Source organism: Cupressus sempervirens, chromosome 10 (genome assembly GCF_028749045.1).
Source record: "Cupressus sempervirens isolate cs-2001-9-10 chromosome 10, ASM2874904v1, whole genome shotgun sequence".
NCBI classification, from domain to species: Eukaryota; Viridiplantae; Streptophyta; class Pinopsida; order Cupressales; family Cupressaceae; genus Cupressus; species Cupressus sempervirens.
This window is the reverse complement of record NC_143127.1, coordinates 982291498-982363586: the sequence shown is the minus strand read 5'-3', so window position 1 is coordinate 982363586 and position 72089 is coordinate 982291498. Positions and strand designations below refer to the sequence as shown.

The following is a 72089-nucleotide window of genomic DNA, read 5'->3' as shown; positions in this document are numbered from 1 at the left end:
TCATAGGTAAAGAGGAGGACTCTATTGCCCAATCTAAGGAAGTGATCAAGCAAGTTCAAAAGAAGGTCCAAGAACTTCAAGACAAGAAAGCACCAACTAAGCAAGATTTTTTAAATGTAGCACACATTGAAGCCATGCTAATAATTAATCCAAAACTCTTGGAAATGCATGAATAAAAAATAACAGAATTGAAGAAGGAAAAAGAAATATGGAAGCAGTGGCTTGCCTACATTAGTCTACCTTATCAGTCTATTATTTTAGCATTCTCAACTACCTATGAAGCATGGAAAGTGGCAAGAAACATAGCCAATGGGGATGGTGCTATCTGATTAAAAGAAATAGTTACATATAGTCATGTAGTGGTTCTTTTTTTCTTTTTTTGTTATTTTACTTTTCTTGCATTTCGGTTAGCACAGTTGTGTTAACCAAAAGACTATTTTACTCCTGGCGAGGTAATTTTGGCAATTTTCCAGCCCCATGCCTTATAAATATTTAATAATTAGTATGGCATAGGTTTAATCTCTAGCAGACTGATAGACAAAACTATTTATGTTTTAGGTATAATCTTAAGTTTTAGAAGTAGCATTTCAGAATTCTACAAACACAAAGAAAACTTTGCAGTTTGATTTTTTTAAGAGTTTTGGGATTAGATACTACTATCTCCTTGTTTGAATCAGTATTTCTAAAGATACTATTTATATACAAAATCTTTTTTGTGTTTGTTATCGATTCTGAAGTTGTCAATTCAAAATTTGGGAAGCTATGAGAAGTGAGTTTTATTGAATCTGCCTACTTGATTTCTTAATTTTCAATTATGTGGATAATATTGATATTTAAAATTGAGTGGTTCTTTAGCATAAAAATCTATTTTATATTGATGAGATAGAGTAAGTTGGTTCAACATTGTTAACAAATTGTATTTTGAAAAGATCTTTCTGTTGAGTTAAAAGATCAAAAATCTTTACTTGCAATAAAGGTAGTTGCACCTATTTTATTGAAGATACCTTAAGTAGAGAATTCCTTAGTCCTATACAAGAATTCATTTGTTGGTATACATTTTTCTCTATTTTTCATATAATATCATTTGAGAAAAAATGTTTACTAACACTCGGCACTTGAGTGACTCGGCACATACAGTATATCTTAGTTGACATACACTATTTGCAACTTATGCTTGGCATACACTAAGTTCTATCTAGTAAATGACTTAAGTGTATTGTCACTCATATGTCAAAACCAATCTAAGATAACAGGAAACCACATCGAATAAAGTGGGAAATAATTTAACATCCAAGACTAATTAGGCTCTACGTCGCAACATGTTTACTCTATTTAAGTTACCCCAATATATTTTTAGGAATTTATCTAGTAATTTGTACTAATTAGACTAGTCATGTAGTGCATTTCAATTGACCAAGGAGAAATTGTGAGTGAATATATACAATAAAGTAAGGAACATTGAGGCATGAAGACTTAATAAAATATATAAATTATTGGATACCACATTTGACATCAATAGACCTACATGCCTAAAATATATAACTTATTGGATCCCAAAGATGTGATGAAGACCCCACTTCAAATTCCTTGTAGGATTTGGAGTGTTAAAGACATAGACATTATATATTTCACCAACACCTACACATAATATCAGAAATTGTGACCCTTTGAATCTATATAATGATCTTTAAGAAAACACAAAATATTTAGATTTCACCCTAAATATTGACGACAAACTATCAATGCTAAAAAAATGCACAAAATATTAACATTCCAAAAAATGATTCAAAGATTCCAAAAATAAACTCACAAAACTATAGCAAGTGACTTGCCTCAAGTTTTTGCATGAATTGTCTCTCATGTTGACAACAATGTTGATGAGGAAAATGGATAAAGAAACCCTACTCACTACATAAATAATTTTAAATTAATATGAAGAAAATATATTGGCCAAACCTTTCCTTCACCAAACTCCACCATTCCACTTTGAATAAAAGAGCTTGATTTTATAAGCAAAGATTAAACAAAATCCTTTCAATGAGGAGTAGAAAATAGAACTTAGAGATTCAATTAGAAATAATAGAGTTTGTTATTATAAATAAAGGCTAAACAAAGTCTCTTGACTAGTAGAAAATATAAATTGACAAAAGGAAGAATTCCTTATCAGAAAATATAAAAATTGACAAGGGCTTACAATTTTCCAATGAAAAAATTGTAAAATATGAGAGCAAAACTTCCACATATAAGCCTATCGACTTAATTATTATTAAATATTGTACTAAAAGGCACAAGATTCATCATACATAACTAAAATTATTTTGATTAGTATGTCGATGGCCAACTATTATAATGACAGACAATCACAAGTCAAGCAAAAATATATGAGAAACTTATGATTGGATTTGTACAAAGTTTAGAATAAAAATTTAAATTATTTATTGCCAGAATCAATAATTTAAATAGACAGAATAGAAAAAATATAAATATTTAATAAAATTTATATATAAGCTAAATGTAGACCACAATAATAAATGTACAATAAATTAAAATGTGGATTACAATAATATATGTGCAATAATAAATTAAAATTTTGATTACAATTAAAAAATCAAATGTATATAAATTAAATGTGAATCTTACAATTGAATTTGTTAAATTTAATATTAAACTATAATTTTAAATGTTGAAATATGTTATTTTATTAAGAACAAATCTATTAATTTTTTGTATTTAGTTTTTGGTAAAAAATAAATTTATAGTTTATAAATTGATTTTTTTAGTTTAGATTTATTTTTAAAATTGATTTTTATGAATACAAAAGTATGAAATTTTAATTTAAAAATATAAATTTACTACATTGATGGTTGTAATTGAATATGTTAAGAAAATGTCTCGATTTTTAATATTTTATGAATTAAATTATTATTTAATATTTTATAAATATTTTTAAATGTCATGGAAATTATTAAATATAAGCATGTCAGTTTGTAAGATATTTATTAATTGTCAAATAGTAAAAGCATGAAAAAGGTGGATAACATTTGTGGTTTATACTTATCGTATGGCTATATACTTAGTGCTTGAGTAGAAGGAAAATGTAAGAAATTTCACAAATGTTTTATCCTATAACTCAATAGAATATGCACAACCTCTAACTTATTAAGTCAATAGGATTTTTCCCTAGGAGACTTTGATTGAAATTTTTTGAGTTTCCAACATTGTTAGACACCTGAGAAGGAGACATCTGACGCCACAAATGATATCTGGAATGGTTTAACAATGTTGAGATCTAGGAATGGCTTTAAAGGCTCTTAAGAATAGAATGACATATGGTTAATCTTCAGAGAGTTTTAAGCTTTGGATATAATATAGTGCACTTGAGGGATGTATTCCTCCATGGGTGTGACATGTATATGGAAAAATTAATTGTATTATGGCTTATTTGGGAAATCATATTTATCTTCAACAAGGCCAAGGGCCAAACAATTATGGCCAAGCCTGTGATTTATATCTATTTCTTTAAGTACCCCACCTAAGATGTTGCTTCTTGAATACCTAGTCAAACAAAAGCACAAAATATCTAAATCTAACTCACACTCCAAGATTCCTTGAGTTGTTTGTGGATTCTGTCAACATTAGGAGACTTGTAAAAGTCATCAATGGAGAGGTTTTGGAACAAATCACATGGCCTTTGAATCTATTTTTCGGCCATGTAGAGTACCAAGGAAGAGGCCATTGAACACCTAATGTAAAAAGCATGGTCCCCCATCCCATAAATAGAAAATAAAAATCTTGATCCTCAATACTATTTTTTTAAGAGGACCTTAAACAAGGGCAGAAACTCCACTTTTAGATAGGATGGGGATGAAATGAGCCATGTCATACCATTAGGTGGGAACACATTGTTAGTGTAGTTTTTTATTTTTCCTATTTTGATAGGTTTTGCCTACACTTTTAATAATCTCGATTAGGTTAATAAAGCATGTCTTATTAGGTGAATGGTTGTGAGGTGTCACCTTCCTACATGTGAGCATCCATTAGCTATCTTGGGAAGATACTTTGCTATCTTTAGTCCAATAGATGGTTGCTCCTCATTGGTTGGTGTTGCCAACTCCTCCCTCTTCCTAGCCTATATAAGCATGCTACCTGGCTTGTATTTGCATCTCTTGTTTTTGCATCCTCTTAATGCTATTTTGCTTTCAGCATTTGCATTTCTCTCTTGGAGACTAACTCTATGATGCTATTTTGATTTTGCATCATTTGCATTCATAGTTTAGATATTTACTCTTTGCACTAGTTTTCTGGGTTATTAATCTTTTCAAATTCTAACATGGTATCAGAGCTTTTCTATGTGCAAGAGTAGATTTTAGTTTCCTTATTTGAGAGATTTGGGGGGGGGGGCAAATAAACTTTATTGTAGTTTTTTGAAAAACAAAGTATGCTCTTCTCTTGCATCTTTGGATGATCCTGAGAATCAAAAAAGTTTTGACAAAAACGATTTTTCTCTAGGGTTTCAATCTCAAATTTGATAACCAACTTGCAAATTTGGAGTTTTCAATCAGTATTGCAGGTTCCAGCATGCCATTGATGGACTTAGGAAGTTGATCCAGCATTTGCATGTCATATTTTTGTTGTTGGAGTCATTTTTTGATTTTTGGAGCCATTTTTTATTGTTAAAGACGTCTAATTTACATTACAGCAGCATCTTCTGTACATCATAAAGAAAAACTCTTTCTGAGTTTTGTTCACAGCCCCGAAAAACCATATGGGTATCTTTTGGATTTTGCATGCAAGCTATATATTTTGCAAAATCGAGCATGCAAAGCTATAGCCATACCCCTCTCCATTGGCAGTCACAGATTTGAATGCAGTTTTCGAATGTCTCGTTCTTGCTCATATGGACTCCGATTTTGATGATTCTTATTATGAATTTGGCTATTTTTTTGTGCTCTATCCACTAGTGGAGTTGTTTTTTTATTTTCATACATGAATTCTTCAAAAATTGCAGATTCTCAGCCGTGACTGTGCACAGTTCTCATTTTGGAAACTTTAGAGGATCATAACTTTCTCGTATGACCTCGTATCGAGGCGATTCTTTTTTTGAAAGTGCATAATTTTTTGAGTAGATCGCAATGGTACTATTTTTTTCTTTGATTATTATGCCCAAGTTTCACTTTTAGCATATGCTCTTCATGAGGGTTTGTAATGCATTGAAATCAAGACCACTAAGTATTTCTTTCTACTGTTAGTTGTAAACGCACTAAAATAAAGTGCCAAATCATATTTCTTTGGGGGGGGGGCATTGTCGTGGCTGGGTTCTCTTCTTTCTAGCATTTCTTCTCTGCATTTCTTCATCATGGATCAAACAAATATGCCCATCCTAACTCCATACAATTACTTTGAGTGGAAATCACGCATAACAATTCACTTAAGGAAAGCCGGATTAAATAGGATAACTATGGGACTTGAAACTGAACCTGCTAAAGATGAAGATAAGCCTAAGTGGTTTAACAAATGCGATGAGGCATTTGGAACATTGTGTTTGTCTATTTCTCTTGACTTGCTATTTCACATTGAGTCTTTGGATACACCAAATGAAGTATGGACAAAGCTAGAAACACTATTTGGCACACAAGATTCAATGAGGGGTCATATGTTGGAAAATGAATTAATTAGTTTGAGTCCAGGCAATTTCAACACAATCCAAGATTTCTTCACCAAATTGAAATCACTAAGGCTGCAGTTAAAACAATGTGGAATTGAAAAGAAAGATGAACAACTGATTCTTAGTATTCTCTCTAAGCTAAGTTTAGAATATTTTGTGTTTGTCTCTACCTTCTATGTTACTAAGGGTGCACTTGGTACTCAATTCACCAAGCCATCTCTAGATGATTTTTCTGTCAACCTCACTCGAGAACAGGACAAGCTAATCTAGATGGGAATTCTTAAGTCCTCTAAGTCACATGCCTTGGCTGCCAACCAAGGCACAAAAGAACAAGGACAAAGTAGTAACAAAAATAGTAAGGACAAGAAACAAAAGAATAGCGAGGAGAAGAAGGATCAGATGCTGGTTTCTTCAAAAGCAACTATTGATACACCATCTTCCAAAGGTGATAAGCCTAAGAAAGAAAAGGTCAAATTTGCCTATTGTAAAAGACCTGGTCATGATGAACATAAATGTTTGCAGAAACAACTTGATCACTTAACATACATTCTTGAGAAGAATAATATAAGTGTTCCTGAGTCTATCAAACAAAGTTCTAATGAAGGGTCTAACAAAGAAAAAGAAAATAGCAAGGGGAAAGGAAAGGGCAAGGCCCTTTTTGCAGTTGCTTCCTCACCATCCACTTGGGGTTCTTGATTCGGGTGCTTCACACCACATGGCTTCATCTAAGGAAGAACTTGCATCCTTGGAGCCGTGTACTATGCCTTCTATTTTGATGGGTGATAACACTCTTGTTGAGGTGTGTGGGAGAGGGTCTGTTGATGTGGGGGATGGCACATTCCATGATGTTCCTTATGTACCCTCATTGTCAACTAATCTCCTATCGGTATACCAGATCACTCACACAGGTTTAGTCAAGCGGGTTGAGTTCACTCCTGATTCAGTGGAGATATGTGAGTTGCACATTGATTCTATAGTTGCAGTTGGGAGAGCATATCATCAGTCACAACTCTATATGTTTTCTCACTTTGTTCCTAATCCTCCTTTGACTATTTCACTCATTCACTCTAATGATGTGAGCAGATTATAGCATGAGTGGTTTGGCCATCTTAACTTCCACTACTTGCATTAGCTTAACTAGAAGAGCATGGTCACAAGGTTGCCTTCTACTTTGACATTGGAGTCACTTGGAATACATGATAGATCTTCTAATGGGTCAGATTCACTTGAGCAGTCTTCTACCTCCACTTTTGATGCAGAGAGTGATTCAGAGGACTCACCTCCTTCCTCTCCTAGTCATCATTTACAGGTTGATGATTCTTCTCTAGATTCTCCATCTTCTGGTCCACTTTGGGCTAGACAGACCTTGCAGTTTGTAGGTGATTGGGTTGGGGATCCATCAGACACCAAGCAGACTCGTTCACAATTCAAGGATGCTCTACATATCTTCATTGCTACTGCCTCAAATCCACAATCCTTTCATGAAGCTTCTGGTATTTCTGAGTGGGATATAGCTATGCAGGAAGAGTATAGTTCCTTGATGAGGAACCACACTTGGGATGTTGCCCATTTTCCTAAGGGAAGAAAACTTGTTCGATGTAAGTGGATCAATCAGACAAAATTTGCAAGCTTTGCTGGAGGTGCGGGATTCTTCATCTTTTGGGGGGGCCTCTTCCTCTCACTTGGAGTCCTAATTTTCTTTGGGGAGTCTCTTTTCTCTCTCTTTTGGGGGAATTTTATGTACATGGGTACCTCATCAGGCTTGACTTGCCGGGACCCATTTCTACATCCACCTAAGCTTCGCTTATGGGGGGGTGTTAGTCTAGTTTTTTATTTTTTCTATTTTGATAGGTTTTTCCTACACTTTTAATAATCTCTCTTAGGTTAATAAAGCATGTCTTATTAGGTGAATGGTTGTGAGGTGTCACCTTCCTACATGTGAGCATCCATTAGCTATCTTGGGAAGATACTTTGCTATCTTTAGTCCACTAGATGGTTGCTCCTCTATGATGCTATTTTGATTTTGTATCATTTGCATTCATAGTTTAGATATTTACTCTTTGCACTAGTTTTCTAGGTTATTAATCTTTTCAGATTCTAACACACATCAATAGGAGCTGGAAAGGGTAGAAGAGGGTGGAAAAACCTAATGGCCAGTAGCATATATACTCTGGCACCATTACAACTGGCTCCGTAAGCTACTAGTCTATTAAAAAACCATCTTTGCATTATTTCATTTGAGGGAGAAGGCTCTTGGGTAGTTTAGCAACATAAATTGACATTTTATATTTCTTCTATTGCTTCTTTTTTCATTGAAAAATGGCCCTGATACTTTAAAAGTAGCAGAGAATACAGGAATTATGCAAATTCATAAAGCTATGAAGAACAGCATCAGCAACCTAGCAGCATTATGGTAATATTATTTATGAGTGAGATATACAATAAAAGTGGGCAAAAAATCAGAAAATAATATTTAAAATTTCAATGTAAAGTCATAATAATTTAATATATAAGACGATAAAAATTTTATCATATATGTATATAGATATAGTTTTACCTCAACCATTTATATTTGATATGTCAATATATTTATAAATATATATATATATATATATATATATATATAGGTCATTTACTAAATCTTATTATAATATATTTATAGTATTTAAGTATTTGAAATCGTGTATAAACTAATAAATGTAAAATTTATATGTTTTTTTTTGTGTATGAAAATTAAAATTTTGAACTATCTTTATATTAACTTGCATAATAAATTATGGTGTTGTCTCGTAAAACCAATATTTAGAGTTAGGGTATGTGCAGGATCATGGTGTACCAAACTATGGCCTTAAGTGGCAGTGAAAAATCAACAAATCAGGGTTATGTCAACTTGACACATAATTTTAAAGTGGTTCTGGACTTTATATCAAAATGTTGTAAGAAAATAATCTATAGGAAATTGAATATAGTTTCTAAACTACAAGGCCTTATTTGGAGAAAAAATTATTTGATTGGTCAAAAGTTTGGATTTTAATGCAGTACTACAAAAATTTTAGGGCAAAAATAAAAAGTAGGTGTATGTCTGACCACCTTAATCATAATCAAATGATAATAATTTTAAATATAATTTTAGATATAAAAAGTAGACTTATGCCTGGATGTGATGCATATTTTTGGCAATTTTTATTCTGAATAAATAATTAATTATGAATTTTCTACTATACTATTTTTAGAATTAAAAAACTCCCATGTCTGACCACCTTAACTAGTTCAAAAAAAATCAAAATTAAGTTTTTTTTTTTTTTTTCTTGTACTAGTCAAAGCATAGAATGTGGCACATCTTTTGGATTTCACAAATCTTATATGGTTTGAAAGTTATAGCTATTTTTCAACCAGTATGTTAATCAGCACTTTATAGCTAACTCCATTAGAAAATAAGTAATAATTACTTACTGAACTCGTAATTTGACAAAACTTACATTTATGAAAAGCTAAGAACATTCTTAAGAAACCCTTTTCATTACTTCAAATTTTGGTTTAAAAAAAGTCGTCAGCTACATGCTTGAAGTAAAAAACACATAAGAACATGCCAAAAACACATTTTCGAGATGTTTTAAAGATGACCATATAAGGTTGGTATTGAAAGATATAGTAGGAATTATAAAGGTATTAATTATTTTCATTTAGTATCAGGATGGGTGGGAAAAAAGTGGGAATTGATTTTGAAATTCTTTGAGGCATTTCAGAACTACATATTTTTCAGATCGCCACTTTTTGGCACACCATGATCCTGCACATACCCGTTAATAGTTTTTCTTCCCACAATATTCATTTAGAGTGAAAATGTAATATTTTACTTTTAGCTCAACAAAAAATAGAGCTATATAGTTCTTATACAAATAATTTGATAAAGATGAAAAATATATCTATTTATTTAGGTGTCTCTACTAATTTAACATTCCCAATTTCAATTAAAGACAATAAAATATAAAATATACTTTTGTTTAATTTCAAGTGTTGTGTGAGACTGTTTAGTGTTGTGAAATTAGGGTTTACAATTTTGTTCATTTCAATAATGATTACAATAGTTTTTAAAAAAATATGCAACATTATAAAGATGAATGTAAATATATTGAAGATATCTATAATATAAAATAATATATTAAAACTACAACAATATTTAAATTGTAATAATATTATAATTTTAAAAAAGTAATAGTGATAATAGAAAATGTTCACATATTATAGTTATAATTAATTCTAGAGTGGTGACATGCTAAATTCAAAACTCATTTAAGACCTAATTCAAAGCCATCTAATATAGAGCATTACATTGAGAGTATTCAAATTTGGAGGTACCTATTAGCAACAATGTTAGATTTAACTTTGATCTTAACTTTTATTAAAAAAATCTAATTAATAACTATATTATATTTTAATATTTATGAATGGGATGAATTCAAATTTAAGTTTAGAGAAATCAATATTAAAATTATATATGTAGAAATCTTAAGAGAATAAGATGAAATATTTTGACAAATTAAATCCAACAAAAATAAGGAGCACAAGAACGCACATACCTAATGTGATCCCAGAGATGAATCTTCCCATGAATGTCAATAGGGGCATAAAAATTTGTCACAAGGATAGTCTCACTAGAGTCCCAAGGCAATAGCCACCGTAGAGATTGAGTAATGACTAGAAATCCACCAAAGGGGAGGAATCTTTTGAGGGTCCCAGAATAGAGCCAAACCTCCAGAGGTCTCTTGTGAACCAATACTTTAACAGTGACTAGCATACCAAATGTGTGGAGCATGCTGATGCATAACCTCAATAGAAACCTTAGTCTCTTGAACACAAAAGGCATCCAGAGAATGAATTGCAATCAAATCATGAATAGCCTTTTGATGATAGGTGTTACTAAAACCCCTCACATTCCAAGAGAGAATGATCATTGAGGGGTTTGAGAAAAGTGAGCATCAATAGGTTTACCAAAGCCAGATTCCACCAATAGATCTCTTGTCATTTTTATCTTTTCAAGGTCTATCTTCTGCCCTTTTGAGGAGCTATTAACAGGACCTTTCTTAAGGGGTTGTTATTGCACACTCAATCTATGAGATGAACCCTTAGTTTGAGATGAAACTAAAACTTCTCCAGCTAAATATGCTAAAACAATGTCATCCTCTATAGAATTATTTAAAGTCACCTCCATATTGACCCCAACACTATTAGAAGTGACCACATGCGGGACCCCTTCTTCCAAAGCTAAATTCTCCAGCACCTCAAACCTATTAAAGCTTCCATCTGTCTATCTATCCTTGAATGGCCTCTTCTAACCTCATCCTTTAGCCTTAGTTTTAACATGTACAAATCCTTCCTTTTACTTTCCCTGAGGTTCAGCCATCATGGGAGCTTTCCCTTTTTCCTCTTTACATAGAGGAGGTGCCAAAGAATGGGAATGAGCTTCCTTACAAACTTTAGGGCAATGTGTCGTGGGAGATGGCCATACTCATGACAAAACCAACATCGAAAAGGTAGAGATTCATAATCTAATTGTTGAATCCATGATGAAGATCCCAAAAAAATTTCCATCAAATCCATCAAGGGATTATTTAGATCTATCTCAACACAAATCTAGCCAAAAGAAATCACCTTTTTATCAAGGGTTTGTGTAGCAACTACCATAGGCTTTCCCAAGAGACTAGCAATTTTATGTAAAATGTCTTCTCGCTAAAACTCCAAGGGGAAGCGTGGTAGACGAACCCAAACAGGAACTCGAGAAGGCATCTCTTCAGCTAAATTAAAACTTGAACGCCATGGTTTAATAAATAATCCAACCTAATTATAATAATATGTGCTACCTTCAAAAACTCTATTATGATATGCCATATTCAAGAAAATAACCATAAAATGGTTATTTGTTGCAAGCATAATGTCCATATCTCCTTCAATCTACCAAGAATGTCGGATATAAGCCTCAAGAGTGGACAAAGGAATGTGAATACCAAGAAACTTACAAATTAGAGAATGTCTACTCCAATATGAGACATCTTCTTCCACCAAATTAGGAGAAATAACCAAAACTAGAAAATCTTGGGTTCTAGGAAGACACCCATTAACCTTCTTCATAGTAGGGCTAGAACTTGTATAAAATGTATCTTCTTGTCGTGCATGCATGCTTGAAGAGGACCCATTATGAACCTTGTCCATGCGAGAAAGATCCACAACTGATGCAAGGGAAATCTCTACCATGCAAAGATGGAATCTAGGAAAATAAAAAAAAACTAGAACAGTTGCCAGCAAATTGAAAAAGTCCCCATAGATGCCAAACAGAAACAAAACCCATTGCAATAAACAAAAAACTACTCTGCTACTACAACACTTCCACAAAACCCCTGCATGTAAACCTGCAACCAAGCTAGGGCACCTCGTCTCCGATCTCATCACTCTAATCTTCAACATGCATTATTTTAGAGGTTGATCATTTTTTTTTATACTAAATATTTGAATTTATAAAATTAGAACTTGAAACCATAGAGTGACAATCACTCCCACTCTTGTAAATTTGAAGTAGAACAAAAAAAAATGATATGATGGTTGTTCATGTCGACATGAGCCAAGATTTATACACTTGTCATGTTATCTAAAAAGGAAATAAATTCTTCAATGAAGAAGGATACATATATTGCTATGATAAAATTAATCAATTGAATATGCTTGGTTGTGAATCGATGGAAAAAGAAGTTGGATATCATAATTGTCATGCAACTAACCAAGTGTTTTAATATGGCTGTAGTATAGGTTCAAATTAATGTGATTTACCTAAGCATCATTTTTAACACCTCAGTTGGAAATTAGTAAGGAAACATTATGAAGGATTTATGCCATTAGATGAAGACAAAGGGGTTCATATTAAGCCTATACCAATGCATGTCTAGACTAGATATCAATCAAGGAATAGACATGTTCCTCATTAAGGGAAATCTTGTACTATTGATGATCATGAGGACTAAGTTGGATGTCGAATAAGAAAAGAAGAAAGAGAGAGGTGGGGAAAGGCAAGATGATCCTACAAATAATATGGTGGATAGTAATAAGGATATAGTGCAGTAACATGAAATTAAGAATGAATATCTCTAAAAGGAAAATAAATGTGTAATACTTCCTAGTGCAAAAGATACTCTAGGATATGGAAGTTCAAAGTCTAGGATTTACTATTTACTCATTCCCAACCATTGGATGGAGGATACAAGGACAAAGACTAAGGTAATGAATTATGTGATCATACCTCTAGTTATATAATTATGTCTTATATTCATGATGTTTTAGATTCAACTATTTCACATGAAGTGTCCTATCTTAGCTACAATTAAATTGATATGGCTCAAGTATTGATCTCCAAATTAGAATTAGTAGCAATAGGGAAACTCATTAGGATTCCTAAGTATAGAGAAAGTATTTTTTCCTACTATATTATTGTAAATTAAATATATAATCCTATTGATTTTCTTAATCAAACAATAAAAATAAAGGTTAATCAAGTGAAAGATATACCTTAATGTCTTATAGTTGAATTAACTTAATGTCAATCCCCAAATTAACAAAATTAATTTATAGCTATCTCGTTGAATAAAAAAAATAAGCTCTTTTACAAGATTTCATGGAAACAATATGTCTATGTACTTTTTGACTATCAACATTTAGTTTTTAAATTTTTTTTGGAACTTAAGTGAAAAACTTTACTTCTTTATTTTGAGGAATCCTTAATCTATAAATGAACATAAAATGCAATGTGTGGCACGCCATAGAATTCAAAATAGGGTATTTTTGTCTTCCAAATACACTAAAAATTAGCAAAAAATCACATTTAATGTGACTCTTCATTGTAGATGTCCAAAAACATCCCTTTGATTTTTAAGCTATTTCCCTCTTATTAAATAAATCTGATTTAATTAATTGATGCTGACTATATAATTAATTAATTATATTATACCTTTTTCTTCTATAAAGTTAGTTAAATTTATTTAGTTAATTATATTCATATTTCATCTATAGTTCTTAATGTATTCGGTATTAAATACATTTAACCCATCTGCCACCTTTGTTTGAACAATCTTAATATTTAATGCCCCCTCAAATCATAATCCCTTGGTTTAATTACTTAAGTTCTAAACCTAGCCTAAATCCCTACCCATCACCATTACTTATAAACATACTCCTATAATTAACTATGTTAATTTTGTGATCCAACAAATTAGTCTCCTAATATTGAAAAACCAACTACATTCTTACAAGGATGTCTTCTCTTTCTACTTTGGGATTTGCTCACAAATGTTTGAGCATCTTGAGCCTTTCAATTCTTCCACTTTATCTCCTCTCTTAAATGAGCAATCCCTTCTGAAGGTTACTCACACATGTGTGAGAAACTCAATCCTTTTACATGGTCAACTATCTTGCTTGTGTGTGTTGGTCCTACCACATTTCAATATACTAAGAGGTTGAGGGGTAAATCAGTATACTCACTAATCTCAAATTTTTATTCTAGATCACTCTTTTCACTTATCTACAAGTTAGTGCTAGCTATAACTCAACTACTTAGGATTAAGAAAAAATACATAACATGAAAATAGAAACACATAACACAGTATTTATCTCATGGAAACCTAGCTAGGGTAAAAACCACGGTGTATGAGTCAATCCTCACAAAGCTTGCACTCTTCTAAAATGTGCCTATTCAAGAGCTTATCCATGTTAAAAGATTACAATGGCATTTTTATGTGCCACCTTGTTAGGGGATTTCGGTAAGACATGTTAAAGTCTTTCCTTGGTAGGAGTAGCCTGCTTAAAGGACTTTAAAACACAAATTAATGTGTCACCTAGTTAAGGGATTCGTACAAAGAACCTAGTAGGGTCCACCCTCAATGAGATTTTATGTTGTAAAGATTAGTAAACAACTAGAAATGATCTAACAATATTTCTACTATACTTAGCTTGAAATAGATCTTGCTTCATCTCTCTTGACTAGCCTTGTATTATTTCATGTCTTCTCTTGGATCTGCAACTTCAAATTCTAGCCACTTGTGTGCTTGGCTCTTCATTCTTATGCACACAATACACCTTATGTTGTTCTAGCTTGCTTTCCTCTTCTCACACTATTAAATTTGGACCTATTTTTCAACTCCTTTTCATCGAAATTACAACTACAAAATGTCAAAAACTACCATTGCTAGACTTCAGTCAAACATTCCATGGCCAAGACTAGTGTTGAGATATTGATGGAAAAACTATCAAAAATTATTGCCATCATTGTCCCATGGTGGTGTCAAATAGCTAGTTCAAAACTCAAACTATCGACACCTATGAGAGAGTTTGATGGCCAAGATGAATGTCGATAGATCGATGAAAAATTCATTGCAAATTATTGTCATTATTGTCCCATGGTGGCATCAGACAACTGGTTTAGAATGTCAAACTATTAACAATTCTGAGAGATTTTTTGGTGGGTAGTTGACAACATCGACGGCAGGATGCGTCAAAAGAGAGATGACCTGGAGATTGTTAGAATCTAAAAAGATTAATAACCCAAAAAACTAGTGGAAAGAATAAATATCTAAACTATGAATGTAAATGATACAAAATCAAAATAGCAACACAGAGTTAGTCTCCAAGAGAGTAATGAAAATGCTAGAAGCAAAATAGCACCAAGAGGATGCAAAAACAAGAGATACAAATACAAGCCAGGTAGCATGCTTATATAGGCTAGGAAGAGGGAGGAGGTGGTAACAATGACCAATGAGGAGAAACCATTTATCAGACTAAAGATAGCAAAGTATCTTCCCAAGATAGCTAATGGATGCTCACATGTAGGAAGGTGAAACCTCACAACCATTCACCTAATAAGACATGCTTTATTAACCTAAGCGAGATTATTAAAATTGTAGGAAAAACCTAGCAATATAGGGAAAAATAAATAACCTACTAGGAAATAAAAAAACTACACAAACACCCCCCATAAGCAAAGCTAAGGTGATGTAGAAATGGGTCCTAGAAAGTCAAGCCTGATGAGGTACCCATGTACATAAGATTCCCCCAAAAGAGAGAGAAAAGAGACCCCCCAAAAAAAGTTAGGACTCCGAGTGAGAGGAAGAGGCCCTCCCAAAAGATGAAGCATCCCACACCCCTAGCAAAGCTCACAAATGAAGGAACTTGCTCTCAGTGAATGGTTTGGTGAATATATCAGCAATCTACTCAAAAGTTAGATAATAGTGAAGGTCAATGACGTGATCATGGATGAGCTCCTGAATGTAGTGCATGTGGACCTCTATGTGTTTGGTCCGCTAATGATTAACCAAATTCTGTGAGATCTAAATGGTACTCTAGTTGTCACAAAATATGATTGATGGTCATCTAATCTAGATACCAAACTCAGTGAGAAGATGTTGAAGCCAAATGGCCTCAGTGGTAGCATTTATAGCCCCCTGATACTCAACCTCAGTAGAAGATAGAGCAATAGCAGACTAATTTTTACTTGACCAACAAACGGGACCTAAACCAAGTGAGAAGCTATACCTTAATGTAGACTTGCAATGCTGAGAATCACTTGCCCAATCTGAATCTATGTAGCCCACCAAATCAAGCTCAATATCTGCTATGTAGTGAATCCCACAACTGTGAGAACCCTGAATGTAGTAAAGGATCTACTTGGTTGCTTTCCAGTGCAACTCATGGGGCTCCTACATGAATCAAGAGACCATGCCTAAAACATATGAGATGTCAAGTCTCGTATGAGTCAAATAAATGAGACTCCCAACAAGTTGGCAGTACAAAGTGCCATCAGCAAGTTGAGAAGAACACTGAGCCTCAAGTTTGACACTAGAAAGGAAGGGAGTCTAAGCAGGCTTATAGTCAGCCATATGAAACCTTGAGAGTAAATCTAGAGCATACTTGGATTGTGTGATGGTGATCCTAGAAGGAGACTGAAAGATCTCAATCCCAAGAAAGTAATGCAACAAGCGTCAGTCATCAAAAAACTATCCTAAAGGGCCACTTTGATAGCCCTAATGGTGGTTGAAGAACTTCTTGTGATCAAAAAGTCATCAACATACAAAACCAAAAATAGAAGTGAATCACCTTGTTGCAAAATGTAGACATTAGGATCAGAATGGAACTGAGTGAACCAACTGATAGAAGGAAGGAGTCCATCTTGGCATACCAGGCCTAAGGAGCCTGTTTGAGGCCATAAAGAGACTTTTGAAGATGGCACACAAGTGAAGAATCTAGAAGGAAGCCCTGTGGATGTTCCATGTAGATCTCCTCATGAAGGTCACCATGAAGAAAAGCACTCTTCACATCCATCTGATGTACTTCCCAACAATTAATTACATCAATGGCAAGAAAAATTTGAATGGAATTCATTTGGGCAACTAGTGCAAAAGTCTCAAAGTAGTCAATCCCAAGAACCTGGGAGAATCCTTTGGTGACCAAGCGAGCCTTGTGTTTGTCAATTGACCCATCTACAAATTTTGTTCGATAGATCCACTTAAATTGAACAAGTTTTCTTCCCTTAGGAAGAGGGACAAGATCCCAAGTGTGGTTCCTCATCAAGGAACTATACTCTTCCTACATAGTTGTATCCCACTCAAGAATACCAGAAGCCTCATGAAAGGATTATGGATTTGAGGTAGTAGCAATGAAGACATGTGGAGCATCCTAAAATTGTGAACAAGTTTGCTTGGTGTCTGATGGATCCCCAACCCAATCACCTGTAGACTGCAAGGTCTGTCTAGCCCAAAGTGGACTAGAAGATGGAGAATCTAGAGGGGAATCATTAACCTCTGAATGATGACTAGGAGAGGAAGGAAGTGAGTTCTCTAAATAACTCTCTACATCAAAAGTGGAGGTAGAAGACTGTATAGGTTAATCTGACTCATCAGAAGATCTATCATGTATTCCAAGTGACTCCAATGTCAAAGTAGGAGTTGGAGAAGTGATAGAAAGTGAGCTTGAAGATCCCTCCTCAAACTAAACATTCCTCTCAATGAATAACTCATGTCTAGTAGGGTGGAGCAACTAATAACCCTTCACACCATCAAGATAACCTACAAATATGCAAGGTTTGCTTTGTGGATCCAAGGCCTTACATTTCTCTGCAAGAATGTGGGCCCATGTAGGAGAGCCAAAAAGCTGAAAATGCTTAAATGATGGTTTATGATTGCTCCAAGCTTCAAAAGGAGTTACTCCCTTCAAGTCTTAGTGAGGAACACTGTTCTAGATATAACAAGCATAGTTAATGGCCTCTGCCCATTATTGTGGTGCAAGAGATCTAGAGTGAATCATATAGTTTTCCATTTCTTTCAAGGATCTATTATTCCATTCTGCAACACCGTTCTACTGAGGATTGTATGGAACTGAATGCTATAAATCAATCCCCTCTAAAGTACAAAATCTTTTAAACTGATGGTTGACATACTCACCACCATTGTCTGTGCATAAAACTTTGATGGCTTTACCAGATTGCTTTTCTTCAAAAATTTTGAAGTCTTGAAAATGATCAAATACCTCTAACTTTTGTTTGAGAAAGTATACCCAAGTATATCGAGAAAGGTCATCAATGAACGTGAGGACATATCGAGCCCTGCTGAAAGAAGGATGTTGAAATGGACTAGCCAAATCACTGTGAACTAACTCTAGTATCTATGAAGCTCTCCATGCCTTACTTTTGTCAAACTTTTCCTTAGGATGCTTACCAAGAATGCAACCTTGACAAAAACCACCTGAGAACTAAACCGAAGGCAACCCTGTGACCATGCTCTATTGGTTGAGCAGATGCAAATAGCAGAAGTTAAGATGGCCAGATTGCTCATGCCATAATTTACTCAAATCATTAGAGTGAGTGAGAAAAATAGACAAAGGAGGATCAAGAAAAAAGTGAGAAAATAGATAGAGTCGTGATTGATGATCTTCTCTCCCAACTACAACTATAGAATCACTATGCAAATCATGTATCTCCACGGAATTAAGAGTGAACTCAACCCACTTGCCTGAACCTGTGTGAGCAATCTGGTATACTGATAGGATATTAGTTGATAATGAGGGTACACAAAGAACATCATGGAATGTGCCATGCCCCACATCAATAGACCCTCTCCCACACACCTCAATAGGATTGTCATCACCCATCAAAATAGAAGGCATAGTGCATGGCTCCAAGGATGCAAGTTCTTCCCTAGATGAAGCCATGTGGTATGAAGCACCTGAATCAAGAACCCTAGTGGATGGTGAGGAAGCAACTACAACAAGAGCCTTGCCCTTTCCTTTCCCCTTGTTGTTTTCTTTTTCCTTGTTAGACCCTTCACTAGAACTTTGTTTGATAGACTCGGTGTTAGAAGTTGTAATCTTTCATTGGTGTGTTTATAAACCAAGGTTAGACCTCCTTTCTTTATTGTTGTAATATATTAGGATATAAGCCAAGGTATCCTAATATATTTCTTTTTTTCCTTTTTCCACTACATCTTATTTTGTCCTCTAGTGGAATATGTGAGGACAAATATTTATTGTAATTTGTAATTTAGATTATTCCTCCTTAAGAGGAATCTCACACTTGGCCTCACACACTTATGAATGGTGGCATTCATAGACATGGGCGTTACATTCTAACTCCTCTCTCTCATCTCTATTTAAGAGATGACCCTCGTCTCTCATTTCTAATGAGGTTTTCTTCCTCTTCTCAATTATTGTATGAGCGATTGCTCTCTTTCTCTCTCTCTCCCTCTCTCTCTCTCTCTCTCTTCCTTCTTAGGCTTTTCATGCCTCATTCATAATGTCACAAGGGGTTTTCTTTGCTTTCCCCTTTTCAAATATCTTGTCTCATGGTGTTGGATCTTGAAGCTTTCTCTCTCCTATCTTATGGTAATAGCTTTTCATGCATTAACTCACTTAGATTATTTCCTAGTATTGCTTATTTACATTTTTTTTTTCCACTTCTAACATGGTATCAGAGCAATTTAATCTTTGTTCTTGAGTGTTCGCATGAAGGTACGATTCGAAGGAAACTCTTGAGAGAGATTTCACTAATTTCTTTTTTAATCTTCTTAAGTTGGAAGAAAATGATTTTTTTCTTTTTTTTTTGGGTTTGGCTGGTTTACCGCCAAACCCAATTAACTTTTGTTTGCTCTAATTTGTGCAGGTTACTTCTTATTTTCTATTAGTTTTCATCTAACCCTCTTTGGAAGGCTTGTTCTATTTTTCTGCAGTATCATTTTGTTACATTAGTTTTTATTCGAAATGTTCAAAATATATATGCTAGTTTTTGATGGGTTACAACCTTTCATAACTAAACAATGTTCAAATTTTTTTTCACTAGAACAAGGATTTAGAATTTAGGTTATACCGTCTTGATAGGGTATGAGTTTCAAAAATTAATCTTTTATAATATTGAGGAAAGTAATCCACAATGGTGCATGCACTTCCAAATCCTACGATCTGCTAGAGGGTTTTCTATGCAATTTTCTACTGCCTCTATGGCCAGAATGGGTTGTTCATCACAGGGCATGCCCATCAGCAACGCTTGAGCCTGCTTGAGCTTTATCGTCACACGATCCATGGATGCCAAACAGTGCGAGTGATTGAGCCCGATGGTCAAGTTCGACAACTCCATTTGCTCGCCATAGTTGCAGATTTGCTATGCATACTTACCTGGGCGGGGTCAATCGGTGATCAGGAAGCCCATGGAACAACATCAGGCAAGAGCAGGGGCAGGAAGTGGAGGAGGAGGAGGATCAGGGGGAATGTATGGAGGGGAAACGTACCAGCAAGTGATGCAGTAGCAACAACAACAATTGCACTCATTTTGGGCATTCCAAATGTAGGAGATCGAGCAGGTGGCTAATTTCAAGAACCATCAGCTGCCCTTGGCTCACATAAAGAAGATCATGAAGGTGGACAAGGATGTGTGTATGATTTTGGCAGAAGCCCCTATTCTTTTTGCCAAAGCTTGTGAGATGTTCATACTGGAGCTCACCCTGCGGTCATGGATCCACGCTGAGGAGAACAAGCACCGTACTCTGCAGAAGAACGATATTGTCGAGGCCATTACTCGCACTGACATCTTTGATTTCCTTGTGGACATTGTGCCCCGTGATGACCCTAATGCTAAGGACCCTGAGGCTTTGCCCCTCACTCGCGATGCGGCCTATTTTTACCCCCATATGACCATGCCCATGCCGCTTGTACCTGGTCAGCAGCCCTCTGTCATGCTTGGACGCCCTGCCCCTACTGTAATGCAAATAGACCCCTCGCTTTACATGCAGCCGCCAAGGACCTACACCATGCCTTCACATCACCTATGGCAGCAACATCAGTAGCAGCAGATTCTTGATGGACAGGCCTATGGCATGAACCCACGCCTAGCCCAACATGGCCATTGCTATCAGAGGAGCCTTGATTTTGGCCAAGCTTTCTGTGATTCTAGGAGTTGCTTGGTTGGAAAATCTGCCGTCTGTTGTGCCACAGCCGGAGGTAACATTTTCTTGTCTTTTCAATCAAGATTCTTTTTCTTTTTTGAGCTCTTGACAGAGGCATCATTTGCTTTTATCATTGCCTTTTGTCAACCTAATTTTGGCATATTATCATTCATTGTCAGACAGCTCAATATGCAATTGCAAACACAAGTCCAATATTTTACTTCAAATCTCTTTTACTCCTTTGTTGTGATTCTTTTCAATATAAGTTTAACTAATTAAATCTCTTCCATTTAATATAAGATTTTACTTCTGTTTATTTAAAATTACGTGGTTTTAAGTAAAAAAAAGGGAGAAGTTTAAGGATAATTTTTTTTGAGAAGTTTTCTTAGAATTAAATATTAAAACTAATCAAAGTTTTATTTTATTTTAACATAAAAATTTAAGAGTTTTTTTAAATAAATAAATAAATATCCTCATTTATAATTCCTTTCTTGCCATAATCTAGGAGGATTCTTGTCTTTGTTGGTGGGCCCATCCTTAATATCTTCTCACTTGTGTTCACCTTGCATGGAGATTTTAACTGATAACTTATGCTTATTGCTCTTCCAAATACTTCTTTTTGTCTCAATTTATTCAGGTTTTTGAGTTATCTTACACTATTGCCTTCATTATTTAATGATATAATTTATCTAAGTTCTATTGATCTATCTGCACATGGTTGCAGTTTTATGCTTTTATAGCATCTCTTTATGCTCATGGTAGTAGTTTATGGTTTTATACCATTGGTTTATATCATTTTTATTTGATCTTGTGTAAGTTGCATCGGGAGTCAATTGTTTCAAGGTTAACTATGGTGGACTCGACAATTTTAAACTGATTCATAGTTGCCTTATCTGGCCCGTGGAGTATCCCTCCAACCTATAATTGGTGTGCACTTACTTCAATGGAGTTTCCCTCCATTTGTTCCACTTTTTTCCTCAATGTGAGGATGATATTTTATGAGGATTTCCCATTTCAATCTCTTTGTCTCCTTGGTGTATGCTCCTAGTTTTGATTTAGTCATGGTATGACTTCCTACACTTTGCTCATTTTTGAGTGTCTAGGTGACGAGGCTACCATATCTTGGAGCACTCCTATATTGGAGACTTTATTTGAGAAAGTTGTTTTGACCCATGTTGATCTTTTTCCTCATGGCACTGATGTTGCTTGTCCATGATGGATGTCTTATTTGAAGGCAATATGTTGTTACTCCTCATAAACCCTTCCTTTGGTCCACTTCAACTATAATTCTTGGAAAAACTGTAAATTGAATTATTTGTTGCTTGAGGCACATGTTCTACTTATTTATTTTTGTCTCTCTTATATTTCTTTGATAAGTATACAATGTGATAATGTTCTGCATACTTTATTGCCTAGATCATGGGTCATGTAGGTGATGGAGTCACGACCCATTCATTTGTAGTGGGATGACTCATTAGTGGACTGTCTATATCCATGTGATTGATGCAATATTGATGTAGATTTCATTTTTTGGCCTTGTCTATCGTCATTTGTGCATTCATATGTTCTGTAATGAGAGATTTATTGCATCTATTTTGATCATTTTGAGCTTATGACTTATTTTAGATATCATGTTAACTCCATTGCATATTGGTGAACACATTCATTTATCCTCATCTCTCTTAGTTCCTCCTTGATTAAATTATTATAACTTCATTTTTTTTTACTAACTGGACTATTCAATGTAATTCTACTTGTGGATAGTTGTCTTGTTTTTTGTTCTCTATTTTTTTTCAGGTGATCCATCAAGGAACCTTCTCAATTTTTCACTTATGAAGATGTTTCTATGCTTCCACTTGATCACATTCAAAGGACTCATGTACTTCTCTTGGATCTGCAAATGTTCCATATGGCTTGAAGACAATCAAATTACTTCATATTGAAGATTAAGTTGCAGATTTTTATAAATTATGATTTTAATACCCTTTGATGTAATTACCCCAAGTAAAGATTAAAGGGGGGTGTTAGAAGTTGTAATCTTTCCTTGTTGTGTTTATAAACCAAGGTTAGACCTCCTTTCTTTATTTTTGTAATATATTAGGATATAAGCCAAGGTATCCTAATATATTTCTTTTTGTCCTTTTTCCACTACATCTTATTTTGTCCTCTAGTGGAATATGTGAGGACAAATATTTATTGTAATTTGTAATTTAGATTATTCCTCCTTAAGAGGAATCTCACACTTGGCCTCACACACTTATGAATGGTGGCATTCATAGACATGGGAGTTACATTCTAACTCCTCTCTCTCATCTCTATTTAAGAGATGACCCTCCTCTCTCATTTCTAATGAGGTTTTCTTCCTCTTCTCAATTATTGTATGAGTGATTTCTCTCTCTCTCTCTCTCTCTCTTCCTTCCTTCTTAGGCTTTTCATGCCTCATTCATAATGTCACAAGGGGTTTTCTTTGCTTTCCCCTTTTCAAATATCTTGTCTCATGGTGTTGGATCTTGAAGCTTTCTCTCTCCTATCTTATGGTAATAGCTTTTCATGCATTAACTCGCTTAGATTTTTTCCTGGTATTGCTTATTTAGATATTTCTTTTTCCATTTCTAACACTCAAGAACACTAATATTATTCTTCTCAAGAATGTATGTCAAGTGATCAATTCGTTTCTTCAAACATTTATGTTCATCATGACTGGGTCTTTTACAATAGGCACATTTGACCTTTTCTTTCTTAGGCTTATCACCCTTGGAGGATGGGGTATCAATAGTTTCTTTTGAAGCAATCGGTATCTGATCCTTCTTTTCCTCGCTATTATTTTGTTTCTTATCCTTACTATTGTTGTTACTACTTTTTCCTTTTTGTTCTTTTGTGTCTTGGTTGGCAGCCAAGGCATGCGACTTAAAGGACTTAAGAGTTCCCATCTGGATTAGCTTGTCCTGTTCTCGAGTGAGATTGATAGCAAAATCATCTAAAGATGGCATGGTGAATTGAGTACCAAATGCACCCTTAGTAGCATAGAAGGTAGAGACAAAAATAGAATATTTTGAACTTAACTTAGAGAGAATACTAAGAATTAGTTGTTCATCTTTCTTTTCAATTCTACATTGTTTTAACTATAGCCTTAGTGATATCAATTTGGTGAAGAAATCCTAGATTGTGTTGAAATTGCCTGGACTTAAACTAATTAGTTCATTTTCCAACATATGACCCCTCATTGAATCTTGTGTGCCAAATAGTGTTTCTAGCTTTGTTCATATTTCATTTGGTGTATCCAAAGACTCAATGTGAAATAGAAAGTTAGGAGAAACAAACAAACACAATGTTCCATATGTCTCATCATATTTGTTAAACCACTTAGGCTTATCTTCATCTTTATCAGGTTTAGTTTCAAGTCCCATAGTTATCCTATTTAATCCATCCTTCCTTAAGTGAATTTTCATGCATGATTTCCACTCAAAGTAATTGTATGGAGTTAGGATAGGCATATTTGTTTGATCCATGATGAAGAAATGCAGAGAAGAAATGCTAAAAAGAAGAGAACCCAGCCACGACAATGCTCGCCCCCCCTTTTACTCAATCAAAGAACCCCTCCCCCTCAAAGAAATATGATTTGGCACTTTATTTTAGTGCGTTTACAACTACCACTAGAAAGAAATACATAGTGATCTTGATTTCAATGCATTACAAACCCTCATGAAGAGCATATGTTGAAAGTGAAACTTAGGAACAATAATCAAGGAAACAAATAGTACCACTGTAATCTACTCGAAAAATAATGTACTTTCAAAAAAAGAATTGCCTCAATATGAGGTTGTATGAGAAAGTTATGATTCTCTAAAGTTTTCAAAATGAAAACTGTGCATAGTCATGGCCGAGAATCTGCAATTTCTAAAAAAATTAAGCATGAAAATCAAAAACAACTCCACTAGTGGATAGAGCACAAAAAAATAGCCAAGGTCATAATAAGAATCATCAAAATCGAAGTCCGTATGAGCAAGAATGAGGCATTTGAAAATTGTGTTCAAATCTGCGACTGCCAACAGAGAGGGGTACGGTTGTAACTTTCTGTACTCAATTTTGCAAAATATATAGATTGCATGCAAAAACTAAAAGATACCCAGATGGTTTTTCGGGGCTGCAAACAAAACCCAAAAAGTGTTTTCCTTGTTGATGTACAAAAGATGTAGTTGTGTAAATTAGATGCCTTTAACAACAAAAAATGGCCCCAACAACCAAAAAATGACCCCAGCAATCAAAATACGTCATGAAAAGATTGAATCAACTACCTAAGTCAATAAATGGCATGTTGGAACCTACAATATTGATTGAAAACACCAAATATGCAAGTTGGTTGTCAGATTTAAGATTGAAACCCAATTTTGTAACTTGTATGATGATCTCTGATCTCGGTGAAATGAAAGCCAAATTTGACTTTCTCAAGCCTACTGGACACATTGGAACAACTAGAAATGTTGCTAGTATAACCAAAAATGTTGCAATCACTCAAAGATTAAAAATATTTTTGTCAAACTTTTCTGATTCTCAAGATCATCCAAAGATGTAAGAGAAGAGCATACTAGGTTTTTCAAAAACTTACAATAATATTTATTAGCCCCCCCCTAAATCTCTCAAATAAGGAAACTAAAATCTACTCTTGCACGTAGAAAAGCTCTAACACCGTGTTAGAATCTGAAAATATTAATAACTCAGAAAACTAGTGCAAAGAATAAATATCTAAACTATGAATGCAAATGATACAAAATCAAAATAGCGAGACAGAATTAGTCTCCAAGAGAGTAATGAAAATGCTAGAAGCAAAATAGCATTAAGAGGATGCAAAAACAAGAGATACAAATACAAGCCAAGTACCATGCTTATATAGGCTAGGAAGAGGGAGGAGGTGGCAACACCAACCAATGAGGAGCAACCATCTATCGGACTAAAGATAGCAAAGTATCTTCCCAAGATAGCTAATGGATGCTCACATGTAGGAAGGTGACACCTCACAACCATTCACCTAATAAGACATGCTTTATTAACCTAAGCGAGATTATTAAAAGTGTAGGAAAAACCTAGCAATATAAGGAAAAATAAATAACGTACTAGGAAATTAAAAAACTACATTAATAGAGATATGTTGCAATGGATTAGTTTTGCACTGATTAAAAATTAGAGAGAGAGAGAGAGAGAGAGAGAGAGAGAGAGAGAGAGAGAGAGAGAGATAAGGGAAAGACAAAGAAGTAGGAAGGAGGAGGGAGAGGTAGATGAAAAGGAGAGAGCAGGATAGGGGGATGAAGAGATATAATAAAGATATTTGAGGTGATAGATAGTATATAGATAGTTACATATAGAATATTAAAGAGAAATTGAGAAAATAAAATATAGATAGTGGGAGTTAAAACTTAAAGAAAGGGGTATGATAAGATAGAGATCGAGGTAGAGGAAAAAGTGTATGTGTGTATAAGAAAGATATAAGGAAAGGATATGGAGGTAGATAGGGAGAGGGTGCAAATTAGAGAGAGATATGGATATAAAAACATAGAGATACATAAATATAGAGAAAGATGGAGATAAAAAGATATAGATGATGAGATAACAATTTTAAAATAATAGTTTGAGGCATAGATAATTATAATGAAGATAAGAAATAATTAAATGCACATTAAATATTGAGTGATAGTCATCCATTACCAAGTTGTCAGGAAATAGAGGAATGAATGGAAGCCAACAATATAAACTATATTTGACATAGGATTGAGACTATAATATTAAATATATAATTATTCATTAATTTGAATTCTAGGTGACAGTCGTGAGTTTTTTTCATTACATGATTACATTTTTCGCGAGTAGATTTGAACCCAAGACCTCTTCGATAAGAGACTCACAATTTATCGTTGTGTTGTAGGCTCTTGCCTATAGTATATTTTAAATATTATTTCATATTATTTCATTTGAATTAATATTAAATTATTTTAATGTTATTTTATTTAAATATATTTTGTTATTATATTGAGAAGTTTTTAAATTGAAATTGATTTTTGTAATATTAAGATTTATAATTAATATTTAGGTTATTATTATTTTTGTGTTAAAATTAATTGGTTGAGATTTATATTTTTTAATTTAATATGTTTTATAAATTATCTATTATGTTAAGAACATTTTTTTTAAATATTACCTTTTGAAGTTTTATCTTTTGCATACTTCTTCTTGGTATGTATTTAGATATTTTCTCTATACATTAACATTAAAAAGATAGACAAAATCAAATACAGAAAATATATTGGACACCTTGTATATAAATCTTACTATTTTATTGTTTGAATTACCTAAGAGTTCCCAAGGTTCACTTTCATACACATTTTCATTAATCGTATTATTATCATTGCCACTCATTGGATTATTAACTTTCTAGGGAGTCTTATGGAGTCTTTAGGCATTCATTACGGGGGAGTGGATCTTGAGTTTAGCATGGAGTAGCAAGATTTTTTTTTGATATGTGTGTTATTGCCTAGAATCTATGAAATGTGTGCCTTTACAATAATATAGTATATCATTCTCCCTCAAATGATCCTTGTCTTCTGAATACAACTAAGATATTTGATACAATTATTTCTCATGATTACAAAGAACTACGCAAGAAAGAAAACAAGGTTGCATGCAGATATAAAACCTCATGGAAAGAGAAAGTTGTATTAAGGTGATATATTGAGTGCATTTTAGAAGGCTAGGTTATCCAAATCATTTACGAAATGATAATTAGAGGGAGGGAGAAATAGTAGGAGAGTGTGTGTATGAGGGAGGGAAAGGAAAACAAGAAGGAAGTGAGAGGGAGAGAAATAGGAAGAGGAGACAAGAGAGTGGGAAGATGAAGAGATATAATTTGATAGAGATATGTAAGGTGATAAATAGTATATTATAGATGGATACACAGAGAAGATAAAAGATAAATAGAGAAAATAAAATATAAATAATAAGAGGTGAATGGTAAAGAGAGGGGTAAGATAAGATAGACATAATGAAGGGGAAATGAGTTGATGTGTATATTAAAAAGATATGTAATGCTTACAAAAAATATTTGGATAGAAGCAAGACTTGCCAATGGAGTGATTGGTGAAATCGCATATATTGTCTACAGAACAGGTACCAAACCACCAAACATGTCCATGTATTTTGTTATACATTTTGAAAACTACAATGGACCACCATGGAATCAAGATGAGTTGGTGGAATTGAAAGATAAGGACTCATTTTCACAGCTATATCTAGAGTAAAAAAAAAATAGACATGGTCTACATATCTGACCTACTTTCACTTTTGAAGGATGCTAAAAAATGAAAAGCAATCCATATACAATTATACAAAAACAAAAGGAGAACCGCCTATATCAAATAGTTCTTCAACAAAGCGTTTGTATTTTAAGTGTGACAAGAAATCAAAAAAACACAACTGAATCAAACATATTACATAAAGAACATACTCAAGCAAATACTCAAAAGTACATAAGACTATCAATGTAACCCCTCGCACCATCATAGGTGCAAGTGCTAGTTGTAATCAAATACTATTGCAATCACTTCCATTTAAGTTTTGATTAATCTTTTCTAATTTTTCAAAATTATTTGTGAGATTTTTAATTTCTAAAATAATTTTTTTTTTTAAATTATTTATGAGGGGATTTTGGGATATTTGAAGATGACTTATATATGGGATTATATATGAAACACATAAAACTTAATTAATAATATTTCAAAATTAAATAAAACATGTCAAGTCTCATGAATAAAAATATAACATTACAACTAGCTTCTAATACAAACATTATATATATATCACAAATTCAAAATTATTTTTAATTATAAATATTTTTCTATTGAAAAGTATTATTTTTCTAATAATTAAATATGTATGTCTATTTAAATAAACCTAGAATGATAATTTTTCTAAACTTTTTTAATTAAAAATTAACCTTTTTTATAAACATTCTATCTAACTATTAAAAACTTCAATCTATATACTATACATTAGAACTTAAAGCAAATACAAGATTATATATGAAACACGTAAAAATTATTTACAGTGTTATTAAATACTTGATTAATATAATAAAACATGGGAAAAGATGTTGATGTATAAAAATGTAATATTAGAACTAACTTATTATACCAAAATTATATTTTATTATAAATATTTTTCCATTGAAAAGTATTATTTTTTTAATAGCGATTTTTCTTATCACAAGTTAGGGTGGTAACCAGATAATTTTTCCAGATAACCAGACATTTGCAGTGCGAACATCATTTCAAGAATGCGAACTTTAAAAAAGAGAAATTTGGAAACTTCAATAAAGGTAGGCAAATAATCATATTAGCAAATGAAGCAATGAATAATTAAAAGTGCGAGAAAATAATATAGATAAAAAAAGGTTCTAAACTTGGCAGCAATCTCTTCATAAAGGCATCAAATTGTTCTTGTTGGCGGTGATTCATCTTAGCAGCTAAAGGGACACTTCGTCAATTTGATTTCGTGCATTTATTGCAGATTTCTTTTGAAACAAGAAATAGAGGAAAAATTCAGGGTTCAACAATAATAGCAAACATCGATAAACTTCTCATCTTTCAAGGTTTTGATGGTAACCCGAAAGAATCTTTGTTGCGCGATCAACAAATAATCATGCAAAGAAATTTGCCTCATATTTTGTAAAAACAAAATATGCTGCTCCAAAACCCTATCGATTAATAAAAGATTTTAAATCCTGCGGAGAAGAGAGGAATTTTCAGCGGCGGGGAAGGGCAAAGGGAAAAATTGGAACACTAAGGTCTATGACATTTGCTGGTAATGATCTCCATTAATAAGCATAAAAACATTTTGCCAAGACCATAAATTGGCTTCAGGATAAGAAGGAAACAATTAAACTCCAAGTTCATGAGCCATCACAAACTCCTAAAGGGAAAGAGAAGATACAATACAATGGCATTAAAGATACAATACAATGGCATTAGCCAAGAAATAAAACAAAGCGATGGCAATTGGCACATAGAAATCAAAAGGAAACTACAAAAGGAATCAAGTCAATATCCTAAAGCCCAAACTCTGCTAGCGATCAAATCATGTCCAAAAATAAAATAAGACGTTAATATGAACACATCTCAATAGCAGCTCTGAAAAGGAATCTTGGAAAATAATTGGCGCTCACATATTCCACAAAAGACACTCCCTAAAGAGGAGCGAAGATGGCAATGTTTTTATTATGTCCCACAAACAACATGTTAGCAATATAGCTAGGACAAAGACCTCACTCAAGAATAAGTAAGAAGGTGTTGGAAATTACAATCGGAACAATTGTTGTTGTCATTCATGTCAAACCTTATTGGTAAGATATTTGCTAAAATTATAGTGTCATATCAATTTGATTAATGAAGAGGATTTGAAAAGAGAGAAAACTAGATGAACTAGTGAAGTTGTTGAGTGAAGAGAAGTAACTATGATGAAACTATAATGGGAACTTGATCAGTTAGTATTTGACAAGATAATATGTTTGCAAATTGGTTTATGGATTTGATTGTGTATAGTTTTTATCATCAACGTTTCAGATCACACTATGTGATCCATCATCAGAATGTGAGAGAAAATGATAGAAAGGTATGCAAACTAGTCTCCCAAGAGAAAAATTAAAAAGCGAGGGAGGGAAGGAGAAACACATAACATGAGCTAGGGTTGAAAGAGAAGTAACATATAAGTAATAAAAACCTACTAACAACACTAGAGATAAAAACACCAAGACCAATTATAGAAAGATATGAAAAGAGATGCAAATCTATGTACAACACACAAAGAAGATTGAGAAGAAGACCAACTAAAAAAGAAGGAAAGGGATATATACATATATAATCAAAAAAATAACAATTATAAAAACTAACCAAAAGACTAATAAACTAAATGAAATGAGAAAAAGAATAAAACGCACCAAAAACATAGGAAATTATATATATATATATATATATATATATATATATATATATATATATATATATATATATATATATATATATATATATATATATATATATATATATATATATATATATATATATATATATATATATATATATATATATATATATATATACATACTGTAATAGGAATTGTACATATGTATATGCATATAAATTATACATATGTACATATACTATAATAGGAACCCCATGTGTGTGTGTATATATATACACAATAGATGCATATATATAAACACACACACACACACACACAAAAAAAAAAAAAAATCAATAAATTATCAACCAATAAATAAACAGTTAATAAATTGTACAAAGAATGAAACTCAATCTCTTAATAATAAAAAGACTAGTAAACTAATAGAAATGATAAAAATGAGCAAAACACACAAGAAACATAAGAATGTGTGTGTGTGTGTGTGTGTGTGTGTGTGTGTGTGTGTGTGTGTGTGTGTGTAACACATACATACATACATACATACATACATATATGCATATGTATATGTATGTATGTATGTTTATGTTATACATACGTATATATCTATAAACATATGTGTGTGTGTGTGTGTGTGTGTACATATTAATACATGTATATATCTATATATCTATATATGTATATATACATATGTGTATATATACATATATTGTATGTGTGTATATATACTATATATACATATGTACATGTATACATATATATGTATACATGTGTATATATCCAAGGTGTTTATATATATATATATATATATATATATATATATATATATATATATATATATATATATATATATAAAAGTGTATGAAAGATGCAAATAATTATATAAATAACATATATCTAAACAAAAAAAAAAAAAACAATATAAAACTAACTAGTAAATAGATTCTTATTCATTATGAACAAATTGATTACTTTTTTATTTACTAGAAGCCAATGTGTGTGTGTGTGTGTGTGTGTGTGTGTGTGCGTGCACGCCCACGGGCATGTGTAACCAAATATACTAACTAATATATATCCATAAAGAAGCAATATATTACTAACTAATAAATAAACAAAAACAAAAAAAAAGACAATTACACACACACACACATGAAAAATAACAACCTATAAAAGAAAAAATGCAAAAAACTAGCAAGAAAGAAAAAGTCTGTATGAACCCACACACTCTAAGAAAAAAGGGGGAATAATATAAAATAAAACAGAGGGTTGAAGGCCACAAGAAGTGAAAACTAAAGGGAAAAAATTAAAAAAGGAAGAAGAAAGAAGAAAAAGAGGAACCAAAAATAGCAAAAAAGAAAAGCAAAGAGGAGAAAGGGGCACCAAAGCAAAAGAGGAAACTCACAAGAAAGGGAGAGGGTGGAACATAAACCAAGGCAAGAAGAGAAAGAGGGTGGAACAAGAAAGAAGGCGGAACAAAATACCAAAGCAACAGGAAACACACAAGCAAGGAGGGGAGATGCAAACACAGGAACCAAAAAAGACTACAAAAATGACAAAGAAACACCTCATAGTTGAAGATGGTTGTTGAGCATGCATAACAACGGCTACCATGAGAGGCTCAAGGACCACCCATCATCTCAGTCGAGGTTGATGGGATGGTTGTTGATAGAAATAACCTCTTTAAGATTTCACTTGAAGTAATTGTCTTCCATAGCCATGATTTGGCACTTTCCACACAAATGTGGTGTTTGGTAGCGAAGGAATGCTCCCCTAAGATGATTTGTAGACCCTATTGTGCATGATGTCAGTTTCATGCTCATGGAATCTAGTGCAAACTCCTATATATGGTGTGCCACAAGAGCAAAGAACCTTGTAAACTCCATAATCAAGAGAAGAGTCTTTGGAGTCCTTGAGAGGGGGGACCTAATTACTTAACCTTGAAGGGGGTTTGAAGGCCACATGAAGACCCTTTCTAGTTAAGATTTTAGCAATCTTTTGGGAGATGCCATCTACAAATGGGAGGGAAGCATGACAAGGTGGTAAGGCCTAAGTGGGTCTGAACTCAGAGATAGAAAGAAGGAATGATCTAGCCTAATTAAGGGCCTTACAAATTTGTTTATGTAAATACCCATTTAGGAAGAGGACCTTTCATAAATAGGCCAACTCCTGGTCTATGTTGTTAGCATCACAAATTCTAAGGGCTCTAAGCGCAAGGGTCTTAAGAATACCCACTTTTTGGCTAGGATGGTGGTAGGAAGACATGTGAAGATAAGAGTTGGTATGGGTGGCCTTGTAGTACACTCACCAATTGAAGGAGCCATTTGGTTTCTTGATGAGGAGGACATCAAGAAAGATATGCATAGGGCCACATTGTTTAAGTGCACATGGAACTCTGCAAGCTTTTCCTACCCATGCAATCAACACACATTAGTGTCATCAACATAATGCTTCCACCATTTGGGTGGCAAAGGGAAGGAGCAAAAGCCTAACTACTCAAAATTCTCCATATAGAGGTTCGTTATAACATGGGAGAAGGGGGAATTCCATGCACCTATTCATGGATAAAATTTTGGAAGGAGAAGAAGGTAAATCTCAAGCATAACTCCACAAAATTGGAAATTTCATCACTTACTTTTCTCTTACTAATTTGAATGGAGTCTGGTATAGGAACCTGAGTGAAGAGTGAGACCACATCGAAATTGACAAGGATATCACTGTGCTTAAACTTGGAAACCTTAATAAATTGAAAAAAATGGTTGGAGTCTTTAAAAAAAGATTCAAAATTGCCTATCAAGGTTGAGATAATCTTGGCAAGATGTGAGGCTAAGAGATAAGTGGGTGAATCAGTGGTGTCTACAATGGGCCTCAACAGAACACCCCCCTTGTGAATTTTAAGAACCCCACAAATGCGTGAGTTACTTCCATGGAAGACACCAATTTTTTCTTAGTGGCCTCATCAAAGGAGGAGTTGGCAACAAAATCTTTGACTCTCTATAAGATCTTAGCACAACAGTTGCAGGAGAGGATCCTATAGCTACTAAACTCAAATAGTAACTCAAGAATCTTGGAGACATAGTCATGCCTACTCATAACAATTTTCGCATTGCCTTTTCCTACTTTGGTGATAATAATGTCATTATTTATGTCACTGCTAGCTAAGACCCATTGTGGGAATAGGTGTTCAGCCTCTTCACTTCATTACCTATCAACCTAGCTCATTATGCAGGATTGAGACACTCCACTAGTGTATTTTAGTCTACTCTAATAGTTAAACCTAAATTTCCCTCCTTAGGATCTACATTTGCAATGTTCATAGTTGGGCAGAGGTGGATCTCCATCAATAACTGGGAAAAGAAACTACGACCTTATGGTGGTATGTGATACTGGCTAGGATAGATGTAGTGGTAATGTGTTCTCTTTGTCATCTTGCAATATCCTTCTAGCAAAGCCCCTACAAGTAATCTGGTCTTCATGTCATCATTCCTTTGGGTTCTTCTCAAGTAATCAGGTCTCTTTCCCTCTCATAGTTGGATGTTGCTAGAGGTTATTCATAGTTAGTGGTCCTCCAACATTCCCTCCAACTCAATGGCTCCCAGCTTTCTTGTATAGGTACGTCCTTTATCCATAATTCTTCTCTTACCATATGCTACAAGTTGATCATTCACTCCTCTGTTGTTGATCTTTTTCATATCCCTCCTTGAACCCCACATTTAGTTGATAGTGGTCTTGTCATTGGTGATTGCATAGAACAACCTTCCCACTTGGATCACATGGTTTCTTTGGTCACCCTTAACTATCTTGTTGCACCCTCCTCAATGCTCACCTTGGATTGTGGGATTGCCTCTTCATCCCTCAATTTTGTTCCCCACCAGTCTCATGGCCCATAGGCATGGAACCCATACTTCATCACATGTGGTCAATTCTCTCCCCAATCACCTACCACATGCTAATAGGTGCACAACCACCTTGCCTTCTTCCCATGAGATTTGGGACTAAGATAAAAAGTTGATGGTCAACCTATTTGACCCTCTCTCATTCAATTTTTTGAAATGAGGTCTTAATTTTTCTTGTGCCCCTCATTCCATCCCTTATGTCAATTTTATCATTGAGATTGATAATTCTATTCATTCCCTCCCTGAGGATGTTGTTGAAGAGATTAGACAATATTGTGTCATTGCCCTCAAATGTGCCCAACCTCGTAAGCTCAACATCCCAAGAACAACATTGCTTTCCTTTAAAAACCTTTCTAGCAATAACAACATCATTATCACTAAAGCAGACAAATAAAATGTGACAGTTGTTATGAGTAGGCATGACTACATCTCCAAGATGCTTGAGTTTCTATCTGATTCTAGTAGCTATAGGATCCTCTCTCGCAACCTATGCACTAAGATCTTGAGAAGAGTCAAAGTTTTCATTGCCAACTCCTCCTTTTATAAGGCCATTAAGAAAAAATTGGTGTCTTCTAAGGAAGTAACCCCTGCATCTGTGGGGTTCCTAAAATTCACAAGGGGGGGTGTTCTGATGAGGCCCATTGTAGACACCTTTGGGTTGCCCACTTATCTCTTAGCCTCGCATCTTGACAAGATTATCTCAACTTTGATAGGAAATTCTAACTTTTTTGTCAAAGACTCCAACCATTTTGTTCAGTTTATTAAGGATGCCAAGTTTGAGCATGGTGATATCCTTGTCATTTGTAATGTGGTTCTTCACTAAGGTTCCCATACCAAACTCCATTCAAATCGTTAAGAGAAAAGTAGGTGATGAAATTGCTAATTTAGTGGAATTATGCTTGAGAGCTACCTTCTTCTCCTTCCAAAATGTTATCTATAGAGAACCTCTTTATGGAGAATTTTGAGTAGTTATCCCTTCACTCCTTCCCTCTACCACATGGATGATGGAAGTGTTATGTTGATAACACTAATTTTTATTGGATGCATGGGCAAGATAAGCTTGCAAAGTTTGATGCACACTTACACAATATGGCCTAGTGCATATCTTTCACCATGGAGTTGGAGGCAAACAATCATATACCTTTTCTTGATGCCCTCCTCATCAAGAAGCCAGATGGCTCCTTTAGTTGATGAGTATACTACAAGGCCACCCATACCAACTCTTATCTTCGCTCATCTTCCCAACACCATCCTGTTGTCTAGTGTGGAGCTTGATCAATCCCCAAGTGGGAGGTTATTAATCTTTGGTGATGGATCAAGGAATTATTGTACATACTCCATAATTCCTTAGCAAAAATACTTGTATAAAATGGCCTAGGGTTAGGTATTTCATAATGTGTGATATGATGATTGCTTCTTGTGATAGTATTAAGTTGTGAGAGATTAGGGATTGTAATCAAGTTGTAATCATTGGATAATAATAATAATATTGGACTCATTATTTGGTAGACATAACCCTAGATTTGGATGAACCGTGTTAAATATTTGTGTTTTGTGTTTTTTTCTATGCGATTTATTATTTTCTGATATTAGTTATATTTGTATGTAATTTTTATTTCATTTCCATGTTTACTCCTAAAAAGTGGTATTGGAGTAAGGTTTTTTTATAAGTTATCCTCTATAGGAAAGTCTGACGGTTGAGTGGGAGTCTCATGATTGAGTGGGAGTGATGGAAGATGAGGGTAAGCTGAAGGTTGAGAAGTTTAATGGGTAGAACTTTCAATTATGGAAAATGCAAATAGAGTACTATCTTTATCAAAAGAATTAATGTTAGCCATTGGAAGGAAAAACAAAAAAATAGGGTACTTTGACAGATGATTAGTCAGAAATTTTGGATAGAAAGGAACTTGGAAGTATTTGATTATACCTAACACAATCGGTGACATCTAGCATTACAAAAGCGAAGACAATGGAAGAGTTGAAACTAACCCTAGCAAAGTTGTATGAAAATCCATCCACTTCAAATAAGGTATTTCTCATGAATCATTTATTTAATATGAAGATGGTAGAAGATGGATGTTTTGTAGATCATTTAAATGAGTTTAATGCAGTTACTACTCAATTATCTTTTGTAAATGTTATTTTTGATGATGAAATTAGGGATCTCTCAATTTTTTGTTCTTTTCCTGAAAGTTGGAGTGGCTTGGTAATGGATGTGAGTAATTGTGTTTTTAGATCTAATATCCTAAAATTTGATGATGTGATTGGTGTTATTCTAAGTGAGGAAACTTGTAGAAAAATCTCAAGTGGATCTATATTAGGAAGTTTTTTGAACGCACAAAGAAGAGGTAGAATGACTAAGGGAGGAAATAATTATAGAAATCATGGGAAATCAAGAGGAAAATCAAAGGGGGAGAGGTCTCAATCTAGAGGACCAAGAGATTGCTAATATTGTGGGAAACTAGGGCATAAGAAGAAAGATTGTTGGTCTCGAAAGAATAATGAGGGACATAAACCAGAAGGGTACAAGGAGGTAAATGTGGTAAGTAACAAATTTGAAGAGGATGATTTTATTCTTTCTTTAGAAAGTGTCAATGATTCTTAGCTTTTAGATTCAAAGGCTTCATTTCATGCTACTACCCATAGAGATTATTTCTTAGATTATGTCCAAGGGAATTTTGGGCTTGTTTATTTGGCAGATAATGAACCTTGTTAGATTGTTGTAAATGGAAAAGTTAAGATTAAGTTGTCAAATGGGAATCATTGGCTACTGCAAGAGGTAAGACATGTTCCAGGCTAAGTAGGAATTTAATTTTATTGGGGCAACTGGGTGATGAGGTTTGTGTAGTTACTTTTAATGACAAAAAAAGGAAGGTTTGAAAAGGTTCCCTTGTAGAAGCAAAATGTGTGAAAGTAGGCACCTTATATCTTTGTATAGGTCATATTGTTCCTTTTACTTTAATTTTTTCAAAGAAAAATGAATGTTCAAGAACAGTTGTTGTGGTTGAGCAAGGAGAACAAATAGTTGCTATAGATTCTGATACAGCGCTATAGCACTACAAACTTGGACACATGAGTGAGAAAGGTATGAAATTGCTTCATTTAAAGAAAGTTTTATCATGTTTTAAATGTGTCAATATGGATTTATGTGAAAGTTTTGTGTATGGAAAACAAAAGAGACTGAGTTTTGTGAAGAGTGGGAAGGAAAAGAAAAATGAGAAATTAGAGCTTCTGCATACGTATGTATGGGGACTAGCTCAGGTATCTTCCCTTGGTGGCTCTCATTATTATGTTACATTTATTGATGATGCAACTAGAAAAGTATGGGTTTATTTCCTTAGATAGAAATTTGATATATTTCAAACATTTAATAAATGGAAATGATTGGTTGAAAATGAGACTGGTAAAAGGCTAAAATATCTCAGATCTGATAATTGTGATAAGTATTGCAATTATGAATTTGAAGATTATTTCTCCACTAATGGTATTCATAGACAGAAAATTGTTCCAAAGACTCCATAGGAAAATGGAGTGGTTGAACCCATCAATAGGATAATAATGGAGCATGCAAGAAGCATGAGGTTCCATGTTGAGCTACAATTAAACATATGGGCAGAGGCTACCAATGTATTGCTATATGTTTTAGTAATAGAGGTCCCTCTACTCCTTTGGGTTGTGATATTCCAAAGGAAGCATGGATTGCTAAGAAGGTGAGTTATTCTTTTCTCAAGAGCTTTGGTTGTGAAGCTTTTGTACATATAGATTCTAAAAATAGAACCAAGCTAGAAGCTAAGTCAAAGAAATATATATATGTTGGATATGGCATTGATGAATTTAATTATAGGCTTTGGGATTTTGAAAATCATAAAATTGAAAGAAATAGGGATGTTCATTGTTCGAAAATTACAACTGGAACAATTGTTGTTTTGTCATTGATGTCAAATCTATGAATGAGACATATTGCTACCTAATCTAAATATCATATCTGTTTGATTTATGAAGAGGATTTGAGAAGTTACTCATAACTATAGTACCTAGAGGAAAGGTTGAACTTATGAAAAGAATGCTAGAATGGACAGTTTATCAAATAAACTTTGATAAAGAAAAGCATTTTTTTATGTCAAGAAAGCTAAGCTAAGCCAAGCAAAAGAGTAAAATATTGAGGAGTGTTGAGTAATGCCAGTGTCAACTGAGCTATAGTTAGTGCCAAGAAAATCTAGTATTAACCGAATATTAGCATTGACCAAGCAAGTTAGTTGATGCCGATCCAAGAAGCTTTACAGTGATTGAGTATTTTAGTGTTGATTGAGTATCAAAATTTAGAGATTGTCAAGTTATAGTAAGAGAACAAAATTCAAAGAAATTGTAAGATCAAGCCAACTCAGTTGATTTCTTGGGAGATGTAAAATGTGTTGAAGATAAGATTGATGGGTTAGATCATTAAACTCAAGGAGGTAATTAGGCAAAGACCTAACAAATAGATTCTAGAAAAGTTTCTAGAGGATGATCAAGAAGATGAACAAATACATTGAATCGAATTGAATCTAATCACAAACCCTAAGATTTATGGTGGATGTAGATAATGGTAATGCATGAATTTCCTATTTAAAGGGATACAGAACTGAACATTTGGTGCAGTGTCTAGTCAAGCCGAGACAATATGTGTATGAGCGAGTTTTTATGTGGAAAAAGGCATATAGAGAAAGGTTGATCTTGATCAAGAACACACAAGTGTGTGAATGCAAAGCTAAAGAAGAAAGCTTGGAGATATGTTTTTGTTATTGATAAGTGAATTGGAGTAGAAGGATTAAGTGTTGATGAGAAGAGTGGACTGATTGCTTGAAAGGTGTCCAAGTAGATCAAGATCAGAGATGATAGTGAAAGGCTTATCAATGAAATAGCATAAGGACCGAATAGAGATTTGAATTAGAAAAAGTGAGTTGTAATCACACAAATCTCAAACCTACTATTTTCTTTCTTATCATTGTAAGTAGTTTGTATGGGAATCCTTTTAACAGAGGTTGACCTAATAGTCATTTGAAGACTTATCACTCTGTGTAAATCCTTTAACTAGGTAATATTCTAAATGGAATGATCAAAGTCCTCTTGCAAGGCCACTCCTAATAGGGTGATTAAATCCTCTAACTAGGTCACATTTAGCAACGTGTATTGTAACCTTTAACAAGGTTGGCTCCTAACAGAGCTCACTTTGAAAGAGTGAAAAGAGTGACATGTTGCTGGTGATTTTTCCCAACTTGGGTTTCCACTTAAAATCCTAGTGTCAAATTGTGATGAATGTTTTGTGAATTTTTACATTTGATAATGTTTCCATTATGCAATGAAAGTTAAATTTATGATAGTTTTATAGTAGAAATCGAGCAACAATAGGATAAGTAGAATAGTGAAGTGTTTAATGTTTGATTTTTAAAGTGGTACATATTGATCTTGAGTAACTGATTCACCCCCCTAGTTATTCTAAACATTTCTAACAATTGGTATCAAAATACAGTTCTTACAAAATAAAAGTTTAAAGGCACTCAAAGCTAAAGATCATGACAAACAAGAGAGATGTACCCAAGCTGAACAAGGAGAACTTTCTTGCATGGCAGACCCTAATGAAGTTGCATGTATCTTGTATAAGTGATGTTGCTCTCAAGTTTCTGGACAATGAATATGTAGAAGTAACAACTTCTCCTCTAACTACTGAAGAACTGAGACAAAATTTAGATCATAACCAAGCAATGTTGAAGATTGCCTCAGACCTAAGCTATGTCAATTTTGATGACCTAAAAGATTGCAATAGTGCAAAGAAGATGTGGGATAGATTGAAGACCATATATGGAGGTGATGACAATGTTTTAAGAGCCAAATCAAAAAGCTTGAGAGGAAGATTTGATGACATGAGAATGATGGAAGGTGAGAACATAGTACAATACTACACAAGACTTAAAGAGGTTGTTAATACTATTTGAGGTGAAAATGGAGAAATAAAAGATGAAATAGTGATAAGTAAGGTATTGAGGACTTTGCTTCCTATCTATGCCATTAGAGTCTTTGCAATCCAAGAACTGAGATGCACACTAGGTAACAACTTGACCTTAGAAGTTGCAATTGGTAGACTTATTGCTTTTGAGATGTCTAATTTTGATAACTGCACATCTACTACCATTGGATCTGCTTTCAATTCACGACGTATTCTTAGCAAGAAGAAAGGAAAATATGTGAAGAGTGGAAGTGATAGTTTTGATGATGAGATTTGATGATGAGATTCATAAAATTGAAGCCCTCATTGCAAAAAGGTTTGGAAGAGAAAGATGTAAATACAAAGATAAATTACCTATCATTTATTTTTCATGCAAAAAAGTTGGTCATATTGTTGCTAGATGCCCTAATAGAGAAGATAAGGATGAAAGGAAGGAAATAAAGTACAAAGGAAGAAGAGATGACAAAGACTACAAGAGAAGGGATGATGGAAAGGGTAAGAATTCTTATTATATTGTTGAAGAAAAGATTGATAATGAATCTAAGAGTAATGATGATGAAGTTGTCTATGTTGCTATGAAAGAAGATTCTGATGAAGATGAGAAAACTGCATTAATTTTTTATGTGAACAAAAGTGATAGATGGATAATTGATAGTGGGTGTTCCAATAATATGACTGGTGATAAAGAAAAATTTGAAGATATTAGTCCACACAATAGTGGTGTTAAATTTGGTAATGTCATCACATGTGTTATAAAAGGTAAAGGTACTATTCAACTGACTAACAAGATAACATGTGACAATGTTTTCTAGCTTGAAGGACTTAATTATAATTTTTGAGTGTCTCACAACTGAGAAAAATAGGATATAGAGTTAGATTTCACAATAGAAAGGCCAAGATACATGATGGTGATAATAAGATAATTGGAACTGGTGAGCAGATAAAAGGTAACTTATTCTATCTAGACCTATCAAATGAGACATGTATGTTTGCACAACAAGAAGATGTTTAGTTATGGCACAAAAGATTATGTCATGTGAACTTTGACAATTTGGTGAATATCAGTAAGATGAAGAAAGCAAGAGGATTTCCTAAACTAAAGAAGCCTAATAATTCTATGTGTAAACAATATCAATTAGGAATAGGAAATATGACAAAGTCTAGTTTCAAGAGCAAAACATATATTGCTAGTGATATTTTGGAATTGGTTCATACTAACCCATGTGGATCCATTGGTGTTAAAATTTATTGTCAAGATCAATATGTCATTCTATTTGTTGATGAATATTCTAGAATGATGACTATGATGTTTCTTAAAGCTAAATCCGATGCTTTTCAATTATTCAAGTGGTATTTAGCTAGAGTTGAAAAAGAAACAAGTAAGAGTCTAAAGTGTTTGAGATCTGACAGAGGTGGTGAATTCATCTCACATGAGTTCAATCCATTTTTCAATGACAAAGGAATCAAAAGATAGCTATCAACACTAATGATAGAAGAATGAGTCACAAAAATATTGGAGAGAAGCAATTAGTACTACTATCTATACCCTGAATAGAGTACAAGTCAAGAAAGCTACAAATTCTAAACCTTTTGAACTATGGTATGGTTATGCTCCCAATGTTAAATATTTCAAAATATTTGGTATTAAATGCTATATACTTAAAGTTAATAGGAATGGAAATTTTGATGCAAAAAGTGATGAAGACATATTCTTAGGTTTATTCCATGAAAAGAAAAGCTTGCAAGTGTTTAAATTTTAACACTAACAAAATTGTGGAAAGTGAAAATGTGAGAGTTGATGAGTTTGTGGAAAGAGATGATACTTCATGTAATGAAAAACCTAAAGACTATAGTACATTCATCTATTTGGATGATGATGCTCCCAATACTCAAAGTGAATAGACAAGTCAAGCTGCAAGTTTCGATCAGATAGGAAATGATGGAGTGCAAATGCAAATTACCAAATAGGAGAGAGTGGATGTTGAGCAACAGACTGAAGATGTCAGGTCATAGATAGGCTGGATCATCAGATATTGGATGCCAAGCATTCATAACCTAAACCAGAACCTAAACAAGGAAGAGGAAATGAGCCTGAGATTATTTTTCCAGATGAACCTAAAGAAGAACCAAGAAGGAAACTACTTATATTAGCAAAATATGTGAGAAGACATCATAAACATAATCAAATCATTGGAGATTTTGAATCAAGTGTAATGACAAGAAGAAGACTCAAAGATAATACATGCTTTCTTTGTGAGTTTTAGCCCAAGACAATAAAGGATACCTTAGACAATGAAGATTGATACAAGTAATGAATGAAGAAATTGACCAGATTGAGAAGAACAATACTAGGAATTAATAGCAAGACCTAAAGATGAAAATGTCTTTGGGATAGAGTAGGTTTTGAGGAACAAGCTCAATAAAAATGGTGAAGTAACAAGAAATAAGGAAAGATTGGTATGCAAGGATTATGCACAGGAAGAAGGAGTTGATTATGGAGAAACTTTTGCTCCTATGGCAAGACTTGAAGGAGTCAAAACTCTTCTTGCATGCTCAGCTTACAATAATTTTAAGGTATATCAAATAGATGTCAAATCTGCATTTTTAAAAAGTATATTGGAGGAAGAAGTATAAATTGAACAACCTGAAGGATTCATAGATCTAGACAAAAGGAACATGGTATGTAAACTAAACAAAGCTCTTTATGGATTAAAGAAAGCCCTAAGAGCATGGTATGAAAGACTACATAACTACTTAGTGAAAATTAATTTTGAAAGGATAAATGATAACAATAACTTATATTTGAAGAATGGTAAGAACAATGAAGTATTGTTATCTAGATATTTTTTGATGATATTATATTTGTAAGAAGGGAACCATTATGTAAATCATTTTTTGAAGAAATGAAAAAGGAATTTGAAATATCTATGTTTGGTGAAATCAAATTCTTTGTTGAATTACAAGTATATCAAATGAAGCTTGGTATTTTCATCTCACAATCTAAATACATCAAGGAAATATTGAAGACTTTTTAGTATGGAAGTTTCAAGGCCAGTGAGTACAACTATATCTACAAGACATGGGCTATCAAAGAGTGATGATTCCAGTTATGTAAACTAGATCCTATATAAATCCATGATAGGAAAATTGTAATATGTTGTTCACAATAGACTAGATATTGCTTTGGTAGTTGGGATAGTTACTATTATTTTAGCAAATCCTAAAGAGAATCACATGATGGTTGTAAAAAGGATTGCTTGGCCAAAGAAAGGGATCAAAATCCTACAACAATGGACTTCTTAACCCAAGATTGGACATCTCAAGTGGTTCTTATCCAACTCATTTGAACTCATTTAATTTATCAACCAAGGATGTAAACTTGAAATGGTGTTCGCAAAATATATGCTTCAAACTTATCTCAACTTAAGAACTACTCTACAAAAATTCAAGTACTTAAACTACAAGAAATTTATGCTAAAGTTGAGAACCAAATCTACTTTAATAAAGCATGAAAATACATCTGAGAAATACTTCAACTACCTATGTTGCTGGAACAGTCCACTAATTTTGTTATTAGTGGTTGCAGGAATAGAAAAACCTACTTGGGTTCTACAAATTGAATATAAATCCTATGCTAACTAATTAGTTCACTCCTTGTGTGGGCCCCCACATAGAAGTGATGTATAATAACTTGGAGATGAAAACCTAAAATGATCTTTTTATTTATAACAATAAAATGTACATACTGATGAATAGTAATATTATATTTAGTACTTAAAAACTCAGCAACTTCTTCTTTCTATTGAAAAATGACTAACTAAAACCTAGCTCCTCTAGAATATAGACTTCCAGTTATTTAAAACACAAACTAGGAATAGAATTCCTAAATTCAAGACTCATCAACTATTGAAACAAATGATGGCATTGATTATTACAATATAACATTAATTCTGGTGCCAAATAGAACAGTAATTTAGGAGCTCACAACCCCTTAATTTCCTTTGCTCAAGACTGGTCTATTAATGCGAGCAACCACTTTGACTCCCACTTGGTTGACTTGGCTTTTCTTTTATATCTGCAAAATATTAGCACCTCCAAAACAATAACATACATCAAGACTTATTCAAAACATGTTATCTAAATTAGTTTACCTTATGTCACATTGCTGCAGGATAACTACCCAACCTAGCTAAGGAAGAAAAAACATAATTCTCACTATTTTGTAATCAAATGACATATCTTTTAACAACATATTCATTTTGATCCTAAAAAGTAATTATGCACACATTTGTCTAAAATCATCATAAACATCATGTTCTTGAACATCAAAGTTTTTATAAAGTTTGCAAATTAAACTGAAAATGAAATGACAAAATAGACCATATTCTGGTCTCATTATTCCCTCCAACTAAAGCTTTGACTTGTCCTCAAGAAAACATGAAATTTTTCACCCTCGCAACCATCCCAAAATCTGAGGTGACACTTTATTCTTTACCCCCTATAGCAATGTTCCAATAAAAACCTTTATTCTCCCTATACCTTTCCATCTACTGAGCTCTTCTAACATATCAAATTTCTCTAAATCTTGCTAATTAGCAAGCAATGGAGACAACAATAGTGGAGGCTGAAAAGTTAAAGGAATCCATTCATTTTTTTCTTTCTTCTCTAGCTTGATATACTAGGGTGCTCTTCAAGTGGTCATGATAAAATTCAGTGGAGAATGAGGTTCCCTATTCTGTAGGTCTTCACTCAATCCTATCCAGCACCACTAATTCACCTGCTTTGTTATAGGAAGATCTATTTCTGCCATAGGTTTATATTCCTGATAAATTGTTTCCCTTAAAGGAGGACTAATCTAAATTCTATATTTTGAGTAAGAAATTTTCAAACATTCATAGTACAAATTTTTGGCATCCTTGACCTCAGGCATGAGAAAAAGTGGCATTTTATACTCTAATTCCCTGTACTAATGGGCCTAGTTTTCCCTGCTAATTTCATTTTGGATCCCATCAACCTAAGTTGGATATCACCCACCTAAGGTAGAGGGTTCCAATCTCTGTTATTAATGACTACTAAATTATGTAAAAAGAGTTCATAGAGAAAATTTATGATGGCTACAGGAGTAGCATGAAAATCTTGGAAGAATTCATGAGGGGTATTCAATGTTAAACTTTTACCCTGCATGACACAGGTCATCTGGTAATTGACAAATTGTTCTTTCAAAAAGAGAGCATAAATAGGAGAATGAGAGCAACAAGACATTAATTCAAGAATCATGGTAGTGACTTTTGTAAGTTTACCACTTAATTGCTCAATCTCCTCATCCTTCTTAGTTAATTCTTGAGTTTGATTGAAGATGGTTTTTTCTAGGCTCTCTCACTATCTTCCATTCTTCCCTCTCCTAAATTAACTAGTTAGATAACTACGAAATAATGCTTAAAAATGAAACAATGGAACTAGGATGGAAAGTAACATGTGTCTCAGGTGAAGGATCAATAAGATAAGTTTTTTGGGCTATAGATGCTAAAGCATCAAGTCCTTGAGAAAGAATTTGTCTAACAATTGTATTAACTACATCAAAATTTATTCCAACATCTTCTTCATGATTTTTTTGTCCTTGAGGTGGAGGAGAATTTGAAACTCCAACAGTTACACTATCATCATTGTCTAAATCTATGGAAATGATGAGTAGTTCCTGATGTTGTAGGTACATGTTATGTACTTTCACCCTCTTCAATGATGATCTTCTCTTTGTCAGAAGAAGAGGATTGCTCTTTTTCACTAGCTACATTTTCAGACACAGGGGATTGAAAAGGCACACCCTCATTGGGTTTTATAGCTGATTGACTCCTTCGAGTTTTATGCCTAAAGGATACTTCTACTACCTTTGATGTTGTAGGAGGTTCTAGAGATGTTTTTTGTATATTCCCCCTTTTCATCTTATAAACCCTAGGAACTGTAGGAGAGCTAACATTTGGGGAAATTTTAACTTTCCTTTTGCCCTTATCAGATGTTGGTCTTGACCCAAAGGTAGAAGCTATAGGAGTGGAAATTGAGGTTCTTTGTGACCTCTTGGGTCTGGTTGAGGAAGAGCCAGGGTTTACAGGATTTTCCTGAGGTTCTCTTTCCTCTTCAACTTGATCTACAGCTTGCCTAATAGGGTTTTGAACATTTTTTCAACAAAATCATCCCAAGATATCCCAAATTATTCACTAAGGGATTTTTCTATAATGAGCTTAATAAAAAAAATGTGCAACATCCTTCGGGGTTCCTTTTTGTACTGTAGTGGCTCTTTTCAACAAAATATGATACATAAAATGAGGAATATTCAAAGGGTAGTCATCATGTCTTAGGCAACTCAAAAATTTGAAATGTGTGGCATGAAAATATGAATGTCTCTCATCATAAGTAAAATATCTCACAATATAAGTAGCACATTCCTTACATGGTGTTGGTAAAGATGTGCAAATTGTACCTTGTTTCTAGTCTATCTAAAGTTGTGGGTCTGTATGCACTATAAATTGGGCCCTAGCTAAAGCTATGTCTAATGCATCTAAAAACTATTCTCCTTCTAGTGGCAATTACATTATATTTGCTACAATTTTAGGTGAAAATGGAACCCTTACTCCTCTGATTGTAGCAAAACCATCCCTCAATGTTTGCAAGAATTATAAGGCAAGCTCTTCATTCCATGCAGATAGTTTGAACATGTAATTCATCTACCCCCTAGCTTGAAATATAGGTAGGCAAACTAGATCTCCCAACAATGTTGTATGGTCTGCTGGTTCTCTTCTTAACAAACCACCCCCCATTGTTCCTCTAGAGTGATTACAAGAGTAATTTCAAAAATGGAAAAACTTGCAACAAATGAGAAGACAAGTGATAGTACTTATTTTAAGCAACTAACATTTTTAGCATTTAAGATCACTTAATTGCTCATTAAGTACCTTAGCTAGAACTCATACTTACTAACTTGCAAAAGGTGTGCGACAAAAAGGTGATTGTCACATCACATTATTCTCTTATCATGATTTATGCAAAGGACACAATATGTGATGACACATAAAGAATAGCATAGACATTTAATTGGCATTTAATTATAACAAAAAAATTCAATATAATACCCCTCCCCCCAACTAAATTAGGCAATAGCTCCTACAATTGCTAGTGACAAAGATAACTAAAAATAGAACAACACGTTAAGAAAAAGTTTAAACTTGAGTATGCATATGCACCTGTGAAGTCATGTTGTCATTTGATACCTTCATGCAAGTTGATGAAGGGTGAGGTGAGGTGGAAGATGAGAAAAAGTGGAGTGAGGTGGAATTATTATGGAGAAAATACTTTCACAAAGAAAGTAGTTTATTATGATGAGTGAAATGCTTTTAGAGAGAGGACAGAAAATAAGTGGAAACTCATCTGCAGTTGCTACAGGAATTGCAAGATCAGTAGATGACTAGAATTGTTGCAGGAACTCTTCTTGACTAAACAGCTTATGGTAAAGTTTTAAAAGGTTTCCATTAACAAGGAGTTTGAAGTGAAAAGGATCAATGGTAGAGAGATGCATTGCACCATTCTCAAACACAAAAATGATTTTGTACCATCCAAGCAAACGGGTTTGGAATTTGCCCAGATTTTGCTGATAATGGGAATCATACAGGAGGGCCCAGTCTCCAACAAAAAACTTCTTGTCATGGATGAACTTATTATGCCATTTCTTCTATTTTTGATGGATTATCTTTGTATTGTGAAGGGAAAATTTATGGTATTCATCAAGGGCATTCAGCTACAATAACCTATCTTCTTGAGCATTTGAAAGATCAACATCTAGCTGTAAAGTAGTTTTTAGAGTCTTGTGTTCAAATTCTATAGGCGTGGAAGTAGATTTACCACAAAGTAATTCAAATGGAGTAAATCTAGTAGTTCTCTTCCATGTAGTCCTGTAAGCCCAAATTGCTTTAGGAAGTCTAGTAATCTAGTCCTATTTGTGAATAGTAGCTGTTATAGTGAGGATTACTTCTATCTCTCTATTTGTGATTTCTACTTGACCATTAGCTTGATGATGGTATGGGGAAGATGTACCATGATGGATCATGTAGTTCTTCATGAGTTCTATAATAAGGTTTAATGTGAATTGATCTCCTTGATCCTTGATAATTTCCTTAGGTACTCCAAATCTTGTGAATATGCATTCATATAGAAAATTGACTACTTTGTGATCTCGTGCATGTTTCATAACTTGTGCTTCAACCCACTTAGTTGCATAATTAGTACATACTATAAGATGTATGATTTTCCATGAGAAGAGGGCTCTATTAAACCGACAAAATTGATACCCCATTCATCAAAAGGTGTGACTACTACCTGTGTCTATGGGGCATTTCATCAATTTTCATGGGCCTTCTCATGTGTTGGCATTGATCACATCTCCTTGAATACTTTGTTGCATCTTTTTGGAGAGTAGGCCAATAGTATCCAGTTGTTAAAATCTTGTAGGGTTTTCTTTTTGTTGCAAAATACCCCCACATGGTTCATCATGGCATGCCCTTAGGATGTCATAAGTTTCATCTTCCCTTACACACCAGTGAGTTACTTAATTTGGTCCAGTGTAGAACATCAATCTAGCTATCCATGAGAAATTGAAACTCTTTTCCACCAAGAGACAGTGTTGCTTGGGTGAAAAGTGTGGTGGTGTTCTTCCTATAGCATGGTAGTTTGCTATATCTACGAACCATGGGTGATAACTTTCAATTAAAAATAGATACTCATCAAGAAATTTGTCATCTATGGCTATAGGATCATTAGGTACTTGAATTCATGACAGAAAATCTACTACTACATTAGCTCATCTTGATTTGTCTATTATCTTTACATTAAACTCCTACATGAGGAGTAGCCAATGTGCTAATCTACCAGAGATGGTAGGTTTGTTCATCAAGTATTTTATAGTAGAGTGGTCAATGTATACAAAAACCTCACAACTTGTGATATAATGCTAAAATTTATTAAGTGCAAACACAATAGTAAGAAATTATTTTTCAGTGACAGTATAATTCATCTCAGCACCCTAAAAATTCTTACTAATATAATAAATGGCATGCTTAATAGTACCTTCTTTTTATCCAAGAACTACCCCTAAAGCAATGTCAAATGCATCAGTATGAATGTGGAAGGTTAGCTTACAATTAGGTCCTCTAAGAATAGGTGTTGTTGTCAAAACATCCTTCAATTGTTGGAATGCTGCTTCACAGTCTTTTGTCCACTCAAATTCAGCTTGCTTCTTAAGTAGGTTATACAAAGGAGTAGCAAGCTTACTAAAATATTTGATGAATCTCCTGTAGTATCTAGCATGTCCAAGAAAATTTCTAACATCTATTTGCTTGGTTGGTGTTGGTAAATTACTAATGAAAACAATCTTTGCATGATCAACTTGAATTCCAAAAGAGGAAAGGTAGTGCCCAAGAACAACTCCTTCCATCATGAAATAGCACTTCTCACTATTAAGAGAGAGGTTGTATTCTTGACACCTTTTCAACACCCTCTCCAAGTTGGCATGATCTTGTTCAAATGTGTCACCATAAGTGGTGAAATCATCCATATAGATCTCAACACAATTAGCAGCTATGTCAGAAAATATGCTAAATATTGCTCATTGAAAAGTTGTAGGTACATTAAATAATCCAAATGGTAATATAGAGTAAGAAAATGTTCCCCATGGACAGGTGAATGTTGTCTTATCATGATCTTCTAGAGAGATCTAGATTGGATTATAACCACTAAAACCATCTAGAAATAAAAAAATATCTTTTTCGCACTAAGTCATCCAGTACTTGATCAATGAATGGCAGAGGGAAGTGATCCTTTTTAGTGGCTTTATTAAGCTCCCTATAGTCTATACATACTCTCCATTTTCTCCCTTTTTTTGGAACAATAACTAAAGGTGACACCCACTGGCTATTAGAAATAGGATAAATAAATCTCTGGTTAAGAAGATTTTGTAACTCTACTTTGACTATATCTTTTAATGTTAGGTTTACCCTCCTATGGGGTTGTCTCACTGACTTACATTCTGAGTTGATAAATATCCTATGTGTATGAAAAATAGGATCTAAACCATTCATGTCAGTATAGTCCCATGCAAAGGCTTGTTGACTATCTTGCAATAGTTTAATGGTACTTGTCATCTGAGATGGAGTAAGTTCATTATTTATTTTCAGCTCTTTTCCTGCAGCAATCTCTATTTTATTTACCTTGTCCATCATTAAAATCTTTGCTATTGATGGAGATTTAATTTCATGATGTAATAATGTATGAAGGTAATTAGGTGCTATAGGAGATTGGGGTGCATCACATTTAGGTAATATAGTTTGCAAGGAGCTGGCAGGATTTTTAGAAGTAGACTCCTCAGAATCATAGTGATTATTAAGGATTGCTACCAGTATATCATATTCTTCTTGGGATACAAAAAAAGGATTTCTTTGTAGCATCATGATCTATTGAAAAAAATTAACTTATGGAGGATCATCACCGAGATCTAGCCAAGAAACTTGGTCAAGATCTAGTTGAGGTTGTGCAAGAGAGTACAAAGTTAACTTTTTATTGTTTGTACCATCTGATATTGTCATTTTTCCTAATTAACATACAACGCATGCATCTACAGTGGCCAACCATGGTCTTCCTAAGATTAATAGATATCCTCCAAGGGTTTCTCTCGGTGATAGCACAACAAATTCTAAAGGAAAATCTAAGGAATCCAAGGTTACAATGATATCTTCTATCATACCATTAGGTTTGACAGTTGAATTTTCTACTAACTAAAGTATTATAGGGATACCCCTTAACCCAATAATGATAAGTATTAACAAGACTTCTCTAGTCATGACATTAATTGATGCTCCTAAATCAATCAAAAGCTTCTGAATTTGGATGTCATTTATATGTATGGTAACAACGGGACTTCCTAGATTAGAATATCTAGGCATTAGGGTTTTTCTCAACATTAAATCAAAAAGTTGTCCTAACACATGGACAATAGGAGGATCCTTTTTCTTTCTAGCAGACTTCTTGACACACACTTCCTTTAAAGTTTTTTTTGTAAAGGGGAGTCTCATTAAGCACATCCAATAAGGGAGTCTATATAGTCATTTGCTTAAGTTGGTCTAGGAGATCAGTTGCTATAGTATTTGGTTTAGATGGAGCTATAGGAACTAACTTTTGTGGAAATGGAGGAGTAGGTGCTTATACAGATGATGAAAATTGAACATTAGTTGGTTGACTTGTTGGAATATTTCCAATATTAGCAACCTAATTTATTATAGGTCCTTTAAGTGTAGGCAACTTGGTTCTAGACCTAAGATGAATATCATTGATCTGCAAAGAATAAGCCTGTTGCTTATTGTTGGGATTTGGTGTTGGCTAAGTAGGAAGTTGTGGTTGCTTATGTGGGCTAGCATTGGTTGTAGGAGACAAAGGCACCAAGGATTACTACTAAGGTGGAGGCATCAAGGCTTGCTGCTAAGGTGATTGGCTAGGCCCCCACTGAGGTGGTTGCTACCAATTCCCTTAATATAAAGGTTGTTAATTAAGGCCCCACTGAGAATACTAATTATTTTGTTGAGGCCATTGAGTATTATACTAGGGATACTAAGGTGGTTGATGGTAGGCTTGATTATACTAAGGTTGTTGGTTGGGCCAATTATTGTTCCAATTCTGTCCTTGAGGGATAGAATTTGGGGGAATATTGCCTTGCCATTGATTACTATTATAACCATAATTATTTAGAGGGTCTTGAGGCATACCTTGTCTCTAAGCCCATGGTCATCTTTGAGCAACATAAATCATTTATCGTGTATCCTCATCAATTGTTTTGAACTCAATGGGCATTGGTTGTGCATTCATTGTTGTAATGGTCTTGAATGTGCAGTTCTTCTTCCTTTCTCTGCAATGAGAGCAAAATTTAGTCAGCATAGCATCAGTTTCACCCTTTTTCGTTTGGGATTGCATGACATTCAATTGAGTAGCAATATCATTAATGATATCTTGCTTGAACTCAAATAGCAGATTAGATAACTCCATCTTTGATACTCCTAACCCACCATTGGTCTTATGTGGTAGGTGTTGGTCTGATTTTCCACAATGCATAAATTTTGAAAAAATTTAGTGAAAAATCATTTGAATCTTGAAATCTTGCAAAATAGGGTTTTGTTCCTTATATTTTGAGAACCCGTAGATTGCCCTAGTTCATAGCCTGGTCTCTATGTCATTGAAATCCTATTAAATTTTCAAGGTTTGTCTTCAGAGAATTTCTCAAAAACCCTAGTACCATGCCTTATTTTACCCTAGTTATAAAACCCTCAAAATCTTTTCAGAAAATGATTTTAAAAATATATCATTTTACCCTAAGGATGGGCCTACATGGTATGGTTTTATTAAAAGCTCGTTTAAAAAACTTATCGACCATATTATTTTATTGAGAAGTGCCCAAAGTATTATTAATTTTGTGTGACCATTGATCTTGTTTAGATCAACACGTACCATATTCCTACAATGTTCAGATGCAATGCTTTTAAATAAAGTGAGCAAGCAATTTTTGGACACGTAGCAAGGTGGGGTCAAGAGTTCTTAGCATATGTTGCAGTGTACCAAATTGAAAAGTCATTGCTGACATGTACTGCTACTTTGTGTCATTAAAGAGGTTTCCCTGCCATGTGATAAAAGTTTGGTTAGCCATAGATCCTTCAAAGATCAAGGGCTGACACAAGCCCACAATAAAGAACTTCTCATTCAATAAGGAATGTAGGAATGTGCCTTTGTGTCACGTGTCAAAGTGGGGCTAGGATTGGGAAAGAAAATTGAGTCGTGCCATACTATATGCTACATGTGCTTAGCTAGAAATATTTGTGCTACGGGCACAAAAACTTCAGAAATAAATACAGTAGTCAAGTGGGTCAAAGCACGAGGGTTGAGAAGAGTCATTTTATTGATCCAAGTGGATGATGTGAGCATAAAATGCAAAATTGTTTCACACCGTTGATCCTGTCCTGATCAACAAAGGGTGCTTGCTCGCATTGAGAACTTGAATGAAGTTTAAATAAAGTGGGTATGCACCATGCAAACATGTGTCCATCGTAATGTCACTTTTCCCATTTTGCAAGGTTTACAGAATTCTAGCATTACCATTGTTGATCTTTCGAAGATCAATGGTTGGCGCAATCCCAAAATATGGAGATGCTCGTTCAATAAGGAAAGTGGAAATGCACCAGCTTGACACATGAAAAGAATGATGTCAAGCACCTACTCGCTCAGAAAAAGATATGGGACCCGCCTGTGTGGAGGTTGTTAGAAGGCATAGACTCACATGGAGACTTCCTATTGGTTAAAACAGCTGACTGGGCCTTAGTCAACTATAAATTTGTGTAATTGTTGATCTTGTCTTAATCAACGTTTGGTGCTTACCCGCTATTTTAAGATGCAAGAAATTTAAGGAATGTGGGTAAGCGGTAATGTGACACATGGAACAAGGCCCACTCAGTGATAACATAGCACTACATTTGAGAGGTTGACCAATCAATAAGTGACACGTGGCACTTGGTCAACAAAGGGTTGACCACAAATTTAAAGGCAGAGGGAAAAGGAATAAAATATTTTAAATGCCAAAATTTAAAATGGTTTTCAAATGAAATGCATGTTGGATTTTTAAAATTAAGTGGGCCTTTTTCTAAAGTTTGAACTTTAGAACAATTTTAAATTTTTTGAAATTTTTAAAATATCATGAGCTACAAGCCACAGCCATGTAGGGAGGGTATGACTTTCAAAATGATATTCATGAGGTTTCTAAGAGGTGAACATGGCAGTGTTATATATCACCGAAATTAAGAGAATCTTAATTTTCTTATTATGGAGTTAGTTTCTGCATAGGAAGTAGTCTGTTTGAGCTATAAGAGGTTTTTTTTATCTCAAGTTCCCAATTAGCAACTATATTCAGGTAATAAAGTTCAGAACTAGTTCATAACATGGAAATGACCTAAATATCAGTAAAAGATAGTGAAAATGCAGTTAAAGTCAACTTCTGATTAGATTCACTTAGTAAAAACTCAATTTCACCAGCATTTTCATGAAGTTATCAGATATTTTTGGTGAATTAAAGAGTTTCCATCATTGAACAAAGATATTTACAAGTTTGTTACAATGTAATGATGAAAAAAAATCAAATCAAAATGGGAGAAGGAAGAGAGAGGTTATTTAGTTGTAGAAGATTGAATTCCAAGTGGACAAATGTCAGGCATAGATCAGATCCAGGAATTCACTTCTTGCTATATCTTTCTTTCTTTCATTCACTGTAGGTGTTGGGAAATTTTGGAAAATTTCTCAAGAATGAATGCATTTAGTAGAATTGGCCCTAGAATTGATGAACTATGAATGGAAGATCTGGGATGTGTTGGTTCTAGACAATGAAGCTTTTGCTTTGGCTATGATACCCCCTTCCCATCCTATCGGTTTCTCATTCCTGCCATTTTCTCTCTTGTATGACAGCATTTTCTCATTATATAGTCTAGTTTATTAAGTTGTTTATGAGTCAATTTCATGCATTTTCATGAATTAATCAAGGAAATCAATACAAAGGAACAGCAAGTGTTTAGTTTTAGTTTAAATCTTGTCTCCTTTCTCAGTTGAGTTGTGATGTTTTATGGTCTTTGAACAAAGAGCTTAGATCATAGGTGCAATCCCTTAAGGCTATATGTTGCTTCATTGTTGCTTGTAATTCAAAGAATTATGTAAATACTTCAGAGGTTCAACAAGGTTATAGGTTTGTTGAGGAGGATATCATGTAAGAATAAGATTTAAGTTGAACATTGATGTCTATTTACAATGTGAATGGATTGATCATATATCTAAATATATGAATTAGTATCAGATATCCAAAATGCATGAGGGAGATTCATGAATTGCCCAATGGATGAGGCACTGATACCTGGTTTTCATCTCTTTTTCCCACCCACATAAAATCAAATAAAAATTCAAATCATCTTTACATTTTATGATGAAGAACCTAAATGTAATGCCCTCACTCAACTTGTGAATATCATAGAGTTGCAATTTGCTACTGTAGATCTATGTTATTACATGAGTTAATAGAATAAATAAGGATTTTATCTTCTTTATATTAGATTCAATATATGCTTTGATAACGGGTACCATATCCACCCGCCTAGGCTATGCAAAGCCTGAAGAAGAAGAAGGGTTTAGCTTTATAGTTGGCCCAAGACTGCAGTCAAGTGTTTCTGTCATAGGAATTTTCTAGCCTTAGATGCATCTATTTGGTTTCTTAGTCATTTTGAAAATTGTTGAATCAGGAGCCAACAAAATGGAGACTCTACTAGGGAAGCTGTGAAGTAACTCACTGTTAAAAGGACAAGAATCTCTGGTATAAGTTGAATATTTTAAGTCCTATTCTCAGTTGGGTTTTTGCCCATCTAAGTCACACAAAAAATGGTGACTCTTTTGTGGAGTATATTGAATCTATGTGATAGACAAACCTTGAGAATTTGAAGAAGATTCAATACATCAGAAAAATTTTGCTACAGCAGAAGGGTTGTGAGGTGTTTTCCATATCCTTGCTAAATTTTGTACCCCAGTTGTGTTTTATTCATGGATAGTAGTATGTTGTGAAATTGGATGTAAATTGTGTTCTATGACTATTATAGGTCTATCTTCAATCAATTCAATTTTTGTAAGTGTTTTTGAGAAAGTTTAGGGTCAAGAATTGATTTATAAAGTGTATTTTCTTTTCAAGATGATAATGATCTACAAGTTTCTCCTACATTGAAGGTCTGGTTCAAATTTGTCAAGTGAAAAATTATGTTTTATTTCTCATATAAGTGAGTGGCGACTCTCAAATCTATGTACCAGTATGTTCCTAGTTTGATTCTTATTGCAAAATTTGAAGAATTTTTTAGTTGTATGGGAAAATCTAAAGCTTTTGATAGTATCTTGAAAAGGAAGTTTTAAATTCTTGATAATTTCTTAAAGTGTTGTTTGCATTCTGTTGTTATAAGAAAGTGAAGTGTAAAAGTAGATCACAACAATGATTATTTTATTCCTCTTTCAAAGAGGTGGTAGCTCTACAAAGTTTGATAAGTGATATAAAAAAATTTAGTCTTACACCTGTGCCAAGTCAGCAGATCGAAGTTCAACATTAGCACTTGAGGTATTTTGATTTTCATGTTTCTTTTCGTGGAAGTCAAGTGTCTAAAAACATGGTAGCCTCTATTTAGTGATTCTTAGCACTAGAAGGAAGAGGTAAAAAAAATTGTTTTATAATGGAGTCAGATCTTGAATCTAAGATTAGTTTGCCAAATTCTGAGAGTTTATAAACTGTGATTAATAACATTGTTATGTTGAATAGACTGGTCTACAAAAGGATTGTCAATCTTATAAGAATTGAGGTAGGAAATACTCAAGGTTTAAATGTTGAACAATGTTATTTAAGGCTTAAATCAATAATCAGTAAGATGCCTTTTCATTGTAGATCTGAGGAATCTTCCCTACCTAGTGTTTTCCTTGATGTTCTAGTACCTGATTCAGTCAATTGGCTAGCACCTATAGGATTACAAAGGTTTTTTCAAATTGAAAGATTCATTGAGGAGATGGAAAATGATCATTATAAAGTTCTTGATATATCTCCTTATGATAATAATGAGTGTGCTGAAAGTCAAGGTAGCAATGAATATAATGAATTCGTAGAGAAAGATAATCTGTCTTCTGAATGTGAAGAGAAGGATTCAAATGCAAGTGGATCAGGTAATTGTAATCAGCATAAGCAAGATGGATATGAAAGAGAAAATAAATTTTGTTACAATAAATATGAAGTTGAGGAATTATGTAATAGCAGTAAAGGTAGTGATTTCTATGATAAGAATGAATGTTGTAGCAATTCTAATTTTCTAGATTGTTATACTAATCATCTTGCTGTTGTAAGTTCTTCATGTTATTTGGATGATAATCACAGTCGGGAGAAGATTTGTAAGGCAGTCTTCTTGAGCCCTGATGAAATCTCTATTTTGTTGGCTCGTGATTTTGAAAAGCATGTAAGTGTTTCTAAGGATCTTCATATTTTCCCTCATAATGTTTCTTCATTCAGTCATGTTACTTCCCCAAAATTTGATGTAGAAAGAGATGTAGAATCCAAAGAATCCTTATCAATTTTGGAGGTGTAGATGACAGTACCTCAAATGTCTTTGCACATGACAATTTTTTTGATGTAGGGAATGTTAGTGAAAGGAAGTTTGATACTGTTTCAAATTCTTTTCATGCTGATCTTGCTGAAATTTGTTTTGATGTTTCATATGATGAAGAGGAAAAAAATGAATATTGTCAATCTGAATATGGATTTTCTTTATGTGCTGATAATTCTTGTAGAGATAAGTTCAAGGTTTATTTTGACATTCAATTAGATGAAGAAATTGATTGTAATCAGCATAGTTTAGATCAGCACTTTCAGAATGAGTTTTCATGCTTGGTAACTAATCAGTTGTTTGATGAATGTGAAGAGGTTTTAGTGGAATATAAATCTGATTTAATGAGTAACATGACTACAAGTAGGCAACAATCAGATTTCACATACTCCTTACAGTTGGAGACACAAGGTGAGTTGCAATTTTTTGGTAGATGCAACTTGGTAAATGGTGTAGATTATGAAGTTTTTGTGTTTCCGATCAAGATGCATGAATCATCATTGGATTTTGATTCTCAGTTCAGTTTGTGTAATCATGAGCACACTGATGTTTTTCCTCATAGTGAGCATGATGATGGAATAGTCCTTGATTTGTATATGCACTATGAGAATGAAGAAAGATTTTTTGTTTTGCCAAGTGATGTGATTTGAGATGCTAATCTAATTGGTAAAATTGAGAAAGATATTTTCAGCTTACCTCAGAGAGATGTAAATGAAAATTAGGTGTATGATAGAGGTAAGAAGTTCTGAAAACTTTCCAGTAGCCTAGGGCCATCATTTGTACATAGTAGGAGTAGTTTCCTTGTTTTCAATAAAGTTGTTCGAGAGAGAAATTTTTGTTGTCAGGTGTGTGGTCTGCTTTTCCCAGAGATCTAAAATCTTGCCGTGCCCGCAAGGGACATACATCCCTAGACAGAGCCACTATTGGTCTAATTTTTCACAATGCAGAAATTTTGAAAAAATTTAGTGAAAAATCATTTGAATCTTGAAATCTTGCAAAATAGGGTTTTGTTCCTTATATTTTGAGAACCCTTAGATTGCCCTAGTTCAAAGCTCGGTCTCTCTGTCATTGAAATCCTATTAAATTCTCAAGGTTTGTCTTCAGAGAATTTCTCAGAAACCCTAGTACCATGCCTTATTTTATCCTAGTTTTAAAACCCTCAAAATCTTTTTAGAAAATGATTTTAAAAATATATCATTTTACCCTAAGGATGGGCCTACATGAGTATGGTTTTATTAAAAGCTTATTTAAAAAACTTATCGACCATATTATTTTATTGAGAAGTGCCCAAAGTATTATTAATCCTGTGTGACCATTGATCTTGTTCAGATCAATGGGTACTGCATTCCTGCAATGTTCAGATGTAAGGCTTTTAAATAAAGTGGCCAAGCAATTTTTTTACACGTAGCAAGGTGGGGTTAGGAGTTCTTAGTATATGTTGCAGTGTACCAAATTGAAAAGTGATTGCTAACATGTACTGCCAGTTGTTTCATTAAAGAGGTTTCCCTGCTAGATGTGATCAAAGTTTGGTTAGCCATAGATCCTTCAAAGATCAAGGGTTGGCGCAAGCCCGCAATAAAGAACTGCTCGTTCAATAAGGAATGCAAGAATGTGCCTTTGTGCCACATGTCATAGTGGGGCTAGGATTAGAAAAGAAAATTGAGTCATGTCATACTGTATGCCACATGTGCTTAGCTGAAAATATTTGTGCTACAAGCATGGAAACCTCATAAATAAATGTAGTAGTCAGGTGGGTCAGAGTACGAGGGTTGAGAAGAGTCATTTTATTGGTCCAAGTGGATGATGTGAGTATAAAATGCAAAATTGTTTCACACTGTTGATCCTATCCTGATCAACGAAGGGTGCTTGCCCACATTGAGAACTTGAATGAAGTTTGAATAAAGCGGGTATGCACCATGCAGACACGTGTCCATGGTAATGTCACTTTTCCCATCTTACAAGGTTTACAAAATTCGAACATTACTACCATTGATCTTTCGAAGATCAACGGCTAGTGTAATCTAGCAATATGGAGATGCTCGTTCAATAAGGAAAGCGGGAATGTGCCATCTTGACACATGGAAAGAATGACTTCAAGCACCTGCTCGCTCAGAAAAAGATATGGGACCTGCCTGCGTGGAGGTTGTCAGAAGGCATAGACTCACATGGAGACTTCCTATTGGTTAAAACAGCTGACTAGGCCTTAGTCAACTATAAATTTGTGTAATTGTTGATCTTGTCTTAATCAACGATTGGCGCTTACCCGCTATTTTAAGATGCAAGAAATTTAAGGAATGTGGGTAAGCGGTAATGTGACACGTGGCACCAGGCCCACTCGGTGATAACATGGCACTACATTCGAGAGGTTGACCAATCAACAAGTGACATGTGGAACTTGTTCAATAGAGGGTTGACCACAAATTTAAAGCCAAAAGTGAAAAGGAATAAAATATTTTAAATGCCAAAATTTAAAATGTTTTTCAAATGAAGTGCATGTCAAATTTTTAAAATTAAGTGGGCCTTTTTCGAAAGTTTGAACTTTAGAACAATTTTGAAAATTTTGAAAATTTTAAAATATCATGAGTTGCAAGCCAAAGCCATGCAAGAGAGGTATGACTTTCAAAATGATATTCAGGAGGTTTTTGAGAGGCGAACATGGCAATGTTATATATCACCAGAATTGGGAGAATCTAAATTTTTTGATTATGGAGTTAGTTCCTGCACAGGAAGCAGTCTGTTTGAGCTATAAGAGGTTTTTTATCAGTTCCCAATTAGCAACTGTATTTAAGAAATAAAGTTTAGAACTATTTCATAACATGGAAATGACCTGAATATCAATAAAAGATAGTGAAAATGCAGTTAAAGTCAAATTTTGATCAGATTTACTCAACAAAAACTCAATTTCACCAGCATTTTCATGAAGTTATCAGATATTTTTGGTGACTCAAAGAGTTTTCATCATTGAATAGAGATATTTACAAGTTTTTTACAATGTAATGATGAAAAAAAATCAAATCAAAATGGGAGAAGGAAGAGAGAGTTTATTCAGTTGCAGAAGATGGAATTCCAAGTGGACACATGTCAGGCATAGACTCACATGGAGACTTCCTATTGGTTCCAGACCATGAAGCTTTTTCTTTGGCTGTGACACCCCCTTCCCATCCCATCAATTTCTCATTCCCTAGATCATAAGTGCAGTCCCGTAAGGCTATATGTTGCTTCATTGTTGCTTGTAATTCAAGGAATTATGTAAATGCTTCAAAGATTCAACAAGGTTACAGGTTTATTGAGGAGGATATCAGGTAAGAATGAGATTTAAGTTGAACATTGATGTCTATTTACAAGGTGAATGGATTGATCATATATCTAAATATATGAATTAGTATCAGATGTCCAAAATGCATGAGGGAGATTCATGAATTGCCCAATGGATGAGGCACTGATCTATTACAAGGTCATAAGTTTATTGTTCATACCTGGTTTTCATCCGCTTTCCCCACCCACATAAAATCAAATCAAAATTCAAATCATCTTTAAATTTTATGTTGAAGAACCTAAATGTAATGCCCTCACTTAGCTTGTGAATATCATAGAGTTGCAATTTGCTACTGTAGATCTATGTTATTACATGAGTTAATAAGAGAAATAAGGGTTTTATCTACTCTATATTAGATTTAGTATTAGTATATGCTTTGATAACTAGTACCATATAAAGAATCTATAGGTCCACTCGCCTAGGTTTTGTAGAGCCTGAAGAAGAAGAAGGGTCTAGCCTTATAGTTGGCCCAAGACTCCAGTCAAGTGTATCCATCAGAAGAATTTGCTAGCCTTAGATGCATATGTATGGTTTCTTGGTCATTTTCAAAACTATTAAATCAGGAGCCAATAGTAAGCTCCTTAGTCCTCTTCCTTTCTTCACAGTAGCCCTTGAATATTTCTAACATATCTCCTTGATTTCATTCCAAGCTTTTTGTGTAGCATCTCCTCTAACCATTTGGTCCAGGGCTTCCATGCTTCCTTCTTGCACCCCTCTCAAAAAAAGATGGTTTTTAAATTCTTCATTTAGGTTATGTTGTGTATTTCGCTGCACATTAAACAAGAATCTAGAAACATAGTCTTCCAAGGTTTCACCCTCCTTCTGTGACATTTTAAAAATTTCATCCCCCTTCATACCTTGACCTTTGCAATATTCTTTATATTTTTCAAGAAATAAATTACTCATTTCAGTCCAATTTTCTACAGCATTTGCACCCAACCCCATGAACTATCAAAGAGCAACCTCCTTCAAAGTAGAGGGAAAAAATTTCAACTTATGGGCATCAGTTGTGTAGTCATAGCTCCTATAGAGAATGTCAAATTTGAAGAGAAAGGTTTTAGGGTCTTCTATAATAAGGCCATAGAATTTTGGAAGTGCAGCAGTAGGTATGTTCTTCAAATTTTTGTTCCTTGCTGAGGTGAGATAGGAAAAGGAAAGGTAGGCATAGCCATTCTTGGAGGAAGAGGTGGTGCTTGATAGATAACAATGGCTAGTGGATTTTCTTGATATTTAGGCTCATCAAAAAGTTTATTCAGATGGAGTGATTCTTCTGATTCAACGTCAATGTTAGCAAATGGATTTTCAAAGGGTTTTTCTTCATTGTTCTCTCCTTGGTTTTCATATAGTTTAGGTTGAACATCATTGAATGGTTCTTCTTGATTATTACAAGGAAGGAATCTACCTAAGTGGTCTCTTCTTCTATACATAACATGCTTCTTTACTACTAAACTTTATTCTACAAGGAATAGAAATGCAAGTAGAAAGACTAGTTTGAATTAACACCATCCCTGGCAATTGCAGCAAAAAATTTTGGCCAAAAAAAGGGATCAAAATCCTATAGCAATGGACTACTTAACCCAAGATTGGACATCTCAAGTGGTACTTATCCAACTCATTTGGACTCATTTAATTTATCAACCAAGGATGTAAACTTGAAATGGTGTTCGCAAAATATATGCTTCAAACTTATCTCAACTTAAGTACTACTCTACAAAAATTCAAGTGCTTAAAATACAAGAAATTTATGCTAAAGGTGATAACCAAATCTATTTTAGTTAAGCATGAAAATACAGCTGAAAATTACTTCAATTGCATATGCTATAGGAACAGTCCACTAATTTTTTTATTAGTGGCTATAGGAATAGTAGAGTCTACTTGGGTTCTATGAACTAAATATAAATCCTATGCTAACTAATTAGTTCACTCCCTATGTGGGTCCCCACAGAGAAGTGAAGTATAATAACTTAGAGATAAAAACCTAAAATGATCTTTTTATTCATAATGATAAAATGTACATATTGATGAACGGAAAGATTATATTTAGTACTTAAATACTCAGCAACTTCTTCTTTCTATTGAAAAATGACTAACTAAAACTTAGCTCCTTTGGAACACAGACTTCCAATTATTTAAAACACAATCTAGGAACAGAATTCCTAAATTCAAGACTCATCAACTATTGAAATAAATGATGGCATTGATTATTACAATATTCACATTAATTCTGGTGCCAAATAGAACAATAATTTAGGAGCTCGTGACCCCTTAATTTCCTCTACTCAAGGCTGGTCTATTAAAGTGAGCAATCACTTTGACTCTCGCTTGATTGACTTGGCTTTGCTTTTATATCTACAAAATATTAGTGCCTACAAAATAATAACATACATCAAGACTTATTCAAAACATGTTATCTAAATTATTTTACCCTATATCTCATTTTTGCAGGAGAACTACCCACACTAGCTAAGGAAGAAAAAGCATCATTCTCACTATTTTGTAAATGACATATCTTTTCACAACATATTCATTTTGATCCTGAAAAATAATTATGCACACATTTGTTTGAAATCATCATAAACATCATGTTCTTGAACATCAAAGTTTTTAGAAAGTTTGAAAATTAAACTAAAAATGAAATGACAAAATAGACCATATTCTGGTCTCATCAAGGATATTGAGATATTTGAAAGGTACAGAAGACTATGGATTATATTACAAGAGAAGTGATAGATTTGAACTGAAGGTTTTCACTGACTCATATTGGGCTAGAAATATTGATGACCAAAAAAGCACTAGTGGAGGTGCATTCTTTCTAGGAAAGAGTTTGGTGTCATGGACAAGCAAGAAGCATAATTGTATTTCCCAATCAACAATTGAAGTTGAATATGTGGCAGCTATAGTGAATTGTTCAAACATAATGTACATTAAGTGATTGTTGAAAGGTATGAAAGAAGAGATTATATATCCATTAGTTATCTATTGTGATAACACAAGTGCTATCGACATTTCAAAAAATTCAATGATGCACACTAAGAGAAAGCACATTGCTATCATGTATCACTACTTGAGAGAATTAGTTCAAGACAACAAAGTGAAGCTATAATATATGAATAAAAAGGAATAGATTGCTGACATATTCACAAAACCATTACTCAAAGATACTCATTAATATCTTAGAGGTAAAGTAGGGGTAATTCCCCTAACTAAGGCTACTTAAGATGACAAGATGAATTGCATCACATGTGCTAATTAGATTATTCTACATAGTCGTGCAATATAGATATACTTTAAGACATGCCTAAGGTAGAATACTTCCATAAATCATAAACAAATCAGTCATAGACAAATGACAAGTATCAACCAGACATGCAAAATCTACATAATACATATGTATAAAGACTTTGAAGCTTAGAGAGCTACACTTTTTTGACATTGTTGTCAAAGAGGAAGATTACTAAGAAGAGATCAAAGAGGGAGAGATCACTAAGAAAAGAGAGAAAGAGAAACAAATTGATAGAGGGAGTTTTGCATGGATGAGAATTAGAATGAAACTAAGGGTATTGGTCACTCATGGTAGTGAAATCTTCTGGATTGTATGGTAACCTAGCTACTACTAGTATTTAGATGTTTGAGATGTTACCATCAATGCCAAAGAGGGAGATTGTTGGAAAATCACAATTAGAATAATTATTATTTTTTCATTGATGTCAAATCCATGTATGAGACTGTATATGAGCAATGTTAGTATGCTAATAAAAACCAAATTTAAATAAAGCTTCTACAAACTAAAAAAAATTCATAAACTTCAAGATAGACTAAGATGAGCTCTCAATTGAGAATATGAGCCATTAATGGACTCTCTCAATAAGAAGCTCCCTTGTTGAGTGGCTTTGTCTAAATAGATAGGATGTATACTCAAGCTTATGCTTCAAAAAGGGCTTCAAATGGAGTTAAAATTTGGGTGTGAGTGTATGGTTTTGATGTAAAATGGCTTCTTAAAATGGAATTATGACTTTACTTCATGGATTGTGTTGTTTTGCAAAGGGGAAGGATCCAATTTATAGGCAAGAGGCTTGAGGGATTGAGGGCTAAGATGCAAGGATGGAAAAAAGCTCATGGAGGGCTCAGATTGCATGAGAGGAGAGCACATGGATTGTGCTTCCTTACAGCCAATCAAGGAGTGACACATGTCACAGGGTGAGAGAATGGAGAAAAGGGGAAGGATGAGTCAACAAAGGAGGCTCAAGGGATAAAATCTTCATAAAGAGCCTCATAATGGCTTGTAAGAGCAATAAAAGGGCTTGGAAGAGTCATTTATGGCCTAGTGGGCTTCATAAAGTTTTATGGTTGGGATATTTTGAAGGAGATGAGAGGAATTTTGACTTGGGCTTGATTAGGAAGGTTTTAATCTTGCTTAGGATTGTGCAAATGATTAGAGGATGGATTAGGATGGTTTAGGATTAGCTTAGGGATAGGCAAGTGGATGGCATTTAATGAGGGTGGGTGAAGGAGGAGATATTTGTCAACTTTGGCTTGGGTTAGTAAGTCTTAACCCATATTTAGAGAATGTGACAAGGTTAGGAGGGGATTAGGATTAGGTTTAAAGACATCTTCTAGAAGAGTCTAGACTTTGGATGAGGATAAAAACTTTCTAGAATAGTCTAGAACTTCCTAGGATGAGGATGAAGACTTTCTAGAAGAGTCTAGAACTTCTTAGGATGAGGATAAATTAAATTTTTAGGAAATAAATATAGTTTTATTTATTTCAAGGGTTTGGTTTGAGGAGATATTTATTAAAACTTTTTTAATAAACATGAGGATTAATATTTAATCTTAATTAAATATTTTGAGTTGGGATTAGGGGTAGGAAATGATGGGATTAGCCTTTAATCAAAATTAAAGAAGGATTAGAAGATTTTGGAAGAGGTTAGTGGTCTTAAGGGAATTGGCCAAGTTTTGGGCAAAAAATAAATTTTTTATTTATTTTGGATTTTTTGGTCAATTTATTAATTAAATAATTAATAAATAAGGAAATAATGTTTAAATAAGATTTAAACATTTTTGGGAGGGATTCCTTAATTAAATATTTTTAATTAAGATAAAGGGATTTAATGGCATAAAAATAAATTAATTAATTAATTAATAAATGATGATGTCATCAGGAATTTTTCAAAAAATAAAAATACTTTATTTTCTAAAGGTTTTTAGGTGTCTACAAAGACATATTGCTACCTAATCTAAATGTCATATCTATTTGATTGATGAAGAGGATTTGAGAAGTTACTCATAACTATAGCACCTAGAGGAAAGATTGAAGTTATGAAAAGAAAACTACAATGGACATTTGATTGAATAGACTTTGATAAAGCAAAGTAATTTTTCATGTCAAGAAAGCTAAGCTAAGTCAAGCAAAAGAGTAAAATACTAGGGAGCGTCGAGTAATGCCAGTGTCAAGTGAACTATAGTTCATGTCAAGAGAATCTAGTGTTGACTGAGCATTAGCATCAACCAAGCAAGTTAGTTGATACTGAGCCAAGAAGCTTTACAAAAATTGAGTATTTTAGTGTTGACTGAGTGTCAAAATTTAGAGATTGTTGAGTGATAGTAAGCGAACAAAATTCAAATAAATCCTAAGATCAAGCTAACTCAGTTAATTTTATGGGTGATGTAAAATGTGTTGAATATAAGATTGATGAGTTGGATCATTAAATTCAAGGTAATTAGGTAAAGACCTAAGAGATAGATTCTAAAGAAGTTTCTAGAGGATGATCAAGAAGATAAATAGATACATTGAATCAAATTGATTCTAATCACAAACCCTAAGATCTGTGATGGTTGTAGAAAAGGGTAAAGCATGGATTGCCTATTTTAAGAGATGTAGAATTGAAAAATTGGTGCAGTGTCTAGTCAAGCCTAGCTAGTGTGTGTATGAGTGAGCTTGTATGTGAAGAAAGGGATACAAAGTAAGGTCAATTAGAAACACACAAGTGTGTGAATGCAAAGCTAAAGAAGAAAGTTTGCAAATATTATATTGTTATTGATAAGTGAATTAGAGAAAAAGGCTTAAGTGTTGATGAGAAGAATAGATTGATTTCTTGAAAGGTGTCCAAGTATATCAAGATCAAAGATGACAGTGAGAGGCTTATTAGTGAACCAACATAAGGACTGAACAGAGTTTTGAACAAGAAAAAATGAGTTGTAATCACATAGATCAAACCTATTGTTTTCTTTCTTATCATTGTAAATAGTTTGTATTGAAATCCTTTTAACAAAGGTTGACCTAACAGTCATTTGAATACTTAACAATTTATGTAAATCTGTTGACTAGGTGACATTCTAAATAGAATGATCAAAGTCCTCTTACAAGGCCACTCATTAATAGGCTAATTAAATCCTCTAACCAAAGTCACATTTAATAGCGTGTATTGTAACCTTTAATGGGGTTGGCTCCTAATAGAGCTTACTTTGAAAGAGTGAAGAAGAGTGACATGTTGCTAGTGGTTTTTCCCAAATTGGGTTTCCACATAAAATTCTAGTTCAAACTATGATGAATTTTTATGAATGTTTACATTTGATAATGTTTCTATTATGCAATGCAAGTTATAGTTATGATAGTTTTATAGTACAGACTAGTCAATAGTAGGATAAGAAGAACAATGAAGTGTTTAATGTTTAATTTTTCAAGTGGTACATATAGAACTTGAGTAACTAATTCACACCCCCCCATTCTTATTTTTTATAAACATTTCTAACAATCATATTCAATGACAAAGTGTTGTTCAAAGATCTATTGCAGCAACATGAGAAGAAAAAAAATGATTATGTAGTGTTGGATGATACTCAAATAGATGATGTTCTTATAGTTCCTCATGCTATGCATCCACCACAACAACAAATACCACACACCCCAGTAAATGGTAGACGATCAACAAGGCTAAGTAGACCTCTAAAAAGATTTTCTCCCTCTTTGTACTCTATTTTACTAATTGATGTTGGTGAACCTAAATGTTATGATGAAGATATGCAAGTGGATAGTAAGATTCAGTGGGAGTCTATGATGATAGAAGAAATGGACTCTTTTTTGAAAAATAAGTCTTGAGATTTATCTAAGTTTCCTATAGTTAAAAGGGCTTTACTAAATAAATGGATTTACAGGTTGAAAGTATTAGAGTATTTTTTCATTTATACTTATTAATTAAATCATATATATATATATATATATATATATATATATATATATATATATATATATATATATATATATATATATATATATATATATATATATAAGTTTCTATTACTCTAGCTACTTAAGCTTCATTTAGGTGCATTATTAATTAATAATGTGCAACCTAGCTTTTTCATTTAGGGTTTCTATCTCACCTTTATAAGGTTGAGCCTTGTACTTTTTTCATTATCTCTTGTGCATCTTTCACATTTGAGAGCAACTTTTGTTCTGTCTCCTTTTTTCTTCTCTTGTAGTAGGTTATTGGCTAATGGGTTCTTCTTCGATTGTGCAGAATTGATATTAATCAATTATTACATGGTATCAGAGCTCAGATCTGTGGCTGCTTGTTCTTGATTTGAAGAATTTTCTTGAGCTTCAAGGGTTTGATCTTTCAGATTTGGTTATATCTATGGATACACTTTTGTTGGAGGCCTCTTGAACCAAAATAGACTTCACCAATGGATTCAGAAGATCAATCTAGAGAATTTTGATATAAAATTTGACCTATTTTAATTACCAAAACAATCTATAAAAAATTTGGCCATTGGCACGTATTTTGAGGTAATTTTTTAGAAAAACATGCAAACATTTTTTTTTATCTTTCAAAAAAATTGCCAAAAAAAAAAAAAAACTTTTAGAAAAGTTGAAATACGAATTTTATTTCAAACTTGAAAAAGGTTTGCAAATTAAAATTTGCATGCATTTGAAAATTTTTCAATCAACTTGAAAAAGTTGATTTGACATTAAAAGGATGCCTGTGTAGTAGGTTTGACCTACATCAGTGTACAATGCGGTACACTTGCACCTACATTAGCATCAGGGTACATCTGACCTGCGTCAGCGTACGCATTAGCATTTTTTTTTTAAATCAAAAAAAATCTTTTCCATTTTCTGCCATTTTTGGCGATTTTTTTGGTGAGATCTACCAAATTTGGTGAAATTTTTGGCACAAATTTGGGCATGCATTTCTAGGTGCCACATCAGTGCACAATCAACAAGTGATGCCAGTGCCCAGTCAACCGCCACATCAGCTATCAGTCATCCAGTGACATCAGCACCTAGTCACTACCACATTAGCGCACTATCAGCGATGACATCATCAAAATTTGATCTAACATTTGTATGACTGTCAATTTTTTTCCCATGTCTGTAACTTTCCAAAGAGCTCCTTTTTTGGACTGGTAGTTAGTTTTTTTGCCATAACTTAGGCATATGGAGGTCTTTTTCTAATCTGAAAGAAGCGCCAAAAAGCTGGTTCAAAGATGGAGAAAATGGTGTTGGTTTTGTTTGATTTAAAGTTTATTTGTGCTTCCAATTTTGGTGTTGAAGTAGAGGTTTTTTTTTTCCTCTTCTCTACATTCAAAATCCAAGTTCCTTTCTTAGTTTTTATGCTTTCTATAGTTGTTTTCTTTGATATTTGAGGGATATCATTATCTATTGTGGGGGGGCATTTTCTTTTTTGTACTTTAATTCAGAATAAGACCCTTCTACTTCTATCTTCTTCTCTAAATGGCAAACTCTTATGTTGCCTGCCTTACACCACACAACTACCATACTTGGAAAGGATAGATGACTAGATTGCTTATGGCAAAGGGGTTATGGTCATGTCTCGATGCGGCTCAGCCATGTCATGCCCATAGTTTCTAAACCAAAATAAAACATAGATTCTATTAAAGAAAGGCATGATTTAGATAACTATTTTCTACTACAAATTTTTAGATCTACACTATAAGGAAACAAAACTTTTATTAACTAATTTATTTCAACTCGAAAGAGCACTAGATATAGATTTCCATTTTAAAGTCTTTCAAATATAAATCTTAATAAGACAAGCTTGAATCAAATAACAAGACTTAGATTTTATAAATTTCATTTACATTTCTTTGCAAGACACAATAAAGAAAACTACAAATACTCAAACAATGCTCATTTTCCACCCTACCAATTAATGGCATCATGAGGCCTCTTGTGCCCTAGCCATACCCTCGAGCAAGAACTCACTGCATCTAAGGATCATAGATGTTATCATATGAGTGAGTTCCTAATACAAGAACAATATTTTAAACTACACTTGTTACACATTTCAGACTTACATGAATCTGACTCAAAGAGAAATACTACAAAGAAAAGGGATAGAAAGATTCATCTCTCTCTCAAGTTCCCTCTTGTTCTTCTTCTCCTCATACTGGTTCTACCATCATCTCTCCCCTTCTCCATTCTCCTCCTTCCCTATTCTACATATAACTTCCCCTTTTCATCTCCAACAATGGTGCATGGTCAATCATCCAAAGTCTCCCTCCCTCTTCTTCCAAAACCCTCCCCCTTTTAATGAAGGCACATGGCTCTCTTATCAATGTGTCATAACTCATTGTCTCCCACTACTCATTTTCGTCACATTTGAAGTGGGGTCATTTTGAGGTGTCATAATGTAAGTTTTAACCATGATTTGACCCTCAACTAACCCCCAACCTTAGGTAGTATAAGTGGGTTAGGTTATTTTAACCCAAAATGCACTCTAGGGTCCATTTTAATGCCGCTTATGTCCAACTTTAGTTTACATCCGATTTTACAAGAATTTTACATGGAGATAGACTTTGATTATTGTACAGGAGTTGGCATAGATTCTTTGAAGGTCTTCATAATCATCCTCTACCCAATTCAAATTAAACATCAGTAACCCAAACCTATAAATATATAATTGTAAACATTAATACATATCCTTGATTGAACCATAGATCAACACATTAGACCAACATCATATTCTAACATCATTTTCTTAAGAATCATATGTCTATGAAAAATTATTTACAAATGTGTATCATTCATTCTACTATAACCACTTCTCTAATTACAAAATTTTCAAGTATAGTAGCCACATTAATAATTCATAACATATGTATCATAACACCTTACACATACATTAATCAATTTCTTACCATAGAGTCCAAATCTATAATGAGATGGGGTATTACATACTACCCCTTTGCCCATTGACTTTCTCCTAGAAGTCATAAATTTTTAATGACATCACTCCCATATTTAGATTATTATTCACATCAATGATCTTTTCATTTAAATTGATTGGCAATTTCTTAAAAATTCATCAAGCATAGGTACTTACTCTCACTAATTATGGGAATCAACTAATAACATCTCTTAGAATAACATAACGAGTATCACTAATGTTCACTGTGTTATCTACATTCTAACCATTTTTGTACTTCTTTATTTTTAAATTAAATGATGCATAATTCACTTCAAAACAATAATCTCATAACCCAAACTTGATTTCCATTTTCATAGTCACCCTATGTAAAATGTATTCATCACAACAAAATATCTATTTAAT

The 72089-nt window shown here is 33.7% G+C and overlaps 1 pseudogene; it reads left to right on the top strand.

Annotated features, from left to right (window-relative positions):
• The first annotated feature begins 20391 nt into the window (after window positions 1–20391).
• LOC149537262 (nuclear transcription factor Y subunit C-3 pseudogene) lies at window positions 20392–47079 on the top strand (annotated as a pseudogene).
• Window positions 47080–72089: the final 25010 nt, after the last annotated feature.